At 31.9% G+C, this 72089-nt stretch overlaps 2 protein-coding genes and 2 non-coding genes across 5 annotated transcripts; 3 read left to right on the top strand and 1 right to left on the bottom strand.

The window, feature by feature from the left end:
* The first annotated feature begins 8470 nt into the window (after positions 1-8470).
* Positions 8471-8576, top strand: LOC113870504. Its single transcript, XR_003505528.1, has one exon. It is a non-coding gene; the product is annotated as a small nucleolar RNA R71 (small nucleolar RNA).
* A 12906-nt stretch (positions 8577-21482) lies between these two features.
* LOC113870555 lies at positions 21483-21589 on the bottom strand. Its single transcript, XR_003505577.1, has one exon. It is a non-coding gene; the product is annotated as a small nucleolar RNA R71 (small nucleolar RNA).
* A 17810-nt stretch (positions 21590-39399) lies between these two features.
* Positions 39400-42127, top strand: LOC113870128 (F-box/LRR-repeat protein At3g26922-like). The gene is made up of 4 exons (XM_027506729.1): positions 39400-40374; positions 40465-40623; positions 40714-40974; positions 42056-42127. Exons 1-4 carry the CDS (start codon positions 39400-39402, stop codon positions 42125-42127), a joined length of 1467 nt encoding a protein of 488 aa, XP_027362530.1.
* Positions 42128-59139: 17012 nt separating this feature from the next.
* On the top strand, positions 59140-60999 carry LOC113869722 (uncharacterized GPI-anchored protein At5g19250-like). Of its 2 annotated transcripts, none has more exons than XM_027506180.1 (2): positions 59140-59292; positions 60250-60999. In XM_027506180.1, the coding sequence occupies exons 1-2, from the start codon at positions 59202-59204 to the stop codon at positions 60756-60758; spliced, it is 600 nt and encodes a 199-aa protein (XP_027361981.1). In that variant the 5' UTR covers positions 59140-59201; the 3' UTR covers positions 60759-60999. The 2 variants fall into 2 exon arrangements, with proteins under 2 accessions (XP_027361981.1, XP_027361982.1); XM_027506181.1 differs by having other exon boundaries at positions 59202-59269; positions 60242-60999.
* The last annotated feature ends 11090 nt before the right edge of the window (positions 61000-72089 follow it).

Here is a 72089-nt window from a genome sequence, read left to right on the forward strand (position 1 = left end):
TATATATATTTTAACTCAAGCAAAAATTTTTCATTCAAGAAAAAATAGATTAGAATTTCTCATCCTTCGCTCAAGCGAAAAATCTCTCGTATCAAAAATGGAAACTCTTGAATAGATTTTCACTCAAGCGAAAATATTAGTAAATGTGTAGTAAAATTTGTCTAGTTTTTTCACTCAAGCAAAAATCTTTGAAAAAAAAAAGAGCATTTAAGTAATTTTGGGCATTCTAAAAACATAGTTTTCAAAACAAATAATTATTTCTCAATCCACTCTCTATTCTCTCACTCCCTCCTTTAACTAGAAACCCTATACCCTCCAAACTTCTTTCGAATTCGAGCTTGGATGATTTTTCCTCTTGATCTCAAGTAAGTTTTTTCTAGCTCAATCTTCTCAGTTCACTTCTATTTCTCTATTTTTGTCTCTTCTCAAAAGTTCTCTATTTTAAATATATAGAAAGATCTTAGTTTTTGGATGATATCTTCCACCAAAATGTTACACCTTCTTTCGGATCTCGAGAAAAACTTAGCCTTAGAGACATGATCTCTTATCTCTTGATTTCAAGAGACCTATTTCAAAGTAAGAAGAGTTGATCACAAACCCTAACTCATTATATGTTTTTGACTTAAAACTCAAATTTTCATGTTTTAGATAGTAGAACTCTAATGTTTTCCTAAAAGTACAATGTTAAAAATAAATTTTTGTACATAAAAAATTTATGATTTGTTTACGAAACTAACTAACTAAAATTTCGTAGTAAGAGTTATAAATAAAATCTATTTAAGAAGTTTCTACAATTTTGCTATTGATTATTATGTATGTATGGTTAATATTGTGAATTATTATCTTGAACAATATATACTGGAAAAAGGCTAAACTTTAGGATGGATGATTTTTATTAAGACTAAGAGTGTGATATCTGAAAATGTAACTATAGTATGTGATTTAATTAATTTTAATGTAACATCCCTAATTTTTTTTTTTGGTTTTCCATCAAATTTAATTGGGATCCAACTCGGGTCGTGCCCGAGTCGCGCACCTGGATGTAGTGGGTGAGTCTACCACTAGAGATTTTTTGTATATACAAGAACTCGAATCCGAGATCTTGCTTAAGTTATACCAAGCTGCTTGCCACTCGGACCAACCTCCGTTGGTGTAACATTCCTAATTTTGTATTCCAAATTGTAAAGTGATTTATAATGAGAAGAGAAAAATAAAAGAAATATTTTTTTTGAAAATTATAGATTTAATAATTAATGAAAAGACCAAAATTATATTTTATAATCTTTCACAGAAATAGTTTCACAATTTTCAATTTATAAATGAAGTGAAATAAAAAAAAATTTCTAGACAATCCACTAATTCGTATTACATACCTATAAGTTTAAAATATACATGATACTGTCTTAAAATAGCTGATTACCTATATTATAAATAATATTTACAATAAGATTTATTGAATATAATAATTTTTGAATTCAACATTTAAATAATCACACAACACCAACGGAGGTTGGTCTGAGTGACAATTGGCTTGATATCACTTAAGCAAGGTCTCAAGTTCGAGTCCTTATGTATGCAAAATATCTCGAGTGGTGACTCACCCACCACATCCAGGTGCGTGACCCAAGTCGGATTCAGATTAAACTGGATGGAAAACAAAATAAAAATAAAAATAAAATCACACAACCAATTACAAAGGAGCTTAGCCTATATATAGGCAAGCTAACTCAAAGGGTAACATGGTCTCTAATAGGCCTCAAAACAAAGAAAAGAAGGGGAATGTGATTTGGGTTGAATACATGCCCAGAAACATGACCTAAATACAAGTTCAAACAAAAATACAAAAGACTCCACCCTAAAGCCCAATAGGTTTCTTGAGCTCATGGCCAAAATACAAGGCCCAAAACAAACTATTCTAAAACATGAACAAAGTAATTACAAAAGTGTATACATGTGTGATCCTATGACTCTTAGGATCACATCAACAACAAGGAACCCAAGACAAAAAAAATAAAAAGAACAAAGAGAATAATATCACTAAGTATAAGTAATCAAAAGGTTTCTCAGTTAGAATCTTATATTCCCTAAAACTTTTTGCTCAAGCATCAAATTAGGAGACTTTACTTTCCTCTCTCACTAAGTGTCTAGGGACAAAAGAAGATATCACTCAGTTCCTCCAAAGAAAAGTGTACTACCATAGACTTGACTATAAATTGACTCTCTACTAAATAAATTAAATGCAAGTAAAAATCATGAGATCTTTTTCAGGTTGTAATGTGGCTAAAAGGTTATAATATTTGAGGTGAGATAAATGAAGGGAAGGAATGTACAAAGAGGTAATAAATCATAAAAATTACAAAAACCCTTAAACTTATAATGAAGCTCTTGGAGTAATTTTTTATATTTCACATTCAATCAATTTCTTTACTCCTCCTTCTTTTCATTCATTTGTTACCCATTTTCTTTTCTTTGTGCTATTTTTCATTTTATTTTATATTTACACAAATTTTCTTTCTTTTTGCACATAAGATATGTAGAAGAGAATTTATCAAACAATTCAACAACTCAATTGTTTCATTCATAAACTCAAAGTCATTAAAGTATATTATAATTTCAACGCAAGAGATCAAGAAAAATTAATAAAGTTCAAAGTGGATAACTAGTTGCATATTTATCTCAAACATGCTAAAGGCTAAGAAAAAATATTCCTAATACGCCTTAATCATATTAAAGCATGTAATAACAAAGAGTAACCTTAAGTTGATTATAAGTCAAGTTCTAGAGCATAAATCCTAAAGGGAAAATCATACAAAATAATAAGGAAATGAGTATCATTAATTAGGTTAGGATAAAAATCTCCTTTAAGACTCAAAACTCACATTTGTGGGTTAAAGTTTAATGTTGATGAAAAGAATAAGAAACTTAACTAATTATTAGTTTCTAAATTAAAATTTTATTCCAATAATAATTACTCAACATGTTTTTCTATCTGAGAAAATTGGGTTCTTTGAGGATAAAAGTTACAAATTATCATGAAAAAGGGCATTAATATTTACATAAGAACATGCAGTAACAATTACATTATTGAGAACTTCCTCATACTTAAAGCAAAATCTTGTTCTCAATGTTTAAAAAAATTAAATGCATACAAAAAGGCCAATTAAAAAATAGAAAGGAAAAAGACTCGCTGATAAGTATGGGAAAATTGCCTATTTGAGAGTCAAAATGTGATTCCTTAAGCGTAACAACCTATGCTGCAGTAGCATGGCCATGCCAAATCATTTGCATGTCCATGCTTATAAAGTAGAATCCTTCTTCTCCAATTGCAACTACATGCACGGCCGTGCATGCCAATAAGCATAGGTGTGCTTGTGAATCAGAACTCATAATATGTGCCCAGTAGTGGTAAACTATAAACTGAATTGCTTTGAGCTCTTAGGATGCTTATTCTTCATCCTAAAAAAAAATAAACAAAAAAATTAGAATAAACAAAAAGGACTAAAATTAAAATTAAAATGAAAGATGTAGGTTGCCTCTTGGGAGCGCTTATTTAAGGTTATGAGTCTGTCAGTCCTGTTAGATTATGGTGGGAAGAAGACATGAGTCTCAGAGATAACTCTGTTTATATGTGATTGTCTTCTTGACAGCTTCTCCTCCATAACACCTGTCATCAAAAGTACTAATCATAGGAAGGAAAGAGGGGGAGACTTAAAATAAGGAGGAGAAAATTTAAGCTCTAAATATAGGGGTTGATTAGTGAATGGTTTGAGCTTTTGTTTCTTCTCATCCTTAGATTGCTCGTTCCTTAGCCTTCTTCTTAGAGTTTCATGCTTTACAAAATTTAAAAGAGATTAAACAGTATCTACAATGCTCACAAAGTTATAGGACTCTTGGCTAGAAGGGTACTTTAAAGAATTGAAAACTTGAAAAATGACTTTTTCATCTTCTAGCCTTAAGGTGAGCTTTCCTTCCTAGACATCTATGATGGCCCTTGTAGTAGTTAAGAAGAGTTTGCCTAGGATGATAAGAACATCATCATCCTTTTCCATTTCAAGAACCACAAAATTAACAGGAAATATGAATCTCCAACCTTCACAAGCACATTTTTCACTATACCTTTAGGGTATGTGATCGACCTATCTGCCAACTGAAGTGACATGGAGGTTGGTTTAGGTTTATGCATTCCAAGCTTCTTGAAAATAGAATAAGGCATAAGGTTAATAATATTGGCTCCTAAATCACATAAGGCTTTATCAATATAAGTTTTTCCAATAGGGTAAGGGATAAACAAATTCCCTGGGACATTAAGTTTGGGCGAAAGCTTTTTAAAGACTTTAGTTGAACACTCTTCAATTAAATTTACAATCTCGTGCTTGTTCACCGTCCTTTTATTGCTCAAGATTTCTTTTAGGAATTTGACATACTTTGGCATTTTAGATATCACATTGAGAAAAGGAAGGTTGATGCCTACTTTGCAAACTTTTTATCATCCTTTTCAATACGCTACTCCAACTTACATTCAACCTCTATCATCCTATTATCGGAATAATGAACATATTGTATCATTGTCTCTTGAAAATTATACTGAGATCTATGAGCCACTGCGCCAGAAAGAAGATGTGAGAGCAGTTTTGTTTCAATTTAGAGAGCTTTTGAAACTGCTCTAAAATCTTATGCTATCCAATGAATTGCATTTGAGAGCGATTAAATAATCTCTCAAATATTGATATTGGAGAGCAGTTCACAAAGTGGATGTCACTTAGAGAGCGATTCATATAATTGCTCTCCAAAATATGAATATGAACCGCGAATCTGAAATTTAAAATTTCTTTTTTTGTGAGCTTTCTATTACAAATAAAAAAAATTTAATTTATTGTTACGTTTAAATTTGAATTTATATGTTTGTCATTCAAATTTTTTTCATTTTTATTGCAAATTAAAATTGAAACTTGAGTACCAAACAAATAGTCCACGTCTTCATAAACCAAACATAGGTAAGCAAAGAAAAAGAGAACAAATTAGTAGGATGGTTCACTGTTAATAGAGTGAAATGGAAACAAAGAGAGAATAGAGAGAACCGTGAGAAAGGTACCTATATATATGAAAAAGACCAACTTTATTAGCGTAGTGAAGACAATGAGAAGAGAACCTACAAATGTAAAATAGACCAAAAAAATCAAATTTGTTAGCGTAAGAAGACAAAGAGAACTTATAGAGGTAAAAGAGACTAACTTTGTTAACAAGACAAAGAGATTTTAGAAAATGTAAGTTGAGCATGTTTTATTTATAAAATTTAAAGACTTTGGAAAGCAATTTTTTGTTAACTCTCTTAGAGAGCGGTTAATATATAACCGCTTTTTAAAGTGTGTAACTTTAGATAGTGATAAACAGATAACCGCTTTCAGAAGTATAGATTAGAGAGCAGTTCAACACTAATTATGTAACATCCTTAATTTTATTTAAAATAATAATAGTAAAATTTTGGAATTAAGTGGAAAATAAGATAAATTTTTAGTTACTGGTCGAATATAATAGTAAATTATCATATGTTCTGTTCATTTTGCTCAATTGTACAAAACTTTGAATAATGAACAATAATGGTTAAACAGAATCTGAATAAGAAACATTAAAATATATGAAGATACATTGTTCTCATAATAAACATAATGTTAACATTTACAAATTATTCATTAAAATACAATAAAATGCATTAGGTCTTTGGTTCCAACATTTACAAATTACAAAACATATGGAATCCTAATGAGCAGCCTATCCATCACGTGACCAAATAGACACTAGTCATCCCCATGCCATCCCTCTATCATCGCTATATCGTCATAGTCAAGGTTGTCATCCGATCCGAGATATAAGTCACCAGGATCTGCAGTAACTTGGGTACTAGTAACTCTCTCGAACATCCAATGAGATGGTCTTCCAAGATAATCGTGGTCATGGTACGTGAACAGATATGTCAATGCTACAGGGGTCCTCACGGTGCCAGGAAAGATATATATATATATATATATATATATATATGCATAGAGTATGATGGATTTTACTTATAGGAAAATCAAAAGAAATACTAAAAGCTAATTCTATTTCCATCATAGTAAGGTCACTAGGTACATCACTTTCATATACAATAATCCTAAAGAAACAAAGTCGCTGATACTTATTAAATACATGATTTAACCTATGAGTTACAAAACTATCTACAAGTCTAAGGCTGTCGGTGGGTGCTGTCATCCTGGTTTGCTGAAATGGTTATGTAAGGATGAGTCTTTATTTTCATTACTAAGCATACAACCATAAATAATTCAATGATACAGATAAAGAAATCATGCGAACATCATATTATAAAATTATTATTCATATAATTTATTCAACTTAAGTCTATTACTACTAACATTTTCATTTCCCAATTTCACTGCCCCTGGGATCCCTCAATGTCTTCCTTAGCATAAATAGTCGCTGGATAGCCACAGCTACACGGATACAACGTGTGCTGACCCGGCCCCTTTTAGCAAAAGCATGGTCAAGAGTTTAGTCAGGAAATGAGTGTGAGGCCTGTGGTGCTCCTACTCTCATTTGTCTTGCGTAATTCAAGAGAAGTATATACCACCCTCATTTCCCCAAGACTTTTCAGTCTTCTCCATCTTCCATACTCTTAGCGTACTTTTGAACTGTCTATACCTATCCTTATCATATCCTTTCCATGTTTCTATCTTGTGTTTCTATATTTTCCTTAGTTCATGATTATATCATATATTACTCAATAATTGCTGAGAGTTAGTTCTCTCAGACTCAGTCCACAATATTCATACATATATTCAAAATAAAGAATACAATCATCATCAATCATCACCAAAACATGTTTCACATATATCAAATCATATTCCAAGCATATCAAAAACATATTATCACTCATCACATATTCAAATCAAACACGATCATACATGCAAACACAACATTTCTTAGTAATAAGATAGAGCTCTTCTTACCTTAGGAAACTAGTTTTTGGTTAAGGAGAAGGTAAGAGAAGGTTGGTTCACAGACCTAGGTAATTCTACACCTTAAAGGAAAGAAATTCTTTGAGAAAAGAGAAAATAGAGAAGATAGAAGTAAAATGAAAGGTTCGAGCTCTAAGATACTCACCAACAATTCTGTAGAGTAGAAGTTTGAGCTCGTGTTCAGTGAAGTTTTTGACTTTTTAAGACTTTTATCTGTGATAGGGAAGTGACAGTTCGGAGAATATGAGAGAGGTACGTGAGTTGTGAAAGTGAAATAAATTTCCATGCTGAAAATCTCTTAAATATCCCTCAGCCCTGTGCGATCTCACTTGAGCGACGAATGTCTCACTTAAGCGACGACTCCCTCGCCTAAACGAGATATGCAGACAATGGTCTTCCCAACGTTTCTCTGATATGCTCGTATGAGCGAGCTTTATCTCGCCTAAGGGAGATGGCGACCAGAAGGGGCGAGATTTCTCCTGTGAGTCCTCGCCTGAACAACACAACTCGCCTAGGTGAGATCTCCATCTAGCCTGAGCGAGATCACTCTCGCTTGAACGAGGTGATAGTTGGGCCAATTCTATCCTATCTCGCTTGAGCGAGATTACTCTGAAAATAGATATTTCTGGGTGCTCAGTTTCGCTTGAGCAAGGTTCTCTGCATCAACCTCTTCTAAAACTTTTCTCAATTTACTCCTATCACATCCTAATGCTATTTAATATCAAACAAAACATAATTTTCTAAATAATGAAAAGAGGGTGTTACAAACTGTACTGAAAAGTAAACATCATAGAGCGGTTCTCTATGAACTACTCTCAGAAGTATACATTAGATAGCAGCTCAACGTTAACTGCTCTCTAAATGTATTGTTACAAAGTGGTTTCTACTAACCACTATCTATGTTAACGCTCCAAAAATTCTTTTCTGGCATAGTGAGCCTCTTTTCCCACTAGTCGTAGTCCTTGATTTTGTATATAGGGAGGGCGATAAACTTTTAAATTTCAGTTTTCAAAACCATTCTCCCAAGAGTTAGAAGGGTTGTTTTACATCTTAAGTTGTAATTATTGTCTATAAAATTAGTTTCCTCTTTAATTTTAGTAACTAGACAATTGTTATTATGGCTAGAGGAGTCGCAGTGCTCACATAAAGAAGTTGCAGGTGATTTTGTCGATTGTCCTTGTACTCTCATTAAAGATTTCATCTGCTCAGTCAAAGTTTCTATTTGAGTTGTTAAAGGATTATTGCTCTTTGGTAGATATATTGGAGCAATTTCCTCCTTTCTACTCATGAAAGGGTTAGCTGTATGTCACTAAAAACTAGTAGATGTCATCTCATATGCCAATTTATAGTCTCATCCGGTTCTTTTCTCATTAGAGTTCTTTCAACTGTTGCATCAATTGTGGCCTTATTGGAGATTGATAAAGCAACTTTAAAATATTTGCATTTGTCTCCACATGGGAAAACTATGGTGAGGGCACCTTCTCAGATGTTCTTCAAATTGTTCCCATATTTTTAATAGGATTTCGACTTATACTATTGAAAACTGGAAATTTCTGTCATAAGCTTAGCAGATCTATAGAGGGAAATATATTTTTCTCAAAATTGTTGAGTTAAATCCTCTCATATTGTGATGGAACTTGCTGGAAGCATGGTGAACCATGCATTTACCTTTTCTCTGACAAAGAATGGGAAAAAGGCGAAGCTTAATAGCATCACTTGTGACTGCGTTGTACTTTATAGTGTTTATGAGTCAGAGAAATTTTGTCAGATGGAGGTTGGGGTCTTCATTAGGCATTCCTCCAAACTATGTAGAATTTTGTACCATAGTAATGAACACTGTCTTCAACTCAAAATTGCTGGCCTCCATATTAGGGACCGCGATGCGTTCACCTATAGCAGTAGGTGTGATGTAATCTTGAATTGATCTCTTTTCTTCTGCCATTCTTTGCTTTCTCAACTATTTCCTTTGTCTTCACACAACTCTTTCAATATCTGAATCAAATAAGCAAGTTGTAAAAGACACTACAAGAAATCATATATACAGTGATTATAGTATTTGTCATTAAAAGCTTTAAAATTTGTCATTAAAGTAATTTTGTGATGATATTTAAATTTGTCATCTATTATCACTAGTAGTTAAATCATTATTATATTTGTAACAATATTATGTAGTAATTAAAATAAAATATTTATTATGACAAAATTAATATCACTAATATATACAAGTATTGATGACAAAATAATTCATCATTGATATCATATCATTTGAGATGATTATTACTCAATATTATTCTAAAAGTAATGACTAATTTATTCATCAATATTAAAAATTATTTTAAATAATATTTTTATAACAAAAAAGTTTTTAAAAATTAATGTTTAATTAATAGTTATTTTAAATTAGTAATTTATATATTATTACTCAGATTTATATTACTAATGATTTTAATTATTATTTTTTAAAATTAATGTTGTTGTTATATCAAATCAATTTTATCATATCAATTGTGTTTTTAAATAAAATAAATATAAATTAAAATTGTAAATGATAAATTATGAAGGCGTATGTTGAATGATAAATTTAAATATAATAAATATCCAATCAAAGTTTACATATGAAAATTATAAATAAAATTAAAATACATCATCAACATATTAAAATTCAAAAAAAAGAAAAGAAAAGACTACTATTAAATTAAACAACTAAAATAGGGTGAAAAACACTTTCATGGATTTTGATCCTATAAATAAGAAAGAAGAATAAAACTAATATTAATAAATACAAATCAATCGATTAATAATCTTTTAGGAATGTACTCATATAATATTTAAGTGATGATAACTAAAATAATTAATAAACTTACATTAGTAGTTGGAGCACGTGAGCCATTAAATAACTTGTTGAATGATAATTTTTTCAATAAGATAGTCTATTGACATTTCATCTTTATCTGAAGGCCTTGCTTCTTTTATTTTTGTTGAGATTCAAAATTTAATCTTTGAGCATTAATCAATTCACTTTAAGATTGCAATTCAATTTGGAGTTAAAGATTAGCCTCCTCTTGTTTTCTTGGAATGTCAGTCAATTTTTGCACTTTTATTCCCAAATCATTTGCTCTCTTTTTTGCATTCTCAACTTGATTTTCAATGATTTGTTTGTTTATAAATTTTTTTGTTATTGTTGCACTTCATAAACCAAGTGAATGATTTGGTTTTCTTCCTAATATAAGTGCAAAATACTCAACCAATAGCTCTAGAGCTTGAGAAATGTCTTCTTGATATATATATATATATATATATATATATATATATATATATCTCATATTCTTCAAATCTTCTTGTAAAAAGTTTAAAATAAATAAAATGAAAATATAAAAAATTAGATAATTTGCACAAGAAAAATATTAATGAACTTTTTATTTCAACTGTCACAATTTTTAAAAATATTTTCTTATCATAATTTGGTCACCATTTGGAGTACAATGTATTCCATTAGATCTCATTTGTGTGGCCTTCTATATTTTCACAGCATTTGGCCATTTATTAGTTTTTGAATCTTCTTTCTATTAAAAATAAATAAAAAATAAATAAGAATTTAAAAATAATAAAATTTAATTGATAAATTACAAAAAAATAAAAAACAATAAAAATAAAAAGTAATACATATTAAAATTTTCTATTTATAAAAAATAAGAACAAGTGAAATTATTGGTTTTCTTATTATGGGTCTCTAGTTTGGATTAAACTATATGAATAGAAATAAAAAAAGCAAGATATGTTTGAATAACAGAAGAAATGAATGATATTAAAATTGCAATAAAAGATATCAATTATAATTCAACATCATCAACTTGAACAATATCAATTATTATTTAACAATATCAAAACGAACAATAATTCAATGTCATTCTAGATAAGTTACCAATTATAAATTCCAATAAAAGATATCAAAATTATCTATTAAAGTTAAAATTACTCATATTTTAGTCATAAACATAGATAAATACCATTTCAAATTACTCGTATTATATATAATGCATAAAAAATTAACATAAAACACAAAAAATACAATTTCAAATGCCTTTTGTGTCACCTTCTCAACAAAAGTAATTTTGACTAGCAAGTGTGCTAGTGTTATTGTAGCAAGTTATAAAATTTTTAGAACTATGTTTGAGTCCCAAATATCGTCCTTAGGGAATAGAATTCTCAAATATCACTTCACAAGTCCACAATTAGTTGAGCCTAACAAAATTCAGTTAAAGTTTGGAAGCAAAAACAACAAATATTAAACTCAGAAAACAAGACAGAACAAAGATCATGAAAATCTGTATTTAATAGATGTAGAAAATATAGTTAGGGACTTGTTTTATCAAAACTTCAGTGTTGATTTAATAAAGTTCTGAACTTTCAAGTATTTAGATGGAATCACAATCAGTTTCACAATATATTAATCAAAGGTTAATTCCTTAACTCAATTAATCTAACATTTAATTCAATCATTCTAATTCCTTAGATCTGGTTCAATTAAATGTTGCATTAAGCATTAGAAACCAAAAAATTGCATGATAAAGATGTCTTACCCTAAGAAATCAATAAACTTAGTAATTGATTCAGCTCTGAGAAACAAGTTCAACTTCTATTGATAAAAGTTCCCCTGTAATTAGTTAATCAAATTTTCATTCAACAACTACTTGAAAAGCAGAATCAATTACTCAATCCAATCCAACACTCAAAGTTCAGATCCAAAATCAATTCAACACTTCTATTTCAGATCCACAATCCCTAACTACAAAGAGTTTAAGCAACCATTACAAAATGAAAAGAGAAAGAAAGAGAAGAAGAAGATGAACGAAGAAGCATCTTCAAGCCAATGTTCAATCTGATTCCTCAAGATTTGCTCAGACTCTCTCAACACCAGAAAACAAGTGGAAAGTAAAAATGAACAAAAGATCCTAACAAATCTAAGCTCATTAGTATTTATAGAATTCCCACCTTTCTGGCGTGCTCACTATTTTTCATTATAGTAGCAATGCAGAGGCCTTTTTGATAATCTTTAGGACCGGAATGATCACTATTCTTCATGAAAGTAGCAACGCAGAGGTTTGAGGTTTGCGCGTGTTCACTTTCGTGAACAATAGGAGACACGCGCCACTTGTATAGATGGAAGATTCTCTAGAACGATCACTTTTGTGAACAAAAGTGATAACATGCATCTTGCTTGGATGAAAGCTTCGCTGGAACAATCACTTTTGTGAACAAAAGTGATAACGCGTGCTTTGCTTTGCTAGAGAAGTCTTTGGAATGATCACTTTCACCAGGAAAAGTGATCACGCACAAGTTTCCCTTCACTATCAAGCTCTGGAACGATCACTTTCACAAGGAAAAGTGATCATGCCCAGCTCTTACTTCATCAAACCTTGTTCCTTGATTCTAATTTTTCTACTTTTCTTCTATCTTTCCCTTGATCTTCTAATCTTATGAACCTAGCTCAAAATTTCCTACAAAAAATATTATTGAATAATTAATTTCTACAAAGAAAATCCATAAAATCTAAACAACTATATATTTAAAGAAGACTTTGAACATTCTATTATTTTTATGAGTTTTTCAACTTTTTCCAACATGTTTTCTTTATCAAATGTATTAAAACTAAAGTAAAATATTGGGAAAATATGGATTTATCATTTTCACAATTAATTTTGTATTAGTAATAGATTTAGTTTCTTGCTTACTTTATTAGCTTTATTTTTCAAGCTCCTCTCCTACAAGAAATGAAAATGATTTATTATTACAAGTAGAAAGAAAATAAACAAACTAAAGTTAAGGATAATGAATTTAGAATCAATCTATTTATTTTCTATTAGCCAGTTCTAATCCTTGAGAGACACATCATTTGCCCTTTTTTTTTTTTAAGATATGCTCTACACAAATTATGATGTCTATTCTTATATTAATATCGCATTTGTTTCATGACACATTCTTTAACTTCATCAGACAAACATAGGATTTCTTGAAGTCATGTAAATTCATTAGAAGAGACAAATCAAAATATTATAACTACATAGGTTAGAAAATATTGCATAAAAGAAGTAAATAAGTGAAGTAATGTTAACCTTAATATGTTTCCACATTATATCTACATCATCCTCAGATATTTATTTCTAACTATTAACTTGAAGCGGTGCTCGTTGGTGTATACAAATAAGTGCTTCAAATTTAAAAAAATTTGCATGCTTTCCATAAAGTTTGTAGTATGGTGGAGGAAATTGGATATCAAGAGTTTTTCTCTTTGCCATTCTCTTTGCCTTTTTCTTTTGGAGTTTTGCATTAATAGTATGTCCATGACCCTTTCTAATATTTTGCTTGTTTGAAATAAATAAATAAAATAATAGCATAATTTTCAAGAATATTGTTTTTAACTTTTTCTAAAAAAAAAAAGATTGATGTATGTAGAATCTTGGTAAAGTAAGGAACTATTGAATTATGGAAGATTTCATAGATGAACGTCATTGTCTAGCAAGTTAAACTACTCCATAATGGATGGTTGCATAGAAATATTCTTTACATTTCAGATTTTGCTACTAATGTTTAAAGTATTAACATGTAATGCCAGGCCCTAATGCTAGAGATGATAGGTAGAGGAGGATACGAGAGTCATAATCAATACCACTCTCAAGGCACATAATATCTCTAAGAAGGGATCTTTCACTCTATTCTGTAGAAACTCTGAAAACACTTATTGTTGATCATCCTATATCAAAACTCAAAAATTAATTTTGACATACAAAATATTTATGTTCAAATTGGAATCTTTCTAACTCCCATTTTCTATCTCATGTTGTTTATTCTCTTCCCCACTGGTATCACTTTATTAGTGTCTACTGTCTCCCTTAGATTTATTTGACAAAGGATAGGAGAAGTACTTAACTTTTTCTTTTTCTAATCTTTCATGCTACAGTAGTTATACCTGAGATGTTTCTTTCTCACAAGTAAAGGTCTTTCCATCATTGAAATTTATTAAACTCAAATTATCCAACTTCCTACCCATTGTAGCACATATAACTATTGTGTTTTGTAGATTCAAAATTTGGGAGGAAAGCATTAAACTAGCTATGAAAAATTATTAAATGGTTCATGGCATTTTTTTTACTGCTATTAATTACAGAACTAGACAAAAGAAGAGCTACGTAACATGAATAATTATGTTATCAAAGTGAAAATACTTAATACACCATAAACTCTTCTCAGGTGAAAAAGTTTTTCATACCTATATTTATTTCAGCTTGTTCAACATTGATCACTTGTGAGTCATTAGGTGCAACATTAAATTGAGTCTTCTTCACTTGTTTTTCAAGAAGTGCAGATTGATCATTAAAGAATCTTTTGGATTTCAATACTAATGATTTCACCATTTGCTAATACAACAATTAATCATAAAAATAAAATAAAATAAATTATTAAATGACTGTGAAGAATATTGTTAGTCTTATTCAAAGTCAAGAAAATAAAAGATTTTCCACAATTATACTAATTTAATGGTAAAAGTTGCATTGCGTACCTTTCTATAACCATTTTCAATAGTAAAGTTGTCATACTCGTCTTCTTCATTTGAAGAATATGATCTAAATTCTTCATTTGAAGAATATGATCTAAATTCTTCATCATCATTAGGTCTATACTCTTTATCTTCTTCATCTTTAATCTTTTGATCTTTATCATTCTTGTTCTTGACATTTTGGACCCTTGAAGAATAAAGTTTGAGACAATCCCAAATCTTCAAATTTCACTTTATTCTCTACTATCAGAACAACTAAGTTCTCTTAGAATTTTGTAGCACAGAGTTAAACCTAAGTCAATTCACAGAGACATTTTTAATTAAATTCAATTTTAGATTTTCTTTTAAGGAATGCGAGTAAACTTTTGGGGATTTGAAATCTACAAATTAATTAAATTAAACTATGAACAGAATAAAATTGAATAAAAACAAATAAAAAAATATCAATTTACAAAATACCAAATGCGTGTAACTTTGATTATCATAGTATCTAAAGATTTTAATCCAAGTTTGAACGTTTACCCAATTCAATTATTAATTCAATCGAATAACCTAGTTGAACTAGATCACGAATTAAATCAAATTATCATTTAACCTAACCCAAATTATTAAATTAGAATATCAACCAAATCTTAATTTAAATTCTAATAATACAAAAGTTAATCACGATCGCAATACACAAATCTGAGGTTAGAGGAAAAGAGAACAAATTCGGAGCAATTCGACCCAGAACTCAAATTGAAATTACAGTGTTTGGATTCCGCAAATTGAACGAGATGTTTAGCCTTCCATCGAAGCACTTAACCCACACAAGAATGAGAAGAGAACGAGAGAATTTGAGAGAAAGTAAAAATAAAGATTCTTATTTCGATCAAATCTCAAAAGCTCAAAGTGTCTAATCTCTTCTAATTCAGAACCTTAGTAGTTTATTAATAGGCTCTTATTAGCGTAAACTAAATGGCTAAAGTTCAAGCTTTAATTATAACTATAAGCCCAAATATAATTATCTAATAATAAAGGGTGCAAATGCAATCTCGCAACAATATTTAGCAAATCTAACTCAACTTCAAAAAATCATAATAAATAAATAAAAACTCCAAATCCTGTTATCCATATATGCATTTTAAAGTCCCGAATGTTTAGTCAGAGGTCAAAATAACTCAAAATACAAAATTAAAGCATTTATTTGTAATAAGCTCAATTTATTCAAATAAGTAGAAAATAGTAAAAACTCTAAAAATAATGCACGTTAAAAGTGTTTATAAATCAAAATAAAACTCTAAATATAAATCTAAAATATGTTACATCATGATACCACTTAAGAAATAAAAAAATATTAGCCATTTTACAAGAGAAATAACGCATTGTAACTGGGGCCTTATTAGATACAAGCAAAAAAATCTTATTTGAACTTGAAGATCCAAAGGACAGAATTGAACAAGAACATGGAAAGTAAAGAAGAAAAGACATACCTTTCCAATACCTATAATAGCTCTCGCTGAAGCAATTGTAGCAGCTCCGAACGTTGTTAGATACAAGCAAAATAATCTTACTTAAAGATCCAAAGGACAGAATCAAACAAGAACATAGAAAGTAAAGAAGAAAAGACATACCTCTCCAATACCTACAGTAGCTCCGCTGAAGCAATTGTAGCAGGTCCAACACATTTGGATAGCGGTTTCACTCGTTGTGCAACATGGCCGGTTGTGTTAGTGAAAATAAAGAGAAAAGTCAAGAGTGGGAAAAGTAAAAAAAAAAAAAAAAAACACGCGGGAAGAGATTATCGGCGCTAAGTTTTCTTTTGTTTCCTGGGTATACATTTTTTATGATAACTTTTTTCAATTTTTATTCCATAATTTATTCCACTTATAAGTTTATTTGACTAATGGAGGAGTTCCTTCCTGCAAAATAGTTGGAATCATGATTTCATTGGCAGTTACTTTTTCATCTTTTTTATTAATTAAGCAATTTAATTATATATTAAATGTTTTCTCAGTTTATTATATTAAATAAGATTATATTTGAATTTTAAACTTTTACATGGTGGAATAACAAATGTTTGCATCTACGGGCAGTTTCTAATTTTTATATGGATTTTCTCTAATTTTAAATTATTTTTACGAGATAATTACACCACACTGTACATTAGCCAATTCCATTTATTTTGAATATTGGATTCACAAATAAATGATAACAAGTGAGTTCAGTACACGACAAATTTAGGGTTTTTACTATAGTACCATTTCTTGTAATTTTATGTTTAAATTTTAAATTTTTAATGGTAAAATAATAACAAACTTGATACTGTTTATTTTTGAATTATTTTCAAAATAAAAATTAATAATAATAAAAGTTTGTCATTTTAGATGATATTATTTTAAAATTGTAAATTTTAATTCATATTTAAATTAATATTGCAATTCATATATCTATATTGAATAGTTCTTGAAGTTCTTTCAAATCGGTAAGAGCATTTATTAGTTGTAATTATCTATTCTTTAATTTAATAAGTTTAATTCTAATAGGCGATTACTAATTATTTTGTTTAACATATATACTTTTTGGTGGTAGGTATGATATTAGATAAAAGTTGGATGCAAATCACCGATAGAACAAATCTTTTATACAATAAAGGAGTCTGTGAATATCTTAAATTTGTATTTAATGGTTTGAGGATGGAAAATTACTTCGTTGTTCATGTAAAAAATGCAATAATAATCTTCCTTGTTCTCAAGAAATCATATATAAGCACTTGACCATAGTTGGGATAAAAAGAGATTATATTCTTTGGGAGTATCATGAAGAAATGGCTAGTGAACCTAAAGAAGACAATGACAATGATGATGAGAAAGATTGTAACAAGGAAATTCATGATATATTACATATATGGTCTAAACAATTTCATCAACACTGAAAGCATCGTAGAAAGTAAGGAAACGAGTTATATGGCCAATCCAAACATAAGTCAAATGAATGAAGAAGCTGGTAACTTTTATAAACTATTAGAGGATGCCAAAGAAGAATTATATCCTAGCTGTGATAATTTCTCTAAGTTATCATTTATAATACAACCATTAAACATCAAGTATATGTTTGATATGAGTGCAAAATGAATTGTGAACTAGGGCTTGATTACACAAAAATAGTTGTTTGTCCTTGTGATTGCTTACTTTATTGGGTTGATTATTCAAATTCTTCGTCTATTCCAACTTGTGGCGATCCTTGATATAAAGATCCAAAAGCAAAAAAAATTGCCCTAAAAGGTGTTGCTGTAACACCCCAAATTTTATAATATTGTTGATTGTTAATATATACATGTGTGAATTGATGTTTGAATGTAATATGATTGAGAGATGAGTGTGGACTTGTGATTGGATTGAAATATAGGCTAAGTGTGTACTGCAGGAATGTTCTCGTTGTAGCGAGAAGCATGATTCTGTTGCATTTTCGCTGTAGCCAAAGGCTCCTCGCTGCAGCGAGAGGGCAACAGAAGAGAGTGCATTTCTGGATGCCGTCTCATTGTAGTGAGAGGGTCTCACGATAGCGAGATCCTGCAGAAACCAGAGTGCAGTTTCCTCTGAGATTTTTGTTGTAGCGAGAGGGAGTATCGCTGCAGCAAGAGATGGCTTGCTGTAGCGAAAGTGTCACGACCAGAAGAGTATTTGAGGGGTTTAGGATATGGGAAGTTCGTTTCTCATCCCTCTCTTCAAACTCTCTTCGGTTCTCTCGACTTCTAACCCTATTTCATCGTTTAAACTTCCTCCAAAGCCGTTTGGGGTGTAAGATTGAAGGTTGAGGTTGCGTTTGGAGCATTTGAAGGTAAGTTATATGAATTAGGGTTTTGGATTTTCATCCCCTTCTTTGATTTCTCGGTTTCTCATAGGGTTTTCCCTATATTTAGGATAAAAGTTCATGTGGGGAGATTTTTTATCATAGTTTTCATGTTGGGTCTTCAATCTGAGGTAAGGGGGACTTAACCTATCTCATTGTGCTTTGAATCCATTTATTTGACGATGTATTGCAATGTGGTTAGGATAAAATGTAGGAATATTTGTGTTTTGATGTACATTTCGTGTTGAACATGATTTATGAGGAAATGGTGATGGAAATTATGTGGTTGGCTACAATGTGCATGTGTTGAGAATGATTTGATTGTAATTGGAATCGTGTTGGAAATGTTGTGTGTTTGAATGTAACGTGATGGAATGTGGGCACACGTGCCGTGTGCGAAAAATTGAGTATCATGATGTGGTTGAGAACATGGTTAAACTGCTCAGACATGTTGATTGATATTGGATATTATGAAATGAGTGAAATATTGAAAAGCTACGACTGGTTCAGCGATACACTGGGGTGTGGAAGATAAGGGAGGTAGAAATAGCTTAGGGAAGAGAGGGTGGTGGTGACACCAACAGTGAGCATGGGTGCACCATAGGCCACACACTCTCCTCCTGACTCGGCCTTTAATGAACACCTTTGCTTGGGGGTTCAGTACCACACACGTTGTATCCGTGGGGCAGGAGCTATCCGGCGACCATCCATGATGTGAACTGAGTAAGTCCTTGAGGTTGAGGGCATCAAGAATCTGTGATCATAGTACCACATTGAACGTGACTAGCGTGCAGTGAGCGCACGTGGGTGTGAATTGTTTGATGGTGCAGTGAGCGCACTTGTGTGTAAATGAAATGAAATATTAAAATTAGTACTCTGTGTTTGTTGATGAATAATTTGAGAAGTGTTAGTAAATGTGTGACGTGTGCAAGGTGAGTCTCTGTGTTTGTGTGTGAGAGTGTAGAGTACTCACCTTTACATTTATTTTTCAGGTGATCAAGACGATCGACATCGAAATCAGTGAAGGGATGAATGATACTATTATAGGACTTAAAATAGTTATTTTTGGAACTGAAATGTATTAATTAAGTCTTGTAGCAATGATTGTTTCAAATTTGTAATCCATCCTATTTTGAAATACTTTAATGAACTATGTATTGGAAACTGTTTGAATGAAAATTTTTGTTATTCCCATTTTTGTGAATTTTATTATTTAAAAATCAAATTAAGGTTTTATAGTTGCATTACTTTCAGAGTATGCTCATGTACATTTATTATTGATTTGAAGGGGTTTTTACACTAATTACTCTATTAATTGTTGTTCATAAGCATGTATGAAGACTCACTGGAATTTTTGAGATTTTGGGTGCAAATTGAAGAGAATCAAGCAATTAAAAAGTAAGCACGCTCAATCCTTTCTTATCAGCACACCCATGCCTCATTATAATGCACGACCATGCTAATATAAAAGAACACCTATGTTTAATATAGGCACACCCATGCATCCATCTGGCACAGTCGTGCTAACATGCGCAATTCATTAATTTTATATGATTTTAGATCTGAAAAAGCATATAAAAAAGGGTTGAAAAGTAGTGGTAGGGGATCCCCTATGGAGACTTGATACGTGAGTTCTACGTGATTCTCCATCTTTTCTGTACAAGACTTTTAGCACTTTGGAAGATTTAGATCTTCAAGCAATCGAACTTGGAGAATGTGATCCTCCTTTTAGTTTGTTTTCCATCTTTTTTATGATTGTGTTTATGGCTTTATTTACAAATGCTTGGATTTCCTTGAGTATGAGTAACTAAACCCATAGAGCTCTAGAACCCTTGTCCATGACTTTATAAGATTTTGATAATTAAATTTAGATTTGATTTCCATTGTGATTTAGAGTTTCTCCTACTACGTTTGATTTTATATTGTGAATTGACCACTCATAACATAAATTTGATTAATTACATCGTTAGGTGACCGTACCTCAATTAATTAATAGATTTGTAGGACAAAATGAGATAAAAGATTAGGTGGACCAAACTGTTCTTTCGCTTTCAATCGTTTGATTTCATAGGTTCTTCATGCTTCCTTTAACTAATATCTTGCATGACCATTAGGGATGTTAATTTTGAGGAAAAAATATTAGTATTACATGACCATTGGGTAATAATAGTAACTGTATGAATAATTAGTAATCACATGAACATCGGATCTAGAATTAATTAGAAAAGAAACATAAAAGATTGAATGAGTGAACCCATAAGCCCTAGGTTTTCTTCCTATAATTTTCTCTAAGGTGTGTGTTGTGATTTCTATTTTAAGATCTAGTGATAAGTGTTTTGAATCTTTAATTTCAGCTTTGCAATTTTGAAATCCTTCATGTTCAAACAATTAATAAAGAAATTCTTAGTAATTGGAAGATAATCCTTGTGGGACGATAATTTGAGAACTTATTTTAGAACCTTTTATTACTTCTCGATAGGTACCCTCCAAACAAGTTTTTGGCACCGTTGCCAAGGGTTATTTGTTTTTTTCAATATTGAGAAAATCTTATGTTTAATTGATTTGAGCAATGTTTGTTTTGTTTAATTTGTTTTTATAATTTTTAGTGTATGCTCACTTGTTCCAAATGCTCTACAGCTTGCTTATTTGATCCAGAGACCAAGAGAACAACGCGTAGACAAAAGAAAGAAGTGAGAGAGCAAAGAATAGCAGAAAGGAGAAGAACAATTCAGAATTACATGACAGCCACTGCTAAGGGCACTCCAGGAAGCATTATAGCCCCCAATGTGGAAGCCAACAATTTTGAGCTGAAGTTGGCCTTGATAACCATGGTACAGAACTCCATTGACTTTGGAGGCATGCCCAATGAAGATCCAAATCTCCATTTGACAAAGTTCTTCCAGCTAAATGATACCATTAAATACAACAGAGTCTCCAGCGATGTCATCCGACTTTGTCTTTTTCCTTTTTCGGTATCAAAAAGGGTGAATGCATGGTTCACCTCACTGTCAGCCATCTCCATCATAACTTTAGAGGACCTCACTCACCAATTCCAGGGAAAGTATTTTCCTCCATCAAGGTCCTTAAAACTAATGACGGAGATAAGTTGCTTCTAGCAAAACAAAGCAGAATCACTATTTGAGGTGTGGGAGCAATTTGGGGAGCTTTTAAGGATATGCCCACACCATGATTTTTCAACATAGAAATAGGCACAAATAATCTACAGTGGTCTATCCATTACTAACAGGGCCACAATCAATGCTGCAGTAGGAGGATCCCTTATAAGAAAAGATCTAGATGACACATATAAGTTAATAGACGAGATGGCATCTGCCAGTTTCCAATGACACATAATTGACTCTTATAGCATCAAGAGGAAGGAAGTTGCGTCAATCTACCATGTAGAGAGCAACAACCTGCTGATAAATTGATGAATCCATATTTTGACTCATATTTTAGTATAATTCTAACCCATTTGATAAGGAAAACATGTAAGAAACAGCAAAAAATTAGAAAAATAGAATGATTGAAGGTTTTCTTTTATTATGTTTAACATTTGTGAAATTTATGCTTGTTTTTGTAGGAATAATCTGAGCAAGGTTTATAGAAATGGAATATCAATGGAAAGGAAGAGGAAGAATAGCAGTTTTGGACTCCAAAACATAAGAACAATGGGATGTAGGCTGAGCGTGATCACTATTGTCAATGAAAGTGATCAATCTAGAGCTCAAGGAAGAAGTAAAGTATGGGCATAACCACTTTTACCAGCAAAAGTGAATGTTTTAGAGAAGCCTCAGACTCAGCATGCTCTGCGTAACCACTTTTATCAGCGAAAGTGAGCGTTCCAGAGAAGGCAAAATTTCAGAGTATTCTGCATAACCGCTTTTATCATTGAAAGTGGATGTTCCAAAGAGCCCTCAACTTGACAAGTTGTGCGTGACCACTTTTACTCATAAAAGTGATTACGCATAACATCTCGACCTTCTGCGTTGCAACTCTTAGCAGCGAAAGTGATAGTTCCAGTTTCCAAAAACCACATGAGCGTCTGTGTGGCCACTCTTATTAGCAAGAGTGACAACGCATAAAATCAGGATTTCTATAAATACATGTCTTAAGCTCAGAACTCGAGGTCTTTTGTTCATTTTCCATTTTTTTCTATTAGATTCTCGTTGGGAGATAGTGAGAGAGAGGACTGGGGTTGAACCTTGAAGCTTCAAGAAGAGGCATTGAATTGGAGCTCGTGACTATGACTTTTCTGAGTTTCTTCTCTTCTTCTCCTTCTTTCTCTTTCCCTGTCACAATGTCTGCGTAATTCTTTGTAGTTAGGAGTTTATAGACCTAGAATTAATGTATTGATTTGATTCTTGCTTATGAAATTTGAGTTTTTGGATTAATTGAGTTTCAATTTTGCACCTTACATAATCTTTGAATAGAAATTCATTTGATTAATCAAAGAGGAACATTTGCCAATGGGAATTGGATTTGATTCTCTGATCTGAATTAACAACCAGAATTAGGGATTTCTTAGGGATAAGTACACTTAATTCTGCAATCTTACGATTTTAAGTCTTAATGCAACATGAAATTAAACTTCACCTAAGGGATTAGGGGGTTTAGTGGCTTGTTAGGGTCAATGAGTTAAGGGATTAACCTTTGACTAGTTATATGTGAAACTGATTGTCAAATAACCAATTGCTTGAATGTTCAGAAGTATAATTGAATTAATATTGACATTCTTGTGAAGTGAATTCTTAACTATTCTTCATTTGTATCTCATCTCAACACAATTTACATACTCTGTTTTAATTGCAAGTTTAATTCTTTGTATTATTCTGGTTCATTGCTTTCATATGTTACATCCTTTCCAAATTTGTATGACTCAACTAGTTGTTGCTCTGTGAATTGGTAATTGAATTCCTAATTTCCTGTGAAGACGATATTTGGATCTTAAATTTACTTATTACTCGCTGCAATTCCTAGTGCACTTGCTAGTGTTTAGAATTGTAACAACATAAATCACATGGCAGCCCTTACAAAGTAACTGTCTTTAATTAGGGCGCAATACCAGCCCACAAAATTTGCTGCAAATAGAGTGTGGATTTAGAGGAGGCAAACTTCATGGACAATATTTACAACTCAGGGTGGCGTAATAGCAACACAACCCCTTGGGGAAACTGCCAAGGAATTCAGAACGTACCCTATCATCCTTCTCATGTGCAGAGCCAAGGAGAAAAGGTAGCAAGAAAAGAAGTTCCCAGATTTCAATCTAATTTTCAAGAATAAATGATGCAATATGTTCATAGCCCTGACAAAAGAATAGCAAAACTTGAAGCCCAAATGGAGCAACAGATTGAAAGGGAGAATAAGAGGTTTGCAGAAATCAAATCTTAAATGAGGGCTCAATCTTCAAAACTTGAATCATAATTGGAGCAAATCACAAGTCCCCTTAGTCAAGTAGCATTAGGAACATTACCATACCAGCCAGAACCAAATCCTAAAGAGCAAGCTAAGGCCTTCACCCTGAGGAGCGGGAAAAACCTTCATAAAACGCAGACCAATAAGACATGCATGCTTGTGCTCACTGATGAGCATGCCCTTACTCCACCCTGCACGCCCATGCCACCTGAACATGCATGGCCATTGATAAGTTCATATTTTGATATATTTTATGACTTATATTTATACACTTAAACTCTATTTCATATATATTTATACTAATTATATTATTAATTATTACAGTTTAGTTCGAAGTTCTTATTAGTGTATTATAGAGATATTCTGGATAAAAATTAGATATTTTTAGTCATTGGTTGTGCTATCTGAAGCTAAGTTTGAATTTTGAATTTTGAATTTAAAATTTAAACTTAGATATGAAGATTTGAAGTGATTTTGATTGTGGATAAAACCAATTTGAAAAGATAGAGCTCAACTGACTGAAAACTTAGGACACAACCTATATAAAGATACTTTATGCTCCACACTTGACACACTTCCATTTCTCTACATGCCTTCTTCCCCTTTTTAGTTCTAACCAAACTCATTTTTTAGAGTTATTGGAGGCCATTGGCAAGGACAACGACCTTCCTCTTGGAGTCCAAGCAAGTGATTGAACGCCCTTCAGAGAATGAGAACTCTCTTTGTCTTTTACCTTTTAGGTTTCTTTTGTTTGAATTTTCCTTTGTGATTATAGGTTTATTTATCACGTTCTTCGTAATTTACTTTGTTATGAGTAACTAAACCCATAGCTAGGGCTATGGTGGATCCTACTGCAAACTTTGTGTGATTTTTACTTTAATGTTGGTATTGATTTTCCTTTAATGTTTAGTTTTTATTCTATTGGATTATATTGTATATGTTAAAATTTGATTACCCTTAGCATCCTATAGTTAGGTTAATCACACTTAACTCCTTTCTTTTAGTCGTTATTGAATTAATAAACTCATAGGATCTTCATGATTTTTTGACTAATTGCCTTGTATGATCATTGAAGATGGTTACTCAAGGAAAAGAATATTGACATTGCATAATCATTGGGTGTTAATAGAACTAATTATGAGTGGTTGGCAAATATTTGGATACCAATACTGGGATTAAATTTATTAGAACAGAAAGAAGTGTAGTAGATGAACCCATAAATCCTAGGCACATCTCATATAATCTCTCTCATACATTGTGTTATTGTTCTTTTAATATATTATTAACATTAAGCTCTGTTTTTGATTCGTTACAATCTCATTACATTTAAACAATAAAATTAAGTTATTCTAGGTACTTGAAATAATCTTTGTAGCACGATAACTTGGGAACTCTTAATTCAAAAACCCTTTGTTACTTTTTGATAGGTACACTTGTTTAAGAACAAGTTTTTGGAGCCGTTGTCGGGGATTAGTTTTCAATATTAAAGAAAATTGAGTATTTGGTTAATTTTAAATATTTTTATTTTTATTTTTATTTTGTTTTATGCTCACTCATTCTAAACCTATTGCAGAACTTGCTTTTGATCCAAAAATCGAGAAGATCACATGTAGGCTAAGGAAGAAGTGTAGAGAAAAGAAAAAAATGGCAGAAGAATGACCAATCTTGGAGTACATGACAACCATTGTTGAGGGTGATCCTGGGAGCATCGTAGCACCTGACATAGAGGCCAATAATTTTGAATTAAAGCTGGCCTTCATTAATCTAGTCCAGAACTCCACACTGTTTTTGGTGGCACCTAACGAAGACCCCCACCTTCATTTGAAAAAGTTTCTTCAACTCACGGATACCATCAAATATAATGGTGTCACCAAAAATACTATAAGGCTTTGTCTCTTTCCATTCTCTGTCATGGAAAGGATGGACGCATGGTTCTCCACACTTCTATCTAATTCAATTACAATGTGGGATGGCCTAACCCAACAATTCTTAGCCAAATATTTTCCACCATCACTCTCTGCAAAGCTGATGATAGAGATCTCCACTTTTTAATAATGAGTCTAAATCTCTATTTTAGACGTGCGAGCACTTTGGAGAACTTTTGAGGAGATGTCTACATCATGGTTTCCCTGTGTGGAAGCAGATGCAGATTTTCTATGTTGGACTCTCATCTTCCAATAGAGCCACAGTTGATACTGCCGCTGGAGGATCCTTCCTATGCAAAGGGCCAACTGCGGCCTATACATTGATAGAAAGATAGCATCCAACAATTTCTAATGGCAAACAGACCATCATAGAAGCAAAGAGAAAGAAATCGCTCCAATCTATCAGGCTGTCAAGACAAACAGTGTAACGCCCCGAGTTTTGTAAAAGTATTTTTTTTATTAATATAAATTATGGATTTTTATTTGAATTTGCATTTCGATTTATGTGATGATGATGTGAATACATGTGGGTATATGTGTGTATAACCATGTGTGGATAGACACATAAATATGTATTGAGGATGTTTGATTTATAATTGGGCTAGCTGATTGGAAACATAGGTTAGTGTGTACTACATGGGCATTTTTGCTGTAGTAAGAAGGTCCTGGGCAAGTTGGGTGTCTCTATTGCGTTCTCGTTATAGCAAGAGGGTAACAGAGAAGGGTAGTTTTATGGACAAAGTCTTGTTGTAGGAAGATTATGTAGAAACCATAGTATAGTTTGGTCTGATATTTTTGCTATAGCGGAAAGAGTCTCATTGTAGCGAGAGTGCCTCACTATAGCGAGAAATGTCTTGTTGTAGCAAGAGTATCATGAATCCTAGGGCATTTGAGGAGTTTAGGATTTGAGAAACTCATTTCCCACTTCTCCCTTTGAACTCTCTCTTAATTCTCTCTACCCTCAACCCATATTCACCAATTAGATTGCCTCCAAAGCTGTTTGTGTGCTAGATTGAAGGTTGAAATCACATTTGGCACATTTAGAGGTAAGTTTTAAGAAGCTAGGATTTTAGTTTTTTGTCCATTTCTTCGTTTTCTCAAATTCTCATGAAAATTTTCCATGTGTTTAGAATGAAACACTGTATGGGGAACATTTTCTACCAATAATTCGTATTGGGTCTTCATTCCGAGGTAAGAGACACTCTACCCTATCTCTTTGAGTTTGAAATTCATTATAATGTTAGATAATGAAATATGGTTGAGATGGAACGTAGGAAAACGTGTGTTTTGATGGAAATTTTGTATGAAGCATGATATGGTACTTCTTAGGTGATGTGTGTGATGAAATGAATTTGATTAGTATAGGATTGTGATGGAATTATAGTGTGTTTGAGTGTAATGTGATAAAAAAAATATGGGTGAATGTATATGTTGACATGCCATTGGTTGATGATGAATAATATGAAATGGGTGAGAATTTTTGTGAATGGCATGTTGAGTGTTTAGGGAATGTGATTGTGTTTAAAATGTTGGCAACTGTGAATGGTTATAGCAATACACTAGGGTGTGGAAGATAGGGGCAGTAGAAATACCTTGGGAAAGAGAGGGTGGTGGTGATACCAACAGTGAGCATGGGTGCACCACAGGTCACACACTCTCCTCCTGACTCGGCCTTTAACTAACACCTTTGCTAAGGGACCCGTGACCACACCCGTTGTATCCGTCAGGCAGGGCCTAACTGGCGACCATCCATGGTGTGAAACTGAGTAAGTCCCTGTGGTTGAGGGCATCAGAAAATTGTAATCACAGTGCCATAGTGGGCGTGGCTAACGTGCAGTGAGCACACATGGGTGTTTTGTGTGAATTGTTTGACAGTGTAGTAAGCGCATCTATATCTAAATTGGAGTGGAATGTTGAAAAGTGTCACTTTGTGTTTGCTTGATGCATGTTTTGAATTATGTTGGTACATGGGTGAAACATGCGAGGTGAGTTTCTATATTTGTGTGTGATAGCGTATAGTACTCACCCTTATATTTATTTTTTAGGTGACTAAGAGATCAGAACCAGACTCAGTGAATGGGAGGGATGAAACTGCTATAGGACTTAGGGAATTATTTTTTTAAAATTGTGATGTAGATAAATTAGTCCTATAGCGTTTATTTTGATGCAAACTTGTAACCCTCCCTCATTTTGAAATATGTTATTGAAATTATATATTGGGAACCATTTGAATGAAATTATTATTCCTATTTATTGCGAAATTAATTCATTTAGAAAAATATGATGTTATTAAATTAAGGTGTTACAAATGGAATTAATATTAAGAGCACAAGATCCATTGGCAAAAACTTTAGAGGCCAAGGAGGTTAACTTCTTAAGCAATAACTACAGTTCAGGATGGCAAAATAATCCTCCAAATTCAAATGTTTATCGTCCTCCCCATATACAAAATCAAAGAGCAATACTAGAGGGAAATAAGGCTTCTAGATTTCAGTCCAACATTCAAGAACAAATGATGCAATATATGCACTATTCTGACAAGAGAATGACAGAGCTTAAATCTAAGTTAGAACAATAAAACCTTCAAATATACTAACAAGCCCAAACAATGGATAGAAGGTTCTCTGAGATAAACTCTGATATGAAAACCCAGTCATAAAAAATAAAGGCACAACTTCAACAACTTACCAATCTTCTGAGTCAAAGAGTGATGGGAACATTACCATCTCAGCCTAAACCTAATCCAAAGGAGCAATGCAATGCCATCACCCTTAGAAGTGGAAAGAAATTACAAGAATCATAGAAAAGAGGCTCATGCATGCCCATGCTTAATGAGAAAAATGCCCACGTTGATCTTACAGGCACATCTATGCTTACTAATGAGCACGTTTGTGCTACAATAAAAGCATGCCCATTGCGAAACAAGCACGCCCATATCAATGATAAAAGCATGTTTGTGCATCCCCATGAGCAAGGTTGTGCTTTAAGTATGGAGCCTAAAAAAGAAAAGAATGAAAAACCTCTTGTGCAGCCAAGGTCTTATGAGCCTAAGATACCTTTCCCACAATAGCTGCAAGGTCATCCTCTATACAATGAAGAGTTCAATATGTTCTTAGACCTATTGGGCAAAGTGCACATCAATATGCCCTTCATCGATGCCATATCCAAAATTCCCAAATATTCTAAATTTTTAAAAGAGATTTTGACCAATAAAAGGAAGCTGAGAGCACATGAAATTGTGAAACTCACTAAAGAATGCTCAACTATAGTCCGTAAAAAGCTTCCACCTAAGCTTAAGAACCCAGGGAGTTTTACTATTCATTGCACCATTGGAAAGACTCATATTGATAAGGCCCTATGTGATTTAGGAGCAAGTATTAACCTTATGTCTTATTCTATTTTTAGGAAGCTTGGAATGAATAAACCTAAGCTGACCTCTATGTCACTTTAGCTAACAGATAGGTCAATCACATACACTAAAGGCATAATAGAGAATATACTTGTAAAAGTTGGAGAGTTTATATTTTCTACTGATTTTGTGGTGATTGACATAGAGGAAGATGATGATGTCCCTATCATACTAAGGAGACTATTCTTAGCCACTATAAGGGCCATCATAGACGTGTAAGATGGAAGGCTCACATTGAGGCTAAATGATAAGGAAGTTGCATTTTAAGTTTTCAGTTCTCTAAAGTACCCTTCTAGCCAAGAAACCTGCAACTTTGTGAGCATTATGGATGTTGATCTCCTTCCTATAAATTTTGTAAAGCATGGAACTCCAAGTAGAGGATCAAGGAAGAAGTCATCTCAGAAGAAGTCATCCAAGTTGTAGCGGGGAGTTCTCGCTGTAGCTAGAATGACAGACAGTAAAAAGAAATTTTGTTTGTTTTTTTTTCACTACAGCGAGAGAAGAGCTCACTATAGCAAGAGATAGCTCGTTGTAGCGAGAATATCGTGAGTTAAGGAGTATTTAAAGATCTCTAACCTAGAAAATTGAATCACAATCCAAAAATCTTGACTTGTCCTCTGTTCTCTCTGATTTCTTACCCTCTTTTCTCAGAAATTCCCCTCTAAATCTCAATCTTCCTTCGAATTTAGGCTTGGGAGCTCAATCATTTAGATTCAAGTAAGTTTCTTGGAGCTTAGTTCTCTAACTTCATTCTTATTTATCCATTTGATTTGATCTAAAGTTTTATACCTTGTGATACTTAAGGAAACCTTAACCATTAAGATGATATCCTCTACTGGGATGTTGTGCTTCTCCCTCATATCTTTAGGAAAACTTGATCTGAGAGACTCATTTGCAGATAAGGGGAATGATCCCGAACCCTAACTTCTCGTTGGTGTTTTGGTTTGAAAATACTAAGTTTTCTATTGGGATCCTAGAATACTAAGGTTTTCTTAAAAATCTAATGTGTAGGAATAAAGAGTTAACCTGAAAACCTATACTCATTTTCAAAACCACTAAATAAAATTTGTAACAAAAGCTTTGCGCAAAACTATTTCAAAACATATTATGATTTTACTAGTAAACCTTGTTTAGAGGTAACTTAAGATTTATACATTTGATATTTTTGACATAATATATATACTATGAATATTGGATGTTGCCAAAATTTAGGATAGATGACTGTATCGATACTAAGAAAGCGTGTGTATTGAAATTGTACGATTGAGCTGAGTTCGAAGGTGTCTAACCTTCGGCACATTATATTGATCTGCATGGTGTGAAATTGTTTGCGGATCTTCTGTGTTAGATAAATGTTTGTTAATGACTGAGGTATGTTGAAATGGGTAAAATTAGGTTATTGATGAAAAATGTTATATTGTTCTCAAATGAAGAAAGAGTTTTATGTATAAAAGTAAATGATATGACATGATGAAAGAATTATGAGAGATGTGATTAGAGTAATGGATGTTATTATGATACCGGTATTGTAGTACATCAAAAGGTGTATTCATAATATATGTATTGTAATACATTATCAAGATTCACGTATTATGATACATTGATTTATGAGAAGGATACGGAAAGAACAAGAGTGATATGATAAATGTTGAGAATAAGTATAGATAGTCACAGAGATACACTAGGAGCGTGGAAGACGAGAGTGATTGTAAAGATCTGAGGAAATGAGGGTGGTAGGTGCTTTTTCATAATTGCACAAAATTAATGAAAATAGAGAAAAAAAAAAAAAGATACCACATGCCTCATACTCATTTTCTGAGCTAAACCTCTAACCGTACCTTTGCCAAAAGGGGCTGGGTTAGTAGATATGTGTATCCATGTTGCTACAGATAACCAGTAACTATCTATGCTGTGAAGTCCTCAAGGGATCGCAGGGGCAATGAATATAAAAGTATAATGAATGTGAAATTGTGATGAACATGAAGTAGTATAGAAATTGTGTGATTATAATATATGCATTATAACATGTCGATTAATACTATTATGATATGTGTTGTAATACATCAACGGGTGTGATTAGGACACATGTATTGTGACATATTGATTGATGTGATAGAATACTTGTATTATGACATAAAGATTAGTGTAAAAAATGTATGTTATAAATAATTACAAAAATGATTGATTTGTTGGATGTTTGCTCTGCTCTGAAAATGATTTGTGTGTTGAGTGTTATTGTTAATCGATTTGTGTTATAAATGCGTTAGCCAATATTTTCTGTACAATATAAATTTTATCTCAAGTAAAGAGATTTAGAGGGGCAGAAAATACTCACCCTTACTAATATTTTTCAGGTAATGAAAGTGAATAGATAAAGGTAGTTGGTCTGCTCTAGGTCCGTAATCCAGTGATCTTGTGAAAAAAGACTACTCTATAGGGTTTAGAATAATTTGAAGAATTGTAATGTTTTATTATAGTTACATTTTAAGTTGACAAAGTTCTCTAAATACTTTAATGTAAATTTTTGAGTTCTAAAAATACTTCAATAAATTTTGTTGTAATTAACAAATTTGAAGTGTCATTAATTATGTCCTAGAATTACATGTATGCATTGTGAACCAAATAATTTGCTAGAACTAAATTTGAGTTTTATTTATCTCTCTAAAGTCTCAAAATTATTCCTTTGGGAATTTTAGATACTTTAGAACCTTTTAAAATTTTCATAAGAGGAATATGAGTTTTGCTTTTATTCAATTCTTAAATCTATGAAATAGAAAAAACGTTATTTTATTTTCTCCTTTTGCTATAAAAATTTATTTATTTACTTTTAAAGAATTTGAGGATGTTACAAAATGCTGAGACAGTGTCATGTGAAATGCTGAGAAAGTAAGTGTCATGAGAAATGTTAAGACACTGTATAGATTGTTATAGAGATACACTGGGGGTATAGCGTCTGAGACGATTTGGAAAATCTTAGAAAAATGAGGACAGTGAATGCTTTCGTATTTGGGTGCACATGACTTGCTGAAAATGAAAGCATCATAGGCCATACACTCATTTTCTGATTAGAAACTCTTGACTATACTTTTACTGAAAGTGGTCAAGGGAACTGATGAATCTATATTTTTACTATAGTTTTAATCCATTTGATAAGGAAAATGTGTTGGAAAAAGCAGAAAAAAATAAAAAAAATATAATGATTGAAGAATTTCTTTAAATACATAATTAGTTTAGCATTTATGAATTTTTTGTGTAGAAATTAATAATTGAAGTGTGTTTTTGTAGAAAATTCTGAGGAAAGTTCATGAAGCAAGTAGATCAATGGAGAAATAGCAGAAAAGTAGCAAGTCTGGACTCAAAAGAACATGGCTTATGGAGTTTAAGCTGAGCGTGGTTACTCTTGCCAGCGAAAGTGAGTGATTCATAGCTTAAATGAGAAGTTGAGTGTAGGCATGATCACTATTATCACTGAAAGTAAACGTTCCAGAGAAGCTCAATCTCAACAGAGCTGTGCGTTACCACTCTCTCCAACAAAAGTGAATGTTCTAGAGAAGGCAAAATTTCAGCAAGCTCTGTGTGGTTACTCTTACTGGCGAAAGTGAGTGTTCCAGAGAAGGCAGAAGTTCAGCGAGCTCTGCGTTACCACTTTTACCAGCGAAAGTGAATGTTCCAGGAAGGAGTGTATTAAGGCAAGTTGCGCGTGGTCACTCTTGCTCTCAAAAGTGATCACGCACACTCCTCGACCTCCTGCGTTGTTACTCTTATCAACGAAAGTGAATGTTCCAATCTTCCAGAAACTACATGAGCTTCTGCGTGGTCACTCTTATGAAGCAAAGTGACAGCGTCCAAAGTCGGGAATTCTTATAAATACCAGAGAAAGCTCAGAACATGGGGTCTTTTGTTCATTTTCTGTTTTTTCTGTTAGATTGTCATTGAGAGAGAGTGAGAGAGAGGATTGGGGTCGAATTTCGAAGCTCTAAGAAGAGGCATTGGATTGGAGCTCGTGGAGATGGCTTCTCTGCAATTCTTCTCTTCTTCTCCTTCTTTCTTTTTCTCCGTTACAATGTTTGCTTAATTCTCCATAGTTAGGAGCTTATGGAACTCGAATTGATGTATTGATTTAACTTTTGCTTCTGTATTTTGAGTTCTTGGATTAATTGAATTGTTAATTCTGCAGTTATTGCAATCTGTGAATGGAAATTTGTGTGATTAATCAAAGAGGAACATTTACCAATGGAAGTTGGATTTGCTCCTCTGATCTGAGTTAACAATTAGAATTGGGGATTTCTTAGGGATAAGGAGACCTAATTCTACAATCCTAAGGTTCTAAGTCTTAATGCAACTTGAAATTAAACTTCACCTAAGGGATTAGGGTGGTTTAGTTGCTTGTTAGGGTCATTGAGTTAAGGAATTAACCTTTGGCTATTAATATATGAAACTGATTGTCAATTAACCAAGTTCTTGAATGTTCAAAGGCATAATTGAATCAATATTGACATTCTTGTGAAGTAAATTCCTAACTATTCTTCATTCCTATCTCAATTAATCACAACTTTCATAATCTGTTTTTACTGCAAGTTTCTTACCTTTTAATTGTGCTTGTTCTTGACTTCTGAATGTTACAAATCTTCCAAATTTATATATCTCAAATGGTGATTGTTCTGTGAAGTGATAATTGATTGCCTAATTCGCTGTTGAGACGATATTCTGATCTTAAAAATTACTCATTTCTTGTTGCAATTCCTAGTGCACTTGCTAGTGTTTAGAATTGTGAACAATAGGAACACACGTTGTATTTGTGTTGTTTAGGCTAACTGGCGACCATCTATACTTATGTAAGACCTCAAAGGATCTCAGAGGCAATGATTGCAGAATTGTGATATGTGTGATTGTAATAGGTGAGTCATAACGGATTGATTGGTGTAATTATAATAAATGTATTGTAATACATTGACGGGTGTAATTATAATGCATGTATTATAATGCATTGATTAATATGGTTATAACACATGTATTATGACACACTACTCGGTGTGAAAATATATTAAATGATATGAGTCTAGTATATGTTTGAAAGTACTAATTATATAATTATTATGTTTGATCTGTTGTAACATTCGTTAATATGATATATGAATTAGTATTATCTCAATGCACATTATGTGATTTAAAGTATGAATGATATAGTTATTGATACTGTGGTTTTGTTAATGTACCATTGAAACTAATACTATTTACTATATTTGACACTAATTTATGTTTCTTGTGTTATTTTGAATGATTTATAAATAAAAAGAATTAGTGGGGTGAGAATACTCACCCTTACGATATATGTTTCCAAGAAATGCTAATTGAAGAAGTTAAAGGACGTTGATTTGATCTAGAATCATACTCTTAGTGAGTCTGTGAGAAGGAATTACTCTGGTGGTGTTTAGATTAATTTAAGTATTGTAATAATTTGAATTAAGTTTCAATTTGAAGTTGACAAAAATATGTAATTATTCTTTTATCAACTTTTGAATTTATGATACATAGTAAAATTTGCTATAATAAGTAATTCAAAGTTACCCTATCAATTGACATAGTTATTTATATTTTAAATTTATATGTATGTGTCATGAACTAAATGAATTGTCATGGCAAAAATTTTAGTTGTTCTATATGTGAATTTAAATTTTTAAATTATTTTTCTAAAAAATTTTGAAAAATACATGCATTTTCATTACTTTGAAAAATTTCAACTGTTATTTGGAAAATATAAGAATTATCACCCACTTCCTTAAAATCTTGGTTTAAATGAGATTTTAATTTTTAAAAATAAATTAGTCATTAAATTGGTATAAGCACCTCATCATACAATACTATTTTGACTATGGTCAAATTAATAATGATAAATATTTCTTAAATTAAATAAAGTATTAGGTAATAAATATTTAATTTTAAAAATTAATCAAGTAAATTTTAAATATTTATAAACATAATTAAATAATTCTTTTAATAATAATAATAATAATAATATATTTGAATTATATAAGGAATTATTTTTGGTTAATTCAATTTTGGAAAATATGGATTTTATGGTAAGTAGGCTGAATTGCTAAGAAATTCTATGTTTGAGGTTAGAACAAAATCTAGGAATGAAGAAATTTTTTTGGTAAACGAACAAAGAAATTAAGGAATTTTAAAGAATAAAAGCAGTTAATTTTTTTTTAATGATAAGTAGGAAAAAAAGTTGCCTACATTAACTACTGAATTCATTTTATACGAAATCTATGATATCAAGCTGGTCACCATTTACTCAAATAATTTAATACATTGAGTCATTTAATGTATAAATGGCTAATTAATATTATAGATATTTTTAGATAAAGTATAAATTTATAATATATAATATATAATTATTTTTTATTGATTTTGTCGATGTATTATGTAACACTTTAAATTTAATTTCTAAAATAAATAAATTTTGTAAAAATGGAAATAATAAATTTTCATTCAAATGATTTTCAAAGCATAGTTCAACAAAATATTCCAAAATATAAGTGTTTACAAATTTTGATCAAGAAAACTGTTACAGGACTAATCCAAGTACATTAAAATTTCAAAATAAAATTTGAGCTCAAAAGTAGTATCATCAATTCCCTCACTGAGTCTGGTGCTGATCGTCTTGGTCACCTGAAAAATAAATGTAAGGGTGACTACTCTACACTATCCAACACACAAGCAAACATAGAGTCTCACCTTGCCCATACTTCACATAATTTCTAATACATTCTACACAAGTATAATCACATCCATTAGGTCATTCAATCATACACAATTTAACCATTTCAGTACACATAATACCAACCGACATCTAACATGCTTTGCCCAGCATGATAAATTCATTAAAAGCACTCATATTCCCACATCCAATCTCAGCCACATTACCACATAGTAAATAAATGGATTTCTAAACAAAATGAGATAGGGTAGTGTCTCCCCTTACCTCAATTCGAAGACCCACAACGTGAATCAACACTAGAATCGTCCACCACACAAGTTCCATCCTACATACATGGAGAATTTCCATGAGAACTCAAAAAGAAAATAGGGTCGAGAAACCAAAACCCTAACCATAAAACTTACCTCTAAACACCCCAAACGTGAATCCAACCTTCAATCTTGCTCTCAATCAACCTTGGAGACAATTTAATCGGTGAAATAAGGCTTGAAATTGAGAGAATCGAAAAAATTTTGAAGGGAGATATGAGAAATGAGATTCTCCAAACCCTAAACCGCTTTAAATCCTTTTCTGGTCGCGATACTCTCGCTATAGTAGGACCTCACTACAGCGACACTCTCTCTCGCTATAGCAAAAATCTCAAAGAAAATTGCACCCTGGTTTCTGTAAAATCTCGCTACAGCGAGACTGCACCCAGAAATACACCTCAAACTGTCGCTCTCTTGCTACAGCGAGAAGGTGATAGTTTCACGCCTTCCTCCCACTACCCTCTCGGTACAGAGATGTCTCGCTGCAGCGAGAATACCCTGCATTAGACACTTAGCTAAAATTTCAATCCAATTCCAATCATCTTCAACAATCCTAGTTCCACTATAATCACCACACATGCTCGTACCAGTCTACGTCATCACATATACATATATTCTCATTACAACACACACACATACACACATATATATATATATATATATATATATATATATATATATATATATTAATAATCAAGAACATGTTTTTTTTTTTTTTCAACTTTTAAAAACGTTCATTGAATGAATTTTAACAAGTAGTCATATTTTAATTTAATTACATCATTTAATTTATATTTGATTTATTATCTTTCAATATTTCATATAAAATATTTAAATATCCCTTTTACTTTTTGATGTACAAAAAATTTACTAGTTAAAGTAATAAGTTTTTTAAAAATTAACAAACAATTTGTTTAAAAAAAATTATATGAATATTTTAATAAATTTTTTATTATATACGCATAAACTATAATTGCAAGATTATAATTTACATCATGGGTTACAGATGTATCGCATAAACAAAAACACTAATTTCATAAAATAATTTATTAGTTTAAGCTGATACACTTTTTTAATTATTAATTTAGCTGAAACGTTTTCTTCATTAAATATGTTAAATTGAAGTAAATTTTAATTAAATTTAATTAATTGCACCTTTTATATAATAAATTCTTTTATATTAAATATTTATGAAAGACAAAATTAGTATTTTTATTCTTCAACTCAAATTTTAAATTTAATTTTATACTCTAACTTTATTTTAATTTTTTATATTTTAAAAATGTTTTAAATAAATCATTTATTTTTAAAAAATATTAAATTTAATTACTATTTTTGTTTTTTTATGTCACAATCGTTTATCGTTTTCTTTTTCAACTTTTTCTCTCATCTCTTTTTCTTTTATTTTTTTCTTTCGTTTTATTTTTTTTCTTTATGCAATAAATATTTAAAATGTCTTATATATAAATTTTTTATTTGAGTTATTAAAAAATCCAAAAAATAAAAAAAGAATATGCATTGACTTTACTTTTTGCCTCCAATCTTTCTTTTGTCACCAGTATTGACAAAAGTTAACCTTAGACAATGTATAACATTGTTATTTTATGAATTTGTCAACAATTAAATCATTAAAATTATAATTATCACTTTACAAGATTTTAAGATTTAAGGAAAGAAGCAAAGAGATGGAAGAAGATGAAGACATAAAAAAAAAGTTGAAACCTTGAAAAAGAAAATAATGAATAATGTGTAAAAATTTAAAAAAGAAGATAGTGATAGGTGCATAACATGTGACAAAAAAAGATAAAATATTAATTATAAGTTAGTATTTTTAATAATTTATTTGATATTTTTTTAAAATACTAAAGAATTAAAATAAATTAAGATAAAGTTGAGAGGCAAAATCTAAATTGCTCTTTTAAGTTGCAAGAAGAAAATATTAATTTTTTATGTTAAATAAATATTTAATTATATAATTTACTCCACATTTATAACATTAATTTATTGCTTTTTTTAATCATTAAATTTACAAAACGCCTTGAAATTTATTACATACCAAATCTGTCAATAAATGTATTGAAAAAAAAATATTTCATAATCATATTCAACATCTATAAATAAGAACAGCCTGTGCCATGTTTTTTCACACACCCAGATCATGAACTCCATGAGCATTCAGTGAGTTACTTTGCAAACTGCAAAGGAGTGTAGCAGTAGTAGTCAGTTACTCTGCCATTGGCAGTGCTGCCAGTAGGTCAAATCCTCTGCCACTGCCTTACCATTTTCATTCTCCGACAAAGCCTTTTTCTTGCTTTCAGCTTCATTCTTTCAGGTAATCAATCCCTTCACTTTTATATGTGTTTTTTGGTTTTACTTCTTTGATTCTGCTTTCATATAGCAATGGTTTTAACCATTTACTTCAATTATTGTGCTGGTTTCACTGTGTGTTTGTGATTGTTGCTGCTGCCAACTAGAAAAACCATGCCACCAACTATTTAAAGAGGTTTCTTAACTTCTGGTGTCATAAAAAACGTTACTTTGCTGTGCCTGAGTGAGCTATGGTTTCAAAGAATGACACCCACTATTTTGCTTTGTTGGTGCTGGAGTGAGTTAAGTTAAAAGGTTTCGTTTTTTTTTTCCCTATTTCCTGACTCAAAATCAAGGAAAATGGGAGAAAGGTGGCAAAAGGGAAATGAATTTAGTTCCGTTGCTTTAACAAAGCAAAATCCACTTGGGCCCGTCATGTGGTGTTTGGGCTTATTAATTGCAGTTGTGAATGAAGTAGAAAAAATGAATTGAGTTCTTAACTGGGTGTAATAAATTTCAAGTATTTGTTTACGTTCGTGTTGCGTGTAAAATCGATTTTAAAATTCAAAGGCAATAATAAATTGTGCACGATTTCCTAAGTAAGTTACATTGTAGTGATACATTTTTTATTCTTGGAAAATCGATTCTTGACGAAACCCAATCAAGCCATAAATGAGGATGAATTTTGATGACAAAGTTTAGGGATGGGGTAAAGGACTGTGTTATAGTTTCTGGATCGAGTATTTTCCTCTCTTGCCTTAAATTAAAGGAAAATAATTTAAATGTTACATCAGTTGTATTAATGTAATAACTACATGGGTATATTTTTCTCCTGCAATTTAGATTATTATAGAATTTTTCTCACTTATTTTAATGTTGATATCATGTATAACATTTCGAGAAGCGATTAGAGGCATGGACGCAAATTCTTCGATCAGTAGTAAGCACCAGAAGCATCATGAAGGAGAGGGAAGGAATATTGAAAGGTGTATCAGTTTAGGTGATCTTCCTGACGTAATTCTCCAAGAGATAATATCCAGCCTTCCCACCAAAGAAGCAGTTCAGACAAGTGTATTATCCAAACGATGGGTGGCTCTGTGGATGGCAATTTCAAACATTGAGTTGAAAGAAGGATCACCTGAGAAAAGGCAACAGTTCATAGACTTTGTTGAGAAATTACTTGCATGTAATTCCTCAAGGCTTAAAAAATTCTCTATTGCATTTGAAGTTGGTGAGGATGCTCCTCAGGTTAATAGGTGGCTAGGAGGTTTCATCAAGCCTAGCATTGAAGAGTTAAATCTTGATTTTGAAAGAGTTGGGCAACCATTGGTCCTCCCTGATCACCTGTTTACCTCTGAAACCTTGACAAATTTTCAACTTAGTATGCAGCATGTCATGAACCTTCCTTCTTCCATTTATTTTCAAAATCTAAAGGTCATGACTTTGAAGCATGTTATATTCCCTGATGGTTCCCCAACTCAACAGCTTTTCTCTAGTTGCCCATCCCTGGAGGAGTTAACCCTCATTGACTGTAGTTGGTTGAAAGTTAAAGCTGTTTGTATCGCTTGTCCATCGCTTAAGACATTGATCATAAGAGAGTGGAAAGATGACGCCGATGATTCTGTCAAGTTGGATCAAGAAAATGATGCAGGTGGTCGTAGTGTTCCAACTCACTGCCAAATAGTGATCACTGGAAGTAACCTGAAAACATTCTCTTATGATGGTGACCTCCTAAATGATTATTTCTTGTTTTGTACTTCATGGGTCACTGATGCAACTGTTGAGGTCTACCCATCAGATAGTCGCTTGGACTCGCCTTATTTTGTTTTCAAACTTCTGAAAGCCCTCTCAAATGTGGAAAAGCTATCATTTACTGATTATGTTGCCGAGGTTTGCTCACATCTTCTAATCACTTGTTATATAGATTCTCTTGATGTTTTTGGATACCCTTACGAATTCTTTCAATTGTGCATATCATAGGCGCTCTCGCGAACATCTTTTTTAATCGGGCATCTTTCTTTGTTCAATAAATTGGTTGAGCTTCGTGTGATCTCGGTATCACCCATAGGTTTCTCTTGTGATGCATTGCTGGCCATATTAAGGAACTCGCCTATTCTCGAAACTCTTGAGCTTGTTATGGTAACTTGCTTCAAACCAGAAATCTTTCTTGTATTTACAAATGCCAACAACTTTCTTGATAACTAATGTGTTCTATTCATAACAACATAGGGGGTCTCTCTGCCTCAAAGTGGCGCAAACAACATTGATCCATTACCAGCTTGTTTTGGAACACACCTCAAGACCATCAAGATATATGGTTTTGCAGGGAGTGAAGTAGAGCTAAACGCCATTAAATTTTTGTTGCAAGCAGCATCAGCTTTGGATGCATTCTACATTTATAGCAATGGATATGATTTTGACTCTCCCGCGGGAATAGAGAGGCTAAACGTGTTGCACCAGCGAATTATGCAGTTTCCTAGAGCTTCAGAGGTTTGTTACATGGAATTTTAATAGAGATGAAAATGGAAACAATAGAGGGAAAATAGTGAGCGGGTTGAAATTATATGCTATTTAAATAGCGTATCTTGTTGCATAAAAAAAAAAGAAAAAAGATTTACAGCATTTTTGGTTCCGCATTGTTTTCAGTCATTATGAACTCTAAAGTTGTATGTGAGAAGCAATAATTTCTTGCGTCAAATTAATGTGCATTCGGGGCGAACCACTCTATGATCCGGTTGAATTTAAAGACTTCACTTAACCCAGATCAATATCGGGAATGCATTAGTCATTACAGAATAAACCAGCATGGAAGACGTTCTTTTTCTTTAACGCTATATATGGAATGTTTAGTTAGCATAAACTACACCTTTCTAATATCTGGTTGAATGCAAATACTTCACTTAGAGCTGTTTATTCTATTAAATTCAGATATTGCCACTTTGGCTGTCACAAGGAGTATAATACTGGTACCTAAAATTTTTGTTAGTACAGGTATGAAAAGATTTTGTATTGTTTATTAAAAAAACATTTTATCATAAAAGATAGTATAATTAAATTCTAAACCCTTAACTCTTTTACCAATCTTTAAACAACTTACCTCAATGTATATAATTAAAGTGTATAGATGGAAAAGATTCTTTAAGAGAAATATTTTGATAAAAAAAAATTTATTAATAAAAATATAATTTTTTTTATGAAAATGTACTTTTTTCCAAGTATTTAAAATTAGCCCTTATAGCTTACATTGACATTTTTTTAATAATTAAATACCATTAAATTGAATTATATTTATATTTACGTGACTGTTATTGTTCCGTTTTCTGCGGTTACGATGGGAAAGAAGGTCCTGTGGTACAGACCAGTTTGCACCGTCAACAAGTCTATGAATTAAGAACGTTGAATAGAAAAGTGTGATTTGACTGTAACATCTAACGAAGACCGGGAATAAAAGGTTGTAACGTCTAACAACTGACCCTGACCATGTCGTTTCTGAGCAGAAATTTGTTTACGAGTATTTGTTACTCTTAAACCTTCTACTATTGGAATCTTACTCCTTTTTATGACTTTGAAGAATGGGTATATTTGTGCTCTTTGCGATTTCTCAAATCCAGAAAAAGATCTGCTTTATGAGTTGCGTGAGTGATGATTGTTCTCATGCTCCTCTCATCTATTGTAAGATTCAAGAATTAGAAACTGAACTTAGATTGAAATACGATCACCTGTTTACCTGTGGATTGTTGTTTACAGTGCAACTAACTATAAGCCATTCTATTTGTTTTCTATCAATTATGTTGTTTTCCAAATATAATTAACTACATTAAGAAAAGATATTGTAATTATACGCAAGTGTTTATTGTTCACGGAGATTAGTTAACTTTCTAGTAAAGGAAAATAGAGCTTATTTTTTCTAAATTGAATTTGTTGTGAGTTTTCGTATCTAATAAATTAATTAATTTTAGGTTTAATATCATAGTATCTACAACTATTTGTGTAGTAAACCTAATTTGACTTTGTTTTGAAAATTTCGCGGAGAAAAGGTTGGCGTATTTAGTAGTTAAATTTTATCTTTTCTCCCTTTGGTTGGCAAAAGTACCCAATCATTTGGTTATCAAGCATGAGACAACATGAGATGACATATATTTGTAATAACCAAACGCGTGGAAGTAGTTCCCTTCACTTTCTTCAGGACAACAGTAGTGTGTGTTGAGATTCAGTTGAAGTTACAGTTTATGACTATTGCATTGATTTCTTGCTTTTTTTTTTTTTTTTATCTTGTTCATCTTTGTTGATCAATTCATTACCATATCAAGTCACACGGCTATTCTTTCTAAATTTCATGAGGCTGGTCTTTTTACATTTTATATGATGACAAATATCAAATTTTTTTTTTTAATCTTTGAAAGCATGCTAAATTTTTTTGCTTAAGATGCTATAGTGATGTCGTTGTTGACATAGGTAGTTTGGTGCATAAAAAAGGACAAGCAGAAGGTCAACAAAGAGTTGTTGAAAGTTGAAACCACTCTGAGGGTCCACGTATTGTTAACTCATCACAACATTTAACTTTCATAGAGGCAATACATTCACGACTTCTGAAATATCTTCCTTTTGTCCAGCAATTTATGTTAGTATTTTTACGTGTAGTGTTCTTTGATATACTATATTTTATATAATAGTTTGATATAAATTTGGTATTATTACCGAAATATTTTTCTTACGTTGCAATTTTAAGAATTCAACTTTTTTACAAAATATTCTTGAGTTAACTCAAGGTTAAACATGTTTCCTTCTACCACAAGTGCCCCTAAGTAAAAAAAAGAAAAAAATTAATTTGTTTTAAAAAGAGAGAATAACTAGTGTTGAGCGGTAGCAAGAGAAAAAAACAAATATTAGAACAACAAAATTATTGGTGTGATGTTCGATCATTGAAGGCATCGAAGGTTTGTGCATTAGGAGAAAGGATTCAATTTGCTATATCAACTAGGTAGGCTTCCAAATCACTTTATTTATAAGTTTGTGTGCTTGTTTTGGCTGCACTTTGAATAAAGTATGTTACAAAACAACCATTAATATAAATTGTTAAAGGTGGAGTTATATTCTATAAAATTGTTGTTTTCTATTCAATATCTCAATTATTTTATTATAAGCATAAGTGGTTGATTTGCAATGTTGTTTTCAATTGCAGTTGTATGGCTATTTGCTCAACTTTTGATTTCAAGCATTATATATAACAATAAGCCAGAAAGTACATAGATTAGTTGCCACATTAATATGTATTGTGAATATACCATGATTTGATGTATATGATGAAAATTATATGAAAATATAATAAAAAATATGTGTGAGCATGAGAAATGACATATGTGAACATGTGAATATACTTGAAAGAATATGAGATGAAAAAAGATATGATGTAAATAGTTACAGAGATACACTGGGGGAGTGGAAGATAGAGACGATATGAGATATCTTAGGAAAATGCAAGGTGGTAAGTGACATTCAGGATTGTGTATGGAATATTGTGTACGAATGCACCACATGGACGCACACTCGTTTCCCGACTTGACTCCTGACCATTACCTTTGCTAAAGGGTTGTCTATTGCATGCGTTGTATCCTTATTGCATTGGGTCATCCGACGACTATTTACATAGATGTGTAACAACTTGGGATAGAGGCATCGGATAACTATGGCCACAGGGCGCGGTAAGCGCGAATAAAAGAAAAAGAAATTGTGAATCTATGGAATATAATATGTGTTGAGATGCGAACATGCTTTATATGACACTGTGATATGTAATGCCATGATGTTTTCGTTAATCATGATAAGATATGTTTTGTGATGAATATGTGTTATGTATGAGTGGTAGGGTAGAGACTCACCCTTACACAACATTTTCAAGAAACCAAGACGAATAATATCAGGCTCACAGTGCATGGATGGATGAGAACTGCTATAAGACTTAGTTATTTTGAGTTATGTAATGAATATTTTCAATTCTATAGCATTCTTTTGAAACAGTTGTAAAACTACTATTTCTTTTTGTTGCTGATGAAAATTTTAGAAACCTTATTTTTCTAAAGTACTTATAAATTAATGAAATTTTACTCTATGAATCTTATATCATTTCATTGTTTTTTTCTCATTAAAGAGTTTTTGAAAGAAAATTTACTTTACTACTTAAATTTTTATGAAAATTTATCATATATTGAGGAAAGAAATATAAGGCGTTACAGGTAAACATAATTCATAGCTACTAAGGTTCTGATTGCCTCTCTATAAATATGAATACTAAGGGTGTGACAGATCTTATTATTTACAAGATAGTCAGAAGGTACACTATAATCTAGGGTCATATCTAGGGTAGAAATATTGCCCGAACCATTACCACAGTCTACAACAAATTTAAAATAACACAACCGTTGATATTTCATAAATACATAATTTATCCTACAATTTACAAGATAATTTACTAATCTAGTAGTTCTTCTAGATTCAATCATCCTTACTCCTTGAAATGTTTAGTGAAAATGAGCATTTTTCTTACCATTAAACATAATACAAATAAATTATTACACATCACAACATCAAACATATAATAAATACATTAGCAATTTCCACAATTGAATACATACTCAAACAAAATTTCATACAATTCTCTCCCTCAACTACATACTTTCCATGCACTATGATCACAGATATTTGATGCTTCCATCACTTCCTGAGGTCTTATACAAATAAGTAAATAGTTACCAGTTAGCCCATGCACATAGATACAACATATACAATAATGAGCCCCTTAGTAAAGATTTAGTCAAGGAACGAGTGTGAAGCTATGTGATGCATTTGCTCTGAGAAATAGTGTGTACATGTGCACAAATGTCATTCTCTACCCTACGTTTTTTCCAAATTTCCTAATCATTTCTGAACTTTATACCCCTATTGTATCTCTATAACTATTTACACTGATTCCTTTCATCACTTTGTACCCATCATACACTTCCTTTCATCACTTTGTACCCATCATACACTTCCTTTCATCTCATTCTCATTGTTCAGTTAAATGAGATCGTGCTTAATAAAGCACTTCTAGACCTAAAACATGCAACACAAATATTGTGAAATATGATACAATCATCCAAACACATATCATCAACTTTTCACAACCATAAATATCATTCAAACATACTTTTTCAAACAAAACAAAAAAAATACACAATAGTACTCTTATGAACACAGAATATTAACTATGTCTTAATGATGGGTTAGAACGCTCCTTACCTTAAAATGAAGATTCGGAAGAAGGTTTGTGAAGGATTTCGTTCAAAGAATTGAGCTCTTCCTAAATATCACAAAAGAAAACACATTTAAGAAATTAAAAACAGAGAGAATGGAGCAGAGCTTGGAGAACTGGGCCCCTAGAAATTTACACAGAGTCAATCAAATTGAATATCTGATAGAAACTGAATGTATTTATGGAATTAACACTAAAACCTCAAGGAATACCCTAGTAGTACAAGCAAAAAAGTGAAATATTAGAAAGGTAATAATGATGAAATAGAAAATTCTCCTAAGGCAGCAGCCACCCTCAATCACTTCCCAGATATTTCCTACCTCTTCACTTTAATCATCTACCTTATATCCTTCCCTCAGCCGCTCCCTCCCTCTTCCACATCATTCAATTTGTTATTTCGTAAGAATCTTCCCTAACAGACTCCCTACCCACAATCCCTTTTTTACCCCTCCTTCTCTGGTATGTTTTTAGTAGAGGCCTATTTGGCTTGGACCCAACAATACCCCCCCATTGAGAGGAACCTTGTCCTCAAGGTTGAAGTGTGGAAATATTGCTTGCAACAGATCAAATTCTTCCTAAGTGTTGTCCTCATTAGGCAAATTCTTCCATTTAATTAGAACCTCCCAGCTCCCATTCATGAGTTTCTGGACATCCAGCACCTCTTCAGACTTAACTTGGAGCTCAAATTCTTCTGTTAAAAATAGAGGCAGAGCTTGATTGGGTTGACTAGTAGGGGGCCCTTTTAAGCTGGGAAACATGAAAAATAGGGTGCACTCGAGATGATTCTGGCAGCGATAACTTATAGGCAACAACTTCTACTTTTTCTTCCACACAAAAGAGGCCATAAAATTTAGGACTCAGTTTTTCATTTACCCTCTTTGCCAATGACCTCAACCTATATAGTCAAAGCCTTCAAGCTATGTCCCCAATTTGATATTCCACTTTCCATCGCGCTTTATTCACCTACCCGTTCATCCTAAATTGTGCTCTAAGTAAGTATTGTTTAAGCTCCTCTATGATGCTATCCCTCAACAACAATAATTGGTCTACCTCAGCCACCACAATGCTATCCCGACAGTAAAGGACAATCATAGGAGGTCTCACCCATAAAGTATCTTGAAGGGGGTCATCTTAATATAAGTGTTGAATGAAGAATTAAACCAAAATTTCCCCCATGGCAGCCAATGCACCCATTGGAGTGGATGATCACTTGCAAAACATCAAATAGGCTTTAATGGTATGGTTGGTGACTTTGGTTTGTCCATCCGTTTGAGGATGGTATGCTAAATTGAATTTCAATTTGGTGCCCGAAAGACGAAATAATTCCTTCCAAAATGAACTGATGAAGATTCGATCCCGATAAAAAACTTTGGATGTAGGAAAACCATGCAAACAAACTATTTCTTTTATAAACAATGTGGCTACCTCCTTAACTGAATAGGAGTGAAGTAAGGGAATGAAATGGGTGTATTTGCTTAGCCTATCTACCACCACCATAATGCTGTCAACTCCCTTAACCTTGGGAAGTCCTCCAATAAAATCCATCAAGATGTCTGCCTATACATGCATTGGAATGGGCAAGGGTTGAAGTAAACCTGCAGGTTTCAAGGTTTCGTGTTTGCTTTCTTGACAAATCTGACAACCGGTGATGAATTTTTCCACATCCTACTTCATCCCTATCCAATAGAAAACCATGGCCAACCTTTTGTAAGTCCTTCTCACTCCCGAATGCCCCCCTCCCCAATGTGAGTCATGGAATTCTACCAACAATAATGGAATGTGGGCAAACTCCTTAGGGAGGACTAGCTGTTGTTTATACCACAAGCACCCTTGAGAAATTGCATAATGTGGATGGGAATTAGGGTGAGACACTATCTACTACATGATTCCCTTCAACACTTCATCTCCAAGGGCCTCCTCAGCCAAGAATCCTCTCAAACTGCGAATGTCCTTAGGTGCTGACCAACGGGTCATAGCAAAAATCTTTGTAGAGTCAGCTGAGATTCTAGCAGAGGATATTATGTGCCCCAGATACTCCACCTGTGACTCTCCAAAAATGCACTTCTTACCATTGATCCACAGCTCTTGACTTCTCAGCAAATGTAGAACTACACCCAAGTGATCAATATGGGAAGAGTAGTTTGGGCTATACACTAAAATATCATCAAAAAATAGTAATACAAGTTTACGTAAATAGGGTTTAAAAATCTGATTCATTAATGATTGAAAAGTTGAAGGGGCATTGGTTAACCCGTATGGCATTACCATATACTCGTATTGTCCTTTATGCGTCTGGAAAGCTGTTTTAGGTATGTCCTCAATCCTCATACAAATTTGGTGATAGCCTGACTTCTGGTCGAGTTTAGAGAAGGATGTGGCCCCTCCCAGCTCATCCAACAGTTCTTCAATGACTAGAATGGGGAACTTGTTTAGAACCGTGATATTGTTAAAGGCATAGTAATCCACACAAAAGAGCTAGCTACCATCTTTTTTCTTGACACGAATCAATGGGCTAGAATAGGGGTTGGTGTTGGGTCTGATCAAGCCTACTACTAACATATCCCTTAAGAATCTTTCAATCTCTTTCTTCTGGCGATGAGGATGCCAATAAGGATAAATGTTAGGAATGGTAGCCTCTTCTTTTAAAACTATGGCGTGGTCACATTCCTTTGGGGGTGGGAGAGTTGTTCCCTCTATAAACAACTCCCTAAACTCCCACAATAGCTCCTTCACAGCCTCTGGAGCTGTCGTTGCCACCGGAGTGGGTAGCTCAGTACATCCCAACTTAATCATGCCCAATTCTACATAATAAGCCTTAGCCTCTCCTTTTAACTCCTTTCTAATGGCCTTTAATGAAGCCACTGTCCGTGATAGTCCCACGTCCCTTTTCACCTCAATAATTTTCCCTTCCTTGTGCACCTTAATCAAGTGTTGTTGTAGGTCAGCACTAAATTTCTCTAAACTATTGAGCCATTCGTACCCCAGAACCACGTCCACCCCCACTAAGTCAAACAAGAAAAAGTCTTGAAATACTTGTAAATTGGGTAACTCCAACACCACCCTTTGCAAAAACCCATGGCTTCCTAACCTTTGTCCATCTCCCACTTCAACAAAGTACCCCTTAGTGGCCTCTCTGGGGATATTTAGCTCTTCCACCAAACCCGGTGACAGGAAGTTATGCAATTCCCCTTAGTCCACCATCACAATTACCCTCTTACTCAAGATCAATTCCCATAATTTTAGTGAGTTTTTTGAGGTCATACCAGCAATACTACTTGTGTTTAGTTGAAGATTTACTTCCTCTGCTTGATCCTCCTCTAGAACGTCGCCCTGGTTCTCGTCTTCTCCCCCAACAAAATGACATGGAGTTGCTTATTATGACATACATGGCCTAGTGAAAACTCTCATCGCAGCGGAAGCAGAGTCCTCTCCGTCGCTTCTCATTTTTCTCTTCCTCGGTCAATCGTTTGAACCCTAGGCCTCTGTAGTGTGAGGAAGCGGTGAATAGGTTACAAGGATTATTTTGATTCCCTTGCATCTACACTTGGTTGCTACTGGGGTGGTTTTAGGACCAAAGGAAGGAGTGGGTTCGCTCCTTCTGGTCCAACTCTGCCTAGGTAGGTATTGGGCTCCACTTGTTTTAGCCCAGTATGGCTTATTACCCATTGACCCTTTCCCTTTAGAAGGAGGCCTAAATGAGAGGCCTAACACCCTATTTTTCTCTTCAACTTTCTGTGCCATCTCCATCATCGTGCTCAAGTCCCTTGAGTCTCTCAACCGTACCTCTGCTTTGATTTCTTCTTTCAGGTCGTTGAGGAAGGCCCCAATCATAAATTCCTCATTGGCGAAACATAGCGAACCAGAGAATAGCTCAAATTGTTTCCTGTACTCCAAAATTGTTCCTTTTTGCTTCAATTCCATTAAAGCCTCGTGGGGATTCTCTGATGATGACAACCGGAAACGCTCCAACAAGGCCTGCCGAAATGCTAGCCAGGTAGTTGTTGGCACCCGTAGCTCCCACCATTGATACCAGTTGAGCGCCTTCTCCTCCAAACATACCACCGCCGTATACACCTTCTCTGCTTCAAGATGTTATTTATTTCGAAGTATCACCCTGCCCTGTACACCCATCCATAATGATCATCCCCTGCAAAATAGGGCACTTCAACCCACTTCATCCTTTCCTCCCTCCTCCAAGTGTTGCCCTCACCATTGCCACCTTCTTGATTATTGTTTGCATCTTTCCTTTCTGCCCTCATAACTTGTAAGGCCGATTTGAACCTAGTCGTCATTGTCGTCATCATCTCCTTCATCTGCCTCTTGAACTCCTCCTGCATAGCAACCTGCATGCCCTTCAATCTTTGTTCAACGTTTTCCAACTGATTCTCCATTCTAGTCGACACCATCAGGCGCTTTCAGGATCAGGAGCTCTAATACCAACTTGATAGGAACTAAATGTATTTATAGAATTAACACTGAAACCTCAGGGAATACCTTAATAGTACAAACAGAAAAGTGAAATAGAAAGGTAATAATGACAAAATAGAAACTTCTCCTAAGGCAGCAGCCACCCCCAATCACTTCCCAGATATTTCCTACCTCTTCACTCTGATCATCTACCTTATATCCTTCCTTCAGCCACTCCCTCCCTCCTCCACGTCACTTAATTGGTTATTCTGTTAGAATCTTCCCTAACAGCCTCCCTACCCACAATCTCTTTTTTACCCCTCGTTCTCTAATATGTTTTTAGTAGAGGCTCATTTGTCTTAGACCTAATGTAATGCCCTGCATTTTGTAATAATATTTTAATGTATTAATATAAGTGTATATGTTGATTTTCATGTGTTTGATATGTGTGGGTGATGAGGTGGACTTGCATGAGTATGTGAATACGAGTATAAGCATATAAGTTGGTTTACGGTTGAACTGGGATTGTTGTATACAATTGGAATTGGACTGAACATTTAGCTAAGTGCTTGGTGCAAGGTGTTCTCGCTATAGCGAGAGGCCCTGGAAAGAACGCGTGAAACGGTCGCCTTCTCATTGTAGCGAGAGGTCCTTTGCTGTAGCAAGAAAGCAACAGTTTAGGGTGCAACTCTGGGTGCAGTCTCATCGTAGCGAGATTCTGCAAAAACTAAAATACAGTTTCCTCTAAGATTTTCACTACAGCGACAAGGGGCGTTGCTGCAGCGAGAGTGTCGCGACCAGAGGGGTATTTAAAGGGGTTAAGGTTTAGGAAATTCATTTCACATTCCTCTTTTCAAAACCTTTTGATTCTCTCGACCTAAAATCCTATTTCACCGATTAAATTGCCTCTAAAGTCGTTCGTGAGCTATATTGAAGGTTGGATTCGCATTGAGAACGCTTGGAGGTGAGTTTAAATGGTTAGGGTTTCAATTTTTGTCCCTCTTATCTGTTTTCTAGGTTCTCTTTGAGTTCTCATGAAGTTTTCCATGTGTTTTAGGGACGAAATTCTTGTGGAGAATGTTTTCCTACCGTTAGATTGTGTTGGGTCTTCATTTGAGGTAAGGGGGACTCTACCTTATCTCATTGTGTGTAATTTACTGTTTATTTTGCTAGATATTGCAATGTGGCTGAGATCGAGGATAGGAAATGTGTGTTGATGTAAATTATTGTGTGTTTGAATGCAATGTGATGTGTGATGAGATGGTTGGACCCATTATGGGTGATTGTGTATTGTGACATGCCATTGATTAATGATTTGATAATGTAAATTAATTGTGGCAAAGTCTAATGAGGATTTAATGTTTAAGTGTGATGTGGGTGAAAATGGGCATATTTGCCATGTAATGTGAATGAATGTGGGCCTGTGGGCCTGTGTGCCGTGTATGAATATAAATTTTGTACGAAATTAAAATGTATGTGAATGAGGCATGTTAAATGCCGTTGTAATTTGATGTTCCATCAATTTATTGAGATTTTCAGAGTATAAAGACATCCAAAACCCTTTGAAAAGTTATTTTGAGTAGTCTTTTTCTTTGTCTTCATTAGTTGTTTATGTTATTGCATTTTCTAAATGTTTTGCTAGAATTATGAGCGCTCAGGCGCTAATCTCCACCGCCCAGGCAGAATTTACTGATTTTATTTTGCTCTCAGGTAACCTGCAGCCTAGGCGCCCAATCGCAACGCCTAAGCGCCCATGGCGTGCTGTGCTCTCTGGTGACCTGCAGCCCAAGCGCCCAAATCGCAACGCCTAGGCGCCCACGGATGCTGTCAAGTAAATTTTCATATAAATAGAAGGAAAGAAAAGGATTAGGGAGAGGGGAAGCAAGGGCGAACTCAAGAGAAAACGGAGGAAAAGAGCTGGGAGCTACGAGACAACTTGGGAACAAGAGGAAAAGGAGAGATTGAAGAGTCATCTTTCCAATTCTTGGTTCTTTATGGAATTTCCTACAATTTTCTTCTTTGTTCTTCATAGAATGAGTTGCTAAACTCCATAGCTAGGGGAAAGGATTAGGTCTGAGATGGGTGTATTGAGATTGGATTTCTAAGGTTTTGATATTGGATTTCTTGGATTAATTGTTCGTCTTTCGATTATATATGCAAAAATCATGAGTTTTTGTTCATGAGTGGATTAGGGTTCTTATATGATTTGGAAAAATTGTGTATGAATTAGCTCAAAAGATGAACTACATGAATTTCAAGGTTTAGGAATATTTCTTGAATTTTGTGTGATATGTGGATTGATTTAGTACTTCAACTATATTTGTGTTGAGATATATAGTCAAGGAATTGTCATATTTTTTTCATAAGTAAAGAATGGATTCACCAAGGAATTGGGGTTCATTCACTTGAAATCCTTTCATTAATCTAAGATTTTCAATTCAAGTGTTTAGAAATTCAACACAGATTAAGAAAAACTCAGACCATCCTAACCTCTAGTGTTTTAAATCTTGAGATCACTCTGTACTTGTTGAAGGCAATATTTATTCTATTATAAATCTTTATTTTGTTTTAATTTCAATTGTAGAGCTTTCTTCGATCCAAATAGTTGATATTGTCTAACTAGAAATTTGATTAGTGAAGTATTGTTTGATAAGTCAATCCTTGTGGGACGATACCCACTTACCGTGGTATTTACTTAAAACGATTCGGTGCACTTGCCGAGTAGTTATCATAATTATACTATGAATGGTTCAGCGATACACTGGAGGTGTAGATGATAGGGATAGTAGAAATACCTTAGGGAAGAGAGAGTAGTTGTGACACCAACAGTGAGCGTGGATGTACCACAGGCTACACACTCTCCTCCTGACTAGACTTCTGACCAATACCTTTGTCGAGCGACTCATGACCGTCCATGTGGTATCCGTGAGATAAGGGTAACCGGCGACCATCCATGGTGTGAAACTATGATCACAGTGATCACAGTGTCACAGTGAGCATGCCTACGTGCAGCGAGTGCACGTGTGTGTGAAATGTTGTTGTAGGTCCAATGAGCGCACTGGTTGTGAAATGAAATGAATTGCTTGAAATTGTTGCTTATGATTATACTTGTGTAGAATGTATTAAAAACTATGTAAAGTATGGGTAAGGTAAGACTCTATATTTGCTAGTGTGTTGGATAGTGTGGAGTACTTACCTTTACATTTATTTTTCAGGTGACAAAAACAATCAGCACCGAATTCAGTGAGAAAATGCAATTTCCTTGATCAAAATTTATAAACACTTATTATTTTAAAATACTTTGTTGAACTATGCTTCAAAAATCATTTGAATGAAAATTTTATTATCCCATTTTTACGAAATTTATTTATTTTAGAAATTAAATTTAAGGTGTTACACCTAACAATACCTTAAATTTCAAACAACATGCATCAATAATTATCATACAATACAAAATTAATAAATAACAAAAATGAGGGTATTACAGCTAATTTTAATGGCATACAACTAAAGCCACATCACAATTTTTTTAATTATAAAAAGCAATTATGTGCAAAGTAATGAAAATAATAACCCACATCAAATGACATAAAAAAGATACATTCAATTACATAACTAAACATATTACTGAAAAAAGAAGGTACTCCCAAAAATATCAATAAGAATGACATGAGAAAAAAAAAATCATGTGTGCATGTTTCTTTTTTATGATTCCATAAAGAATAACAAAACTAGTGCATCTTACCAACCAACTAGTTCTGCTACTAATAACAGAAGGTGGCATGGATATTGCACTAATGGATCTTGCCGTAACATAAATGCACCATTAGACTACATGTGAATATAAAAATTGTTGAAATTAAAAAAAAAAAAAAAAACATAACATAGTACTGAATGCATTTTTAACTATTAAGTGCTTTTATATAGATTTGCGTAATTTTTTATTATGAAAGCAAGGCTGGTGCAATTGCATTAGAAAAAGTCCAAAATGATCAGTACAACAACTAGTTTGTATACTTTCTAGCTTCTTGATATATATAATGCTTTAAGTCAGAAGCTGTTACAAATAATCATGCACTTGCAATAGAAAAACAACACTGCAATTTGGTCATTGGTGCTTATAAAACAATTGATATATTGTAGAACCATAGAAAACATTTGTAGATTATAACTCCACCTTTCATAATTTATATTATTATCATATAAATAATGATTGTCCCCAGTAACATACTTTATTCTAAATGCAATCAAAACATGCATAAAAACATACAAATAAAAATATTTGAAAGCCAACTTAGTTGATATAGAAAATAGAATGCTTTTATTAACAATAAATATATAAACAATCAATATGATTATTCTGTCAATTCCTTCAACGATTGAACGTCACATCAATTTTGTTGTTCAGCACCTGTTCTTTTTTTTTTTTTTTACTACTTAATACTGGTTATCCTCTCTTTTCCAAACAAATTAAGTGTTTTTTTTTTTTAAGTTAAAAGTACTTGTGGTAGAAAGAAATAAGTTTAACTTTGGGTTAACTCAAGATTTTGTGAAAAAAATATAAATTCTTAAAATTACAACATCATACTTGAAAAAAACTTTCTGCAATAATACAAAATATATATCAAAATATTATATAAAATATTGCATATCTAAGAAAGCTACAAGTGAAAACAACTATTGAGACAGGCAAGAGAGACCTAAATCCTTTCAAAAGGAGGGATTAGAGATTTCACCTTTAAAAAAATTATGTAATTAATTACTTTTAGTTTTTTTTTTTTCATCCAAATTTGCATTAGATTTAATATTGGAACGTGACTGTTACGATAGTTTGCTTGAACATTGAAAGACTATATATTTTCTTTAGTGATTTAAATTATAAGTCTTAATCATTTTAACATTTGATTTCATAAAAAAAAATATTTTAGTTTTAATTTAAAAAAAATTATTTTTAATTATTTTATTTTATTTATTTATTTTATTAGTAAAAAATTAAAATAATAATAATTTTTTAAAATTAAAATAAATTTTTTTATAAAGTTAAATATTAAAGTATTGAATGCTTAAAATTTAAAGGATTATGCACTTTAATTCTTTAAATTGTATGCATCAATTATTTGAATCTTTAATTTTTAAAAATTATTTATTATAAATATTTTTTACTTCATTCTTATTATTATCTTATGTTAAAAAAATTTATAAATGTCATTTTATAAAATTACTAGTTAAAATTTTTAATATAAAATTAAAAATTAAAATAATCAATATTTAAAATTTAAAGAAGTTAAACGAATATTGAATTTTATCGTCTAAAAATATTGATTTAATATTTATTAACACATATAATCTTCTATGTATATTTATTTACCTTTAATGAATAATTAATCGAATTTTATATACATTTATTATTGATTAATGATAAGGTTCTTATTTACGTTCATTTATTCTTTTCTTTTCAAATCTAGTTACATATATGGCTCAAATTCTCAACCCAATTTTCTAAAAATAGTTGAATTGTTCAAATTCTAACCATACACATATATACTCCAAATAATTAACATGTCCTGAAGGTAGTTGCATTATGTTATTAGACATCATCAATAGGTTAGTTGCATTAAAACTAGTTTTGCAGCTGCTTCCCCCTTAGTTTGTATAGCAAATTTTATAATGTTATCAAAACTTTGGTCGTCAAGAGAGCTTGAGACACTGGGAAATCCCCCATCAACCACCTCACTGCAAATTATGCAAGTGACTTAACCACTAAATTCAACCCAAAAATCTAAAAACATTACTTATTTAAAATTTTGTTATTCATATATTAACTTGTTTATATTTTTTATATCTTTACTATTCACGTCCTTTGAGTATTTCTTATTAGTATAAATATCTTAACCAGTTACACATATACACTAATACACGTCCTTCGATGAATCGACGCTGAGAACATTCCTGAAGAATAAAAATTTTGTGAGATTTCAAATTAACTGTCTTGTATTTTTAATAAGTTATTCTATAATTGGCATAATGAATTGTATATATATAATAAGTCAGTTTAAATCAATTATAACCCAATGATTTTCAAAAACACTATATATATATATAATTTTTAAATTTTATATATAAATAAATAATCCAAAAAAAGAGTTATAGTCTTTTTTTTTTTTTTTAATTTAAACATTGTTTGTTGGAACTCTAATATGCATAGATTTTGAGTGTATAAGCGTGTGTTACCTTTTAAAAGCAAACTTAAAATCAAGTTATAAAAGCATTGTTAAAGAGTTATTTAATTAGAAGAATGGGAAAAGTTAAAAAAAATTTCAAAACATTTTTAACATTGGTTTTTTGAACTCTCTGTTATGAAATTTTTCTTTCGTACTCTCTTGAATTATTTTATGATTAAGATTCTAACTTTTTTTTTCTTTTCAAAATATGTTAGTTTTTAAAGTGATAATTTTTTTTAAAAATTATAAAAAAATATAAATTTTAAAATTATTAATTTTTAGAGAAAAAATATTTAATTTTTTATTTCTTGAAAAAGATAAAAAAAAATACGATATAAAACGCAGTAATATTATTTACATGATTAAACATTCATCACCTTCTCTTTTTAACGTTAAACATTTAAATAAGAGACATATTTAATTCTTCTTTCCTTTTTCTCTCCTTTCTCCTCCTCGCCCTATTTTCTTTTTTTCTCCTTTTTCTTTTAAACTCTCAAACAAAGCTTAAGACATTAAAAAAACTTCCATCAACAACCTTACATAAAATTATACTAGTGAATTAAACACTAAATTCAACCTAAAAGTCTAAAAACATTACTTTTTTAAATTTTGTTATTTATATATTCTTAATTTATTTATTTTTATCTAATATATGATGTTTTTGCTTTATACATGACACTCTTAACAGTGTGTTATCCTTTAAAAAATAGATAAAAATTAAAATAATTTATCCAAATTAAATTACAAGAAAACATATTGAATTTAATATGATGTAAATTCACGAAACATTGACGTGGATCTACTTAAAGAAGGCTATGCATCAGATTTGCGTGAAAACAAGATAGATTTGAAATGAACATATATAAAATGGTACCAAGAACACATTCAAGAATTTGCATTTAGATTTTAACATAAAAAAAAAAATCCAGACAAAAAAAATGAAAAAAAAAAAGTTACATTTAGATGATAATAAGCCAAAGAAAAATAGCTACAATAAGTGAAAGTTTTGATAAAAGAAAATCCAAGATTGAGTTTCTCCAAGAACTTAAGAAATGAGAGTTTAAGCTCAGCTCAAGAAATTCTGAAATCTAATTCATCAAATGATCAAAAGATCCCAAATGTTTACAATACAAGCCTTATAGAGTCCAGAGAAAGTGACGCCAAGCATGGCCAAGTTCAATTCGAAAGTGGCACCTAAGCTTAAGCTTAATTAAGCTAGATTGGTCCTAACTAAGCCTGAACCTATATGAATTAAAATTCAACTAAATTAGAAATAGATTACATTATACCTAAATCAATGAACAGTTACAATTAATTGAATAAAAAATAGTAAAAATATTATCATTCAAAGTTTAATTAAAGTTGCTGCACACATAGGCCACTATTTGATCTGAAGCCTTTTTGGTAACCTTAATTTTGACCTTCAAATCTACCAAATTAGCTACCCTTGCATGTAAGCTTAGTGGTCCTTCTTGGATTTAAAATTAGTTCGGAATTGATGATATGTCGAAATCAAAAGAAATTGAGTCACAAATTTTTTTAATAATAAGATTGGGTGGTTTATTATTTTAAATTAATACAAATTAAAACAGAGTCCTAACCAAGAGTGGTTAGAGTTGAGGTCATTTTTTAAAATTTAACTCATCTAAAATAAAATGTGTAAGAAATAATGGTGTATTCACATTTTAAAAACAACTATGATTTTTTTGTCTTTTACTGAATATTTTAATAAATGTGAAATTAATTCCATTCGAAATATTGAGAACAACCTTCGTAACTTTATATTTCCCGGGCTTCAGGATGGTGATGACTCGACATTAGATTTAGAAAACTATACTAGTTATTCTCTTCGATTCGATTCTCTCACGGACCAACACAGGATATTATTATAGTGACATTGGTTACAGTTGTTTTATTAAAAAAGAAAAAACTTGGGAACGGAGAAAAATAAAAGAAATATATCTTTTATTATTTATTTTTAAGTTTACTATTATATACAGAATTTCATGTCAAATGTTGTCGGTTTATTAACAAATATCTTTTCTGTAATCGAAGGTTTTTTATATTAGAAAGGTTACAAAATCTTCTGATTTTTTTGGGTGGGAAAGGGTTAATTTAACCGTAATAAAGGTCCCGATTGATATATTCAATACGACATATATCTGGAAAAATTAAACCAAGATGATGCCTTCTTGCTTTTGCTTTCAATATTCTCTTCTGATTTGTTGACCAGGTAAAGTAACTATTTAGCTTTTTAAAGTGAAAGATGCATAAATTGTGAAATTCAGGATGTATCTAAGTTGATTAAAAAAGAGAGAGTTAAATTTTAGGAGATATTTTATTTTAAAGTTAAAATGAATATATTTTTATTTTATTTTTATACTTTTATGTTTTATTACCTTAAGGTGTCAAATTCATTTAATTAAGACAAATGTTTATCTAATAATTTAAGAATGGTGATTAAAAAATTAAAACAAATATTTTTTACTAATATATTAATTTATCTCCATTATAATTTTGAATAAAAAATATTCATTAATTTGTTAGCTATATTAAACTCTTCTTCAGGGAATTGAAGTAATCATTAACAAAGGAAGATGCAAACTCGTGAAACAAGGGCAAAACGTTGTCGTTGTCGTTGGGATGTCTTGCTCAGTTAGTTTGCTGTTTACAGCGTGTCTTGCAGCTATGTTGTATTGTATTGTATTGTAGCTTTTACTTAAAGGAAGAATAGTTCTTCCTCTACCATACTCCTCCCATTTCAACTCTCTCTCTCTCTCTGCTTCATAGTTCAAACAATGGCAATGGCGTTGTTCCACTTCTCTTTGCTTATCTCTCTCCTCCTTTCTTCCATTCTCTTGTCGAATCACTCAGTCAAATGCGATCATGGTCAGTACTCTCATACTCTCTCTCTCTCTCTCTAACTATTGTCTTTTTGGATCACCTATTTCTGATAACGCTCAAATTATTACTATCTTGCTTTTATTGTATGATTGCTTTCTCTCGGTGACTTAGATTGCTCTAAACTGTCATCAAGTTTGCGACTTTAAAGTCTATTGCTTTCTGGGTAATATGTCTCTCTGTCCTTATTTTTTTACCTTTTCTTGTGTTTGAGTTTCTCATTGGCCAATGTGAGCTAGATCTATTTGGGAGAGCGATTGATCTGCCATTGATGAGTCTTTGGCTATAGTATACCTTTTTATTTTTAATGTTAATCGTAAAAGATCTGCTCATTTGAGTTGAGTGCTGCTGAGTAACATACTTAAAATTTTGAATTTCATTATGCTATTGCTTTTCAATGGAAAATTATTTAAATTTTTATATCCAAATTTGTCAATTTGATGGGATGGTCTTTGAGTGACCTAATTGTCCACTAATAGAAATATCATAGAGTTCATGTTCCTAGTGATCTAATTTTTCATTAATATTGTTGATAAAGCATTCAGAGCTTGCTACTAGAGGTCACAGAATCCTGTTCCTGTCTTCCATTTAATTCACATACAGTGACATGATCAGTTTTTACTTTTTTTGGAGTTAACTTGTAAATTAAAGAGCTATAATTCATTTAGATTCGAATGCAAGTTATTTGAGTGGATTGTCTTTATAGATCATTCTGTGTGTTGATCACTGCTGTCTTCCCATCTTCTGATTTTCATGCGAATCTATGCTGTAGTAGCACCGTATATCAAAAACTAGGAAAGAATTAAATCAGAATAGTTATGCTCCATGAAAAATCTCTAGTATCATCTGACTTCTCCTTTTCCTTGCACACATTCACATAGATATAACCTTACACGTCAAAGTTAGACATCTAGAGATAACACTGACCTCAATATTTCACTGCAGGTGAGGAGGATGATCTTTATCAGGGAATCAACAAGTATCGGCAATCATTAAACTTGACATCTCTAACAATGAATGACAATGCAAATTGCTTAGCTGAAGAAATAGCTGACCAGTTCAAGAATCAACCTTGTACAAATGACACAGGCGCTAACACAGTACCAGGTACAGAGCCTCAGTTCTCCAACTATCCGGACCTTTTAAATAAATGTCACTTGAATATTTCTAACACAAGGGATGGATCTGTAATGCCTGCTTGTGTTCCTGGCCTGGTTCCGAGCCTTGTCCTTGCTAATTTCACACAATCTCTCTACTCGGATAGTCTCAATGACTCCAAGTACACAGGAATAGGTATTGGTTCAGATGATAACTGGATTGTTGTCGTACTGACCACTAACACTCCTGAAGGGAGCTTTGTTCCTGAGACTTATAATGGTGCCAATTTGATTTCTAAAATTAGATTTATTTACTGCCTAATGCTCTTGTTAGTTGGTAACTTTTTCCTGCTGTGAACAAGAGGAGGCTGTTCATTGTTCCCTTTTTTAAGCATTGTTAATATAGATGGTCGCGGTATAAGTGTTGTTTCAATATTGCAAGCCTCTTTAGAATGGTAGAGTAAGAGGAATAGGGGGAAAAGGCATTTTTCCTCAAGGGCTGTTTTCTTACTGTTGTCATTATCAACAGTTTTCTTTTTCTTTCTTTTTCTGAAAGCATTACATTTGCCAAATCAGAATAGGAGGCAATAAATGTAGCATTGATAATGATGACAAAAAACTAGTAATTTATTTCAAAATGCAAATGTTGTTGCTTATTTGATATTTGAGGCTGCTAAGTGTGTGGTTCCATTACCATCTGAATCATTTTCAAAGGTGTTTAAAATACGATACTATGGTTGACTTTCATATTAGCGAATCCACCTTGAAGATTCCCATCTAAAAGATTACTACTTTTGATATGTTTTTGAATATGTGCTTAACAATATCAGAAAAAGAGATGGAGCCAATTGCAAAGAAGGGACTCTACCTGCTTGATACACCTTGTGATATATTTTGAATGTGTGCTTAACAAGTTGACATATTGGGAACGACTCTTCCATTTATGACCTTCCGAAAAATTCTGTAGGAGAGAAATGTCCCACTATTTATTGCATTATAGGTTGTTATCTGCTGGTAAATTTTACTATAAAAATTGCTTAAATTGATCATTTTAATGAGGTTGAAATTGCAAAATAGCATAAGGCAGTCGCAAATATTAGCTATGAAGGGGTACAATTATCTGCTTTTAATATTTGAAAATTTTAATTAAAATTGAAATGACGTGTAATGAACTCGACTATTAAAATGAATTGCTCAAATACAGAATCTTATGCAAAGTTTATAGATATTGGGTACGTGATCCAGGCAATAAAACGGTCGAACAACCTATTATGAATGCATAATAGCTAAGTTTCTCTCGGCTCTTATCCATCGTAAACAGAAGTTGGGATGAACGGAACTTTTTCTCCTTTCATGGAAAGAACTAATCTCAGCCCGCTGTTTTTAAGGTTGTACTGTCAGACAACCTTAAAACAAGCGAGCTGTTAAGTCATTTGAGGCAAACGTTTGCCCCTCACCGTAAAAGTTACAACATTTATCCTATTCACTTCAGAAGTTATGTTTTTAGAGGTTTAAATTCATGTTTATCCTTTCGAAGAGACTTAATCCACATCCCAGTCAAGAATTTTCTTAGGAAATGATCATTTCAGTATTCATTTTTTTGGGGGGGTCGTATCATTTCGGTATTCCTAGTGTTATGTTCTTGACCATAAAAGTCCATGATCTTGGCCTTGATTAAAACTGAGCCCACTTCCCTTGGAACTAGTTTTTAATCTTCTCTTCATTAAGTCCCCCTTTGTTTCCCCTTCTGGGCTGGGAGCCCATGAGAAAATAAGTTCAAATTACAAATGGGACAGGCCTAGACCAAAATCTTACGAGTTTTTATTTTAAATTATATTTAAAAAATTTCTCTCTAATCAACAATTCAATTAAAAATTATTTTGAAGTTTTTTAATTTTTTCATTCAGTATTCAAACTTCTTTTAAATTAACATTAGGCACAGTAATCTATTTTAAAATTACTATTAAAACAATATTTTGTTAATTAAATCAATCTTCTCTTAAGTATCTTTTACTCTATATTCTTTTATATCTTATATGTATTGGTATGAATACTTATATTTTGGATTTGGGGGCACTTGTTATTTTGTTGATTGAATATTAATCTGGTGTTATTCGACATTAATGTAAGTGGAGGAGATCAGCTATCTATAGGTGCGATGCATTAATCCTCTTTTGAGCCAGGTATGCGTTCTCTGTATCTTCTTTTCGTGAAATTATGTTATAATGGATGCATTTTCCTGTTTTGGTATAGTGAATGAGTCCATGCAGAAGAAATCAAGGACCACCGTGGTCTCATATATGTTTGATATTTAAAATTATGCTTATTTAATTATTGAAAAGTGTAAACTAATTTACAATGAAACCGTCTTAAAGAACAACATGCCATATTAGTGAGATTTCTCTCTCTCTCTCTCTCTCTCTCTCTCTCTTGGTGAAATGAATATATCGTTTTTAAAACCTCTACTTACTGTTAACCAGATAGGTTCATTTATTAATTTTCCGGTTACGAGTTTTATTTTCAATTATGATGTTAATTATAAATAATATTATTACACTTCCTAAACTTCTTTCGTTAGAATAAAAATGTTAAGAATGTGTTGAAATACAAAAAATTATGAAAAACATTTAAGATGATACGTGTTTAAAAATACATTAAAAATTTTATAAAATTACATAAGTTTTTATAAAATTAGAAGTTACAACTATTAACCATTGATTCCGTTGTATTTTTCACATATTTTTAATCATTCATGCTTGGCTCTCTTCTTTTTAAGGTGTATGCACCCCTCAAGTGTGAAAAAGCCATTTTTGAAAGGAAAAGAATCAAAATTATTCATGAATATGGTAGAGATATGTGATTGTGGTTTGAAACTATCATTTAAGTATGGTCAAATAATGGGACCTACTTCATTCTGATCTTTAGACAATGTTAGAGATATAAACCATTCTTAAGTCAAAAGATATTAAGCTGAGAGTTGATCCTTGATAGATTTTGTTAACTTGTAATTTTCAAGTTTCAACTCCACTAAATATATGGTCTTTTGGAGTGTTGCAAGCACTGTGATAGAGGTAACCACAGAAAGCCTTCATGGAATCAACAATCTCCTCCAGAAGTACTCGAAGCCTCACTAAATGCAGGATATAGATCTAATTTTGCTTTTTAATTTCATTATATTTGGCGGTGTTAGAGATATAAACCATTCAAATGATTCCATTTAATAGCCAAAGTCTATGAATATTTGGTGCTTGACATTATGAGAGGCTCTCTTATGATTTATGATCAAATAGTTAGGAATTTCATCCTTTCCGTCCCTATTCCTCAAGCCTTGATCTACAATGTGATAGAAGATGTGGGCTCTATAAGATAGAAGCGGGAAAAGGAATTCATAATGTTGGTATTTGGCATATCAAAACTATTTAGTTCATTTAAATCAAATATGGACTTTGAAGGCAATCGATTGAAGGCTCCATTTCATTGTATCTATGTATGTGAACTGTTAAGTGTCACTTTTCTGTAAACCAAACTGTTTCAAACAGAAAATAGAGAAAACGACAACTTCATTGACCCCCTTAGGTACTAGTTGTTTTCATGCATAGTTACAATTTTATTGAAAGTCATATTTTCCTGACGTCAAAGACCGCACCAGATTATAAGAAAATGATTAATGTGGGTATGAAGGGGCAAGAAGCTGTTTTAATTGCCATATGTTACCTGCGGTTTACCCGGTTTGTCTCCGTCTTTCCCAAATTAATCATAATTTGGATTATTGGAGCATGTTTTCGTTGATTTTCTTTGAATATGGATCATTGAAAAAAACCCATTAATTATTTTGTTCCCAAGAATTGATCAAGGCAATCTATTCGGATCTTTTGCTCTCTTTTCAATTAGTGTTTTGGTCAAAGAAATAACAAAAGCTGCACTTTTTTCTTGATATCTTTTGAATCACACAGTGTTGATCAAAGTTGTCAGCAGGACCCCCAACAATGAGAGAACATGATGAAAAGGAAAAGAAAAATTAGAAACATGGGGCTGAATTTTGAATTATAAGAAAGGAGTAAAGTGAATGATAAGATGTTTGTGTTGATAGAGGGAGACGCGTCTTTTTCTCTTTGGTGGCATAACGTGAAAGAACTAGATTCTGGGATATCAACCTGATATGGTAAAGATCCACGAAAATATCATTTCGTAGATAGGGTGAGAGAAATCAACTTGAAAAAAGGTGTCACTTTCTGTGGTAGACCAAAACAAACAAAAGCTTAATTGGCTATAAATTCTAAAAGCTTCACCCCACTTTTCAGTGGTTTCACCGTCAGTAACATTTAAATTCATTAGGCTCGTAAGATTCTTGGCATTTATGAAAGATTCTTACATAAGTTCCAAAGTTTTCTTGGTCGTTTTGGTAACACCACTAGCTCAATAAACAGTTCGCACTGCTTTTACAATTCCTTTCAACACCCCAATCCTTCAGGAGTTGAAAATTACGTATATTAAAAAGTTGTTCATCCATCAATCCCTCGACAAAAAGAAACAGAGAAAGAAGTAAGAAAGACACGTCGAGAAATCATCACAAAATCTTGTGAATATGGTCTAAAGCATGCTATTGGGAACCGTACGCGTTGTGACCAACATAATGCTAAGGAAAAAAGAAAAATCAAAGATTGTCAATTATGCCTCCAAATTCTGAAGAATGTGTCACGATTCTCGTGAATATACTCTTGTGTGTAGGTTAGGTGGCATATCTGCCTCCCACCTCTTTTCATGCCAAACAAAAATCTGTTTATCATCACAATATCATTTTGCTCACTATCTCAAATACAACCATGTTCTTAAAGGAGCCTCTGTGTTTGGTTCTCTAATTTTGCATCATAGCTAGTTTTTAACCATTGTTTCTTGCTCGTGAATGAAATAGGTTTGGGCTCTATTCTCCAACACCATCAGACATGTAGTGAAATCTGAAAGCAACGAAAGAGACCAAAAAGAAGGTGGGCCATTAATTTACTTGTACGTGTAGGCATCAAAATCACCCACGTTAACTGTTGACAAAAACATTTGGGTCATACCAAAAAGAGTAGAAAATTGAATAATTTTTTTTTTTCACACTACGGTGAGGAGAAAAATGTAGAATAACACAAGCAATGTAATAAAGGGAAATAAATAAATAAAAATCATTTAAAATGCATCGCTTCATTTAAAAATAAAATAAAAATTATTGAATAAAAAGAGAGACTCTTCCTAGTCCTAAAATTTGGTAGAGATCAGATATGAGTGGATTCAGATTAAAAAATATGGAATTGAAACAATTCAATTATTTATCAATTTGCGTTGTTTTTAATAGTCTTATGGGTTGGACGAGGGGTTTAAATTAGTTCTAAAAGTTGAAGATGAAGCACGAAAAAGATGAAATATGGTCGGAGAAAAATAAAATATCATTAGTGCAACAGAAAAGAGAAAAAAATGAAAGAGAAAGAAAAAAAGTTAGGCTAAATGTGTGTGGCTGTGCTCAAGAGAAAGACAAATTTGAGAAAGGAAGAAGTTATAGACTATTAGCTACATGACGGTGGATTCTAATATCCTCCCTTCTTGTGTAAAAAGTAAAAAAAAATAAATCTTTTACAAAAGCTATCATGTATTATGGACCGTTGATTTTAATCGAATGGTTAAAAATAAATTACAGAATACTGATTATTCAAGTTAGATTTCTGAAGGATACATTGGTAATTTTGTACTTTTATTCTTTCTTCTTGTTTTGTACCTCCTCTTCTTGTTGGTCATGTTGTTATTTTAATTTTTCACATCGCAACATAATTATGGAACTGGGTCGCATTATGTCCCATTTGATTTCTCAGCAAACGTGGAACTGTATCAGAATTATCTCTTGAGGCTTACATTTAACAATGATATGTTTTATTTTAGTTGCACTTTTATCTTTCATCTGTGAATGACATATCTAATATTTGATGGTGCTTGTGGTGAAACGCAGACACATTTTCTGCTATATCAACTTTTAAGATACAGATTGTAGATGAAATGATGGAAGTGATAAAATAATTCAATTTGGAATTGTAGGCAATATTACAGAAAGTTAAACGTGAACATCAGTTTGTGCAATAACCCACATATAGAACTCATGTTTATTAGTTTGATAAGAAGAATCTGTTTACCATTTTTTTTGTGAAGATGAAAATGAAGAATATATACGTGAAACAAATAGAAGCGGGAGCTTAATAGGGCTTTACATTTGCTTCGATTGTTATAAAACCAATATCATTAGGTGACGATCATAATCAATTTGCATCGATTTTGTAGCAAGTCCGATGTCATCAGGCAACTACTTTATAGATTATGTTCATGGACTGTATTTGCATCGGTTGTGTTGGGTTGATGTGGCCACTTTTTACATCTGTTATATGAGAGAACTCATGTAGATATACTTTGTGAAAGACTCAATTTGCATCAGTTTTGTGGCAAGTCCGATGTCATTAGGCAACCACTTGTGTTGGCTTGATGTGGCCACTTTTTACATCTATTATATGACAGAACCCATATAGATATACTTTGTGAAGGATTATTGGTTCAGTCATACAATTTGTGAAGGATTATTGCTTGGGTCATCTAATTCAACCGATGTAGAAGTGACAACTCATTTTGAAATTTGAAATAATGGCGTCAACCTGCAATGTTGACGGTAGGTGTAATACATCTATTTAGTTGATGAATGTCATTGTATGAGTATCATATATTATATTTAATTATTTTGTATTATAGAACCGATTTGATATGTGTATTAATGTTGTATTCAATTAAAATCATATCAGGTATAATTTATTATCCTCAATTTGTATTTGATATAACGAAAATAAAACTGTAATCCATTATACTATTATTTATATATTATTGATTTAAAAATTTCAATTTGTATAATTAATATAAAAATATATCTTTATATATTTGATTTAAAATATATAAATTCTACATCTTCATACGAAAAACCCTACCGTTCTGCCACCCCTCTCACCAAGGTTTTGTTTAGGCTAATACAATTTCTTCCTATGATTCAACACTGGAATTTACCATTTTGCCCAATAGCTCTACCAAGGCTTTCGCTTTTCTGTTGGTCACTAACGTAAAAACTTATAAATATGGATAGTCCAACTGCCACACATTTGCATCGGTTGTGTGATAAAACCAATGTCAATAGGTGACCACCTATTACATTACCACATGGACCTGATTTTGAATCGGTTGTTTGGCATAACAGATGTCATTGCCCAACCACCTTCTACGTTGTCTACATTTGCATCGGTTGTGTAGTCAAAATGATGTCATTATGTGGCCATTTTTTATATATTGTGCATGCCCTCTTTTTGCATCGGTTGTGTGCTACAACTGATGTCATTTCACAAGCACCTTTTACATATTACGCATGCACTCTATTTGCATCGGTTCTCTGTTAAAACTGATGTCATTTCACCACAACCTTTTTCACATTGTGCATCTACTGTATTTAAATTAATTGGGTTCTAAGGTCATGTCTCCCTTTGACAATTACTTCGTTACTGTGTCGTGTTAACCATATCTTCATCGGCTGTATGAGGCGTAAGATGTTAATCAAATTTTATGTACACAACTTGTCACATTTACGTTATTAACCCTCTTCATCCTGCTCACTATTCATTCCTATCCGCATTTGTTTACCTTTTCAATATTTAATCTTAGCCATCCAATTTTAAACTGCAACGATCAACAACTCACTTCCAATTATTAATCACTTATGCAAAAACTATGCTTTCCAAAAAAATACATTTTTTTACAAAAAAAAAGAAGATATTAGAATCCACCCTACATGACTACACCCACTCTTAACTATATGAAAAGTAACAATTTGATTTGAGGGATTAATCAGTCAAGTTCTATTACCCATAAGCCAATGATCTTCATCTATTTCCATCCAACTAAACTCATACAAGATTGAATTTATAATTTTACTTAGATCAAAATAACACAAATCGATTAAGTCAAGTTCACGGTTTATGCTCACCCTTACTTAATCCTCTTTCTTTTTTTAACTAATTCCTTTCTCAATTACCTATTTTCTCCTCAAGCATCCCTTCTTTTTGTTTTCTTTCACACGACACTCCAACATCTCTCTCTTTTTTCTATTATTTTTTCTGTGAGCATTTTTTTTTTTTTTTGCTTTTATTCATATTTTTAAAGTTTTAAAAAAATTATAACCCATTTATTTTTCTCTTTTCTATAAATAATTTTGGATAATTTTTTAAAGTTAGGGATGATGTTTTAAAAGAAAAAGGTATTACTCTTTAGAAAAAAAATTATATGTAAGTTTTTAAGGTATGTTAACAATTTTAAAATGTAAGAAAATTAGTTTTTGACATGTTTCTTTTATTAAAATGCATATTTTTAAATAAAGTATTAATCTAAATTTAAATAATTTCCTAAAGTTCATTGGATGTTAATAATGTCTATATTTATTTCTTATTAGCTCTCTTACAGTGAAATAATTTTGAGAAATGATTTAGTGATTCTCCATTGTTGTGAGTGCATAATAATCATAATAACATATTTTTATAAATATCATTTCTATTATTTATCATGTACTATTTTGTCTACAAACTATTTGCTTAGAGAAACAAGTCTTAAATTATTTATTAATCATATGAAAGCTTATTGTGATATGGATTTTGTTCAACTACATAAATTTTTTTGTAAAGTGAGAATAATAATTTGAATTTATTTTATAATATTTAATTATAAAATGCATGTATGGAGACTTTTATTTTGAAAATAAACTTAGTTAATGCATAAGAATAACTTTCTACAACATAAATATTTTTTAGAAAAGATATATTAGAATCCTATAACCGTTAATGAAATTAACAATCTAAGTATACTTAATTATACTCTAAGAGAAGAAGAGGTTTACCTATTAGATGAAACTATCAATTCATAGAGAAGGTTATCAATTTTTTAGGTATAAGCATGTCTTATTATAATAACTGTGATTTAAATGATATTTTAATTATGAATGTACGATTGTGAACTTTTAATTATGACTAAACTTTTAAAAGGTAATTAGAATGAATTCATTTTTATAAATGGCATGTTATAAGCAAGTTCTATGATTGTTAATTATTTACATGTTATTTGTTTTCCTTTCTTGGTTATTATGATTATTATGTCCTCATGACTCATCCTAATTATTTACCATTCTCATGTCATAAAAAAGTATAGTATAAGTCCATCCTAATAGAATCTCTATTTAGTTACATTGTTTTGATGGACTTATTTCTTTTTGTCTTTGTTATGTTTTGAACTTTCTACAATTTATTAAGGATTTAAATTTTTATTTTAGTTATGTAATAGATGTTTTAATTTTGATATTATAAGACTCTAGAATTCAATTGATTGTGCTTGAGTTTCAGATTAATTTTAATAGGTTATCATATTTTAAAATAATGATATTACAAAGAAAATTCTGCCAAAATTTTGATAAATATTTCATGTGTTAATTTCTAGATAGACTTGCTAAGTTAAGTGACATTTCTAGGTAACTTAGCATATGCATTGTGACAAGCCCAATTTCAAGTTGGGACATTATTCCACGTAATAACTAAACTATCACTTTAATTCTTAAGATAGTAAATGTTAGATAGTTAATCCTTAAAATTTTAAACATATCATGTTAGTCTCTAACTTTTGTCTCTATCCATCATTTTAGTTTTTCAAACCACACGTCATTAACACACAGTAATAAAATATTGACATGTCAAATTAAGTGACATATATGATTGATTACGTGACAAAAATATTGTCATATATAGTATGATATATGTTTTTATTTTATTTTAGTCTTTGAAATTATTACCTGTCACACATTTTAATCTTTGGTTCTTAGAATCTTTTTATTTATCCATCTTTCTCATTTATTCTCTCTCATAAAAAATTATTATCTTTGACTATCATAATCATATGTATTCTCCACTAGTGACTTTGTCACCGTCTTATAACATTTCTTCATCCTTATTTTCCTCTCCGTATCCAAACATGTCATCTCACATTAAAATCCCTCTTCTTCCCTTGTCCTTGCTCTCCACTCTCATCTTTCCTTTTTCTCTATTGTCACTCGCAACCACCCCATGGCAACTACTTGTTGGAAACAAATAAAGAGAATAAAGAGAAAAATAGTGACACAAGAAGTTAACGTGATTCGAAACATAGTATATGTATCTAAGTTCAGGGTTACATTAGAAAAATATTTTATTTGCTGAATATTTTAAAAGCATTACACGATATTACTATATAGTAACAATAAACAAAAGTCTATTAAAAATAAGTGATGTTGGACTAAATAAGAATAAGTGACATGAGACTGAATCAAACTACATTATTCTAATAATTCTTCCACTTGAAATTTTATTCATAACAATTATTTGTAAACAATAAGTTCATTTGTCCTTCACCTAGTGCAACGCCTTCATCGTTAATTATCCTCAAAGATCATTTGAGGCAATGTAAAACCTTAACTTATCGATTGTGATAGTCTTAATTAACATATTAGGCAAATTTTCTAATCCTGATATCTTTAATAAAGACAAGTCTCCATCGTTTATCATGTCTCTATTTTCATCCCTAATCACAAGTGAAAAATAAATGGTGGCCTACGAGGGAGATTAAAAAAAAAGATAAATAAATAAAAAGTTTTAAAAATTAAAGACTAAAATATCTGATATCTCATAAACTAAAATAAAATAAAAACATATATTATATTATATAATATTTGTTAAAAGTATATGAATTAAAAAATTAAAATGATTGACAAAGATAAAAATTAAAAATTAATATAATATTTTTAAAATATTAAAAATTATAATATCTTACGTTTACTGTTTTTCACTCTAAAGTAAAAATTTACTCTTCAAATAATAATTTATTTTTTATCACATTTGTTGTATTACTCAAGAGAGAACGTAAACAATTGAAGTGGCTTCCACTTAAACCACACTTATTTTTTTCTTTATTTATTGCATGACGTAGGATCTAATTATTTTAAAATTAATCTCACTCATAAATATTTATTAATATATTGCAAAATTATTTTTTAACTATAAATTACAAGAGCGGTCGTGAAATAGAATCTTCGTCCACGTACTCTTATAAATTCTCAATGTAGGATATTTTGTACAGTTGAACCATTTCTCACACTTGCTTTAGCCAATAAAGCAAATCCTAACTAATATTTTAAAAAATATTATAAAATACTATTAATATATTTGTTTACATAATTTTTAATGTAGTTTAGTATAATTTATAATGAAAACTTTTTATTCTTTATATCTTTTACCAGTATCATGACCTCATTAACAAGAACCTCGTTTTAAACTTAATAAATAAGTTTGAGACATAATTCAATAATAATAAAAAAAAAAGCACGTGTGTATAAAACGCAAGCGTTTTAACTTCCCTTCAACTAGAGGATAGGTTTAGTACGCAATATCACAGTCACGTAGGCATTCTTATCCATTTGGGTAGTGAGAGAGGCCTCATTATTTATGCCACACGAACTTAAAAAGAATCTAACCCTTTTGCTTTTGGTGCAGAACTTTTCTGTGGGTACTTTGAAACATAATAATAGTAACAACTAACAATCAGTTAATGACATTTTTCGGA

Source organism: Abrus precatorius, unplaced genomic scaffold (assembly GCF_003935025.1).
Source record: "Abrus precatorius isolate BTA unplaced genomic scaffold, Abrus_2018 Scaffold6, whole genome shotgun sequence".
NCBI lineage: Eukaryota > Viridiplantae > Streptophyta > Magnoliopsida > Fabales > Fabaceae > Abrus > Abrus precatorius.

Coding starts and splice junctions, on each gene's coding strand:
- LOC113870128 (XM_027506729.1), top strand. CDS start 39,400: ATGGACGCAAATTCTTCGATCAGTAGTAAGCACCAGAAGCATCATGAA. Junction 40,375..40,464: donor TTACTGATTATGTTGCCGAG/GTTTGCTCACAT, acceptor TGCATATCATAG/GCGCTCTCGCGAACATCTTT. Junction 40,975..42,055: donor AGTTTCCTAGAGCTTCAGAG/GTTTGTTACATG, acceptor ATGACTTTGAAG/AATGGGTATATTTGTGCTCT.
- LOC113869722 (XM_027506180.1), top strand. CDS start 59,202: ATGGCAATGGCGTTGTTCCACTTCTCTTTGCTTATCTCTCTCCTCCTT. Junction 59,293..60,249: donor CTCAGTCAAATGCGATCATG/GTCAGTACTCTC, acceptor ATTTCACTGCAG/GTGAGGAGGATGATCTTTAT.